The sequence below is a fragment of the Archocentrus centrarchus genome, chromosome 22 (genome assembly GCF_007364275.1).
Source record: "Archocentrus centrarchus isolate MPI-CPG fArcCen1 chromosome 22, fArcCen1, whole genome shotgun sequence".
Lineage (NCBI taxonomy): Eukaryota > Metazoa > Chordata > Actinopteri > Cichliformes > Cichlidae > Archocentrus > Archocentrus centrarchus.
Genome location: NC_044367.1, coordinates 12,508,822 through 12,580,910, shown reverse-complemented (window position 1 = coordinate 12,580,910; position 72,089 = coordinate 12,508,822). Strand labels below are relative to the sequence as shown.

At 40.5% G+C, this 72,089-nt stretch overlaps 2 protein-coding genes across 4 annotated transcripts; both read left to right on the top strand.

Annotated features, from left to right (window-relative positions):
- The first annotated feature begins 27,474 nt into the window (after positions 1-27,474).
- Positions 27,475-35,950, top strand: LOC115801398 (14-3-3 protein beta/alpha-1). 2 transcript variants are annotated; one of them, XM_030759193.1, is made up of 6 exons: positions 27,475-27,625; positions 28,085-28,488; positions 32,294-32,417; positions 32,603-32,766; positions 32,855-32,950; positions 34,671-35,950. In XM_030759193.1, the coding sequence occupies exons 2-6, from the start codon at positions 28,195-28,197 to the stop codon at positions 34,734-34,736; spliced, it is 744 nt and encodes a 247-aa protein (XP_030615053.1). In that variant the 5' UTR covers positions 27,475-27,625; positions 28,085-28,194; the 3' UTR covers positions 34,737-35,950. The 2 variants fall into 2 exon arrangements, with proteins under 2 accessions (XP_030615053.1, XP_030615052.1); XM_030759192.1 differs by having other exon boundaries at positions 27,483-27,635.
- A 934-nt stretch (positions 35,951-36,884) lies between these two features.
- Positions 36,885-53,260, top strand: adam17a (ADAM metallopeptidase domain 17a). 2 transcript variants are annotated; one of them, XM_030718991.1, is made up of 19 exons: positions 36,885-37,112; positions 37,394-37,526; positions 38,908-39,041; positions 39,195-39,283; positions 41,171-41,360; positions 43,297-43,427; positions 43,614-43,700; positions 44,309-44,428; positions 44,972-45,116; positions 45,371-45,462; positions 45,782-45,934; positions 47,906-48,105; positions 48,187-48,290; positions 48,425-48,559; positions 48,900-49,027; positions 49,197-49,275; positions 49,437-49,525; positions 49,666-49,725; positions 51,426-53,260. In XM_030718991.1, exons 1-19 carry the CDS (start codon positions 36,983-36,985, stop codon positions 51,834-51,836), a joined length of 2,610 nt encoding a protein of 869 aa, XP_030574851.1. In that variant the 5' UTR covers positions 36,885-36,982; the 3' UTR covers positions 51,837-53,260. The 2 variants fall into 2 exon arrangements, with proteins under 2 accessions (XP_030574851.1, XP_030574852.1); XM_030718992.1 differs by lacking the exons at positions 38,908-39,041; positions 39,195-39,283; positions 41,171-41,360 and having other exon boundaries at positions 37,394-37,475; positions 43,301-43,427.
- Positions 53,261-72,089: the final 18,829 nt, after the last annotated feature.

Here is a 72,089-nt window from a genome sequence, read left to right as displayed (position 1 = left end):
TACCTTGTGGAGTTGCTGCACCTACACTCCTCTTCCGGCTCGCTCAGATCTGCTGACCAACTGCTTGTGGTCGTACCGAGGACTAAGCAGAGGCTCAGGGGGGACAGAGTGTTCACTGTGGCAGCTCCCAGGTTGTGGAACTCGCTGCCTATGCACATCAAACAGGCCTCTTCACTAGCCATTTTTAAATCTTCTCTCAAGACCCATCTTTTTCACCTGGCATTCAACCAAGCTTGAAATGTTTGTATTGCTGTGTATTTATTTATTTATTTATTTTTTGTCTAATTTTATCCTGACTCTTGATTGTGTATTTTATTTTTTTATTTTTATATTTTATTGTTGCTCTTTTATTTTCATATTTTATTGATGCTCTTATTTATTTTTATATTTTATTGATACTCTTATTTTTGGGTGTTGACTTTTATCTTTGTGTATTGTTGTTTTATTTTTCCATGTTCAGCGCTTTGGTCAGTGCTTGCTGTTTTAAAGTGCTCTATAAAGAAATTGGCTTGGCTAAAGGAGTGCAGTCTCTTGCATTATTGCTTCACAGCATTTTGGAAATAAACAATAGTAGTTTCCCTCTCTGTGATACAAACAACTCGTAAAGATAAACCAAACTTTAAACTTTCCTTTTATTTACACTCATATGTAGTAACCTGAGCATCATCATCACATCAGAAATAGCAGTTTATTTTTTTAAAGGCCATAATCAGTGAGTTGGCTACAATTTTTAGGCTTCGGAAAGCCATCCAGTGGGCTGGATTGGACCCTCTGATGGACCAGTTCTGTCATGCAGGCCAATGTGTGACAACTCTGACATAGATGGACTCCTGACCTGTTATTATTCTTTTCTCTTTTTTTTCACTTTCACAACTGTCAGCATGACACAGTGAAGCCCTTCCTGCATAAATAGCTAAAATCATATATTATTAGTATTGTTTGAAGTTCACTGCCAGATGTAGTTCTGTTGGTTAAGATGTTGCAACTTTGGTCAAAGTGTCATCAGACCTGCTTTCTGTTTCGCTGAGAGAAGACACAAACTGTAATTCTGATTTCACTGTGATTCTTATTTATGCTGCAATTTAAATAATCCTTTGATCAAATGTATAATAGATTATAAAAGTTTGCTTTTCTTTAGTTTTTCCTACTAGAAATGTAAAGGGATGTTTTCCCTGTTTTTTACATAAAACATTAAGCCTGAGAGAATATTTGACAACACCTGGGGATTGATGTTAAACACGAGAAGTGAAAATAAAAGCTCTTGTGGTGCATCTGTTCATGCTGTGATGGATGAACAAGAAGATGGGAGCAGAGCTGTAGAGAGCAAGTGATATTAGGAGATATTTCAGTCAGGGATAATCCATTTATAACAACACATTCACACATGCATGCACATACAGTCTCATATTTGACTCTTCTGTGCTGACACGGTGAGCGGGATCTTGGTGGGGCATGTATGTACCTGCATGAGTTTCTGTTGTCTTCAAGCCAACCGTTGCTGCTTGGCGTTTACTGCTACCTTCATATTGCAAAGCAGCTCATGCACTGAAACCCATCTGTTCTTTCCTTGATCCCCCTTTTAAACTGTATCTATTCACAGGGGAGGTGAGAAGGTTTCTTTTTCTGCCTTTAAGTTCATGAGCAAGTCACTGAGGATCCCCGTGTTACCAAAAAGTAAGCCATAAACTCCCCCCAAAAAGGTGGTGGTGGGGTGGGTTTGGGGGGGTTGAGACTGGCGGCAAGTGACACGTCAACCAAAAAAAAAAAAAAAAAAAAAGGTTATGTCATGCCTGGATAGAGAGCAGGAGAAGGAGGTTTCACTTGAACAAGGGCCAAGACATTTAGCCCAAGGAGAGGTAACAAACAGTGATGGCAGTCCCAGACAAATTCATGTTCATATGATATTATGTTCTTGTTTTCATTATTAATTACTGCAGTCTGACACTTGCACAGAAATGTTGCCATCATCTGGTTCCACCAGTGGTTTTATAACTGGACTTCATCAGTCCATATTGAGGATTTTTAAAACTTTTGCTACAACAACCAGATCCTGGTCAAAATCTGGCCACGGGCTAATAGCTGTGTATGTGATTTATTGATACAAATGTTGTGATCTGCTTCATTTTATTTGTTTGCTTTAGATACTTGCCTCTTCTAAGTTTGAAACCGTTACATGTTTTATGACAATATACCTAAAGTCATGTCAAAAAGTTTCACAGGAGTCCATGCAGTGCTGCGATTCAGTGGGTTGTTTTTCTGTGTGACTTTATCAGCCTCTCACACTGTCGAGGAATTTCAGCCCACTCTTCTCTGCAACATTGTAAGTTCAGTGACACTTGCAGGCATTCCTTTATGCACAGCTCTCCACCACAGTGTTTCAATCAGGTTGAGTTCTGGACTTTGACTGGGTCACTGCAACACCTTCATTCTTTTCTTTTTCAGCCATTCTATTGTAGATTTGCTGCTGTGCTTGGGATCATTGTCCCATTGCATGAACCAGTTTCTGTCAGGCTTTAGCTGTTGAACAGATGACGTCACATTTGACTGCAGAATACTTTGGTATATAGAGAAATTCATGGTTGACTCAAGGTCTGCAAGATGCCAAGGTCCTATGACTGCAAAACAAGCTGAAATCATCACCCCTCCACCACCGTGCTTGAAAGTTGCTACAAGGTGTTTGTGCTAATATGCTGCATTTAGTGTTAGCCAAACATGGTGCTGTGCGTTATGGCCAAACATCTCCACTTTGGCCTCATCTGTCCAAAGGATATTGTTCTGGGGAATTTGCTGTGAAGTTCACTGTTCACTGTGGTGAATGCTCCAGACCAGCAAACTGTAAAAATGTCTGCTTTTGTAGAGGCGCTCACGCTCCCTGATGATCAGTTAATCAAGTGCATTTGATTAGCAACATCTTTTGCATGTAATAATTAGTTATCTCTGGCTCTCTTCCACATTGTGTCTTTTGTCCCGGCTCCCTCCCCTGACCCCCAACTGGTCACGGCAGACAGCTGCCCCTCCCTGAATCCCTCCCTCCCCTCCCAGAGGTTTGTTCCTGTTAAGAGTTTTTTCTTCCCACTGTTGACAAGTGCTTGCTCATATGAGGCTGTCTGATTGTTGAGGTTTTCTCTGTATTATTGTATTGTATTGTCTTTACCTTACAATATAAAGCCACTTGAGGTGACTGCTGTTGTAATTTGGTGCAATATAAATAAAATTAAATTGAAAAAAATGAATTGAACCTTAATTCCTGTGGAAGCAATAATTTTGCATAGAGTCCTCTGCACAACTTTGTTTTTCACATGACTGCATGTACAAAAGTTAAAAATGTGTTAACATGCTTTTTATTTCATGAATGAATTTCTAATAACAATAACTCAAATGTAACAAATGTTCAAAATCAGTAAAAATCAACACCTCTACTTGATGTTGATTGTTGCCATATCTTGATATATCAATATTAATCTTTAAAGTAATTTTGACTGATAAAATCCTGTCAAGTTATTTGTGTCTTTACAGTCTATCAGCTGCATCTGTCAATCTTTAATCTAAACCTTCTCTAATAGTTTATAACACCACACGCTGCGACACTTTAATGCGTGCAGAGTGCGGGGTCAGAGAGTGATTGAAACCGCTGCAAAAACAACACCTTTACATGCGTGCCTTTTGTTAACTGATCCTCAGACCAGTCAAACCAGCAACACCTCCATCCTTAGTCCATCCCAGGGTGGAGCAGAGAAATCACTGCAGTTGACAAGCTGGATTAGGCCAACCGTCACCTTTGGTTTTTGTTTCTGTATTGCTGCGAGGTTACAGTCAGTTTGTGTGATTGGATCTGTGACACAAGAGACACAATGGCATGTTTCCACTGAAAAATCCACAGAGTATGTAATAATTAACTTTAAAAAAAAAATTGTTTTATGATCTACTTGCTCATGCCAATTTTATGATTTGTTCTAAAGTAGGAATAGTCATTTAAACAGCTAAATCTAACTGAAGTGATTTTTTTTGGGACTTTTGTTCTGTGTTGGTTTTGGTACAAACAGTAGAAGAGCAGCTAATGCAGAGTAGCTTATAGGCAATTAGAAATGTTTGACTTGATTTATAGAGATTTTTCAAGCCGTTGCACGAGCTTAAAATTTGTTGTCATGCCCTCATCTTTTGGTATGGTGTAATTTTAAGCTAAGATGAACTTTCATCCAACAGTAAATCAGGTCTTCCTGTGCGTACGGCATCACAAACACTGTAATCGCATCACTTTTAGTGGCTTCAGGAATTGTGGTTTAGAAAAAAATTGTTACAAACTCTGACTGCCAGAACTTGGAAGGACATAAAATAAGGATAATATCACTAACAATGACAATGACTTAGACCTCACACTTTCAACTACACAAAAAGAGAAATATATTTTTCTCTTTACTAAATTTTTTTTTCATGCAAAGCAACAAAACAAAACAAAAAAGCAAAAAAGCTAAATATTTTATACGTTCTGTTTTACTTGCTGTGTATTTTTTTTTATATTGTTTTATTTTCTATATATTTTTACAAGTTCTGTTTTATATTTTAAAAAGTGTGACTTTCTACTGCATGGCACTGAACAGGAGTGGCCCTCCAATCTCATTGTACATTCTGTATAATGACAATAAAGGCATTCTATTCTATTCTATTCTATTCTATTCTATTCTATATGTAGTTAGGTTTTGTCGCCCCCTGTTGGAATAATGCAGACAGTTTTGAAAGCATGGATGTGATCAGTATCAGTGATAAGTAAGGGCACCACTGGTATCCACATGTGAAAACAAATACTGTCTCGGGCTCAACATGCATTAAAAGAAAATGATCAAAAATTGACATGTTTGCTTGTTTTTGAGAATTTGGAAATAATGACATTCAGGATGTAACACCTGCTGTTCTGCTCTTCAAAGACAACAAATACATTACAGTCACATCTATCCTGTCTATCCATCTTAATATCTACAGCATCACATGACACCTGGATGTAAATGGGTTGTGTCAGTGCAGCGCTGTAAGAAGCCAGAAGAGGGCACCACATAATAGCACTTATGTGTAATTTCCAGTAACATCTACTATTTTGTGGTAAATAAAATAGGTTGCACAACATTTTTCCCTGACAAAGATTTTTCCCAGCTTACTCTGATCCCTTCTGTCTTCAGGCAGCACACACACACACACACACACACGCACACACACACACACACACACACACACACACACACACACACACACACACACACACACACACACACACACACACACACACACACACACACACTTTAACCACCTAGAGAAGGTTATTTATACTCTCAGCCTTTTTAGACCCCACCATTTGCATGCAAATGTCTTGCTGTAGGGCGCTCTTATCTATGGAAATTAACTGCAGGCTTTAACTGACGCTGCAGATAAAAGACCAGGTTTGATAGAGGCCTCCTAGCTGAGAGACCCTATTATTAGGGCTAATACTCGCTTTTTCACACACGCATGCTCAAGCAGAGCTGCACTGTGTCTGACTCTTTGTCTCTTTCCTCTCTGCTCTCCTGTCTCTCGCTCATGAATATTTCACCAGTTTCATTCCCCTGTTGAGTTTTGCTCTTGCTGGCTCCCTCTCTCTTCAGCATCCTTTCATCTCTCATCTTCTTCTCCTCTCAGTTCCTCACTCTTTTATCATGATGATGAGTGAGGGGTGGGGGTGGACTGGTATCGATCTCTTTCAGTCTGTGTCAAAGCATTAAAAAAAAATAAATAAAAAGCAGAAAAGAAATTGGATTTATTATCACACACTACATGGGTAAACAGGAAGGTGTGGGGTAATGAGCTGCCAGAGGTGCTTACAGGATTCATCATCTTTGTTTCTCTCTCCCACTCTTTTTTTTTTTGTCTATAACCTGGAGTCTCATTCCACTTTGTGCTTCATTCCACCCTGTGGTCCAGATGTGCAAGCAAAAATATTTGAAGATTTTTGAAAATAAGAGTCAGATGAGAAGAGCAGAGAGAAATGCTGCGACTCCACACATGGCAGGAAACAGGAAACAGGACAACATGGAGGGAAGGGCAGCAACAACACGATGCCCTCCCCTGCTGTTCCTCCTCCTCATCACCACACACACATTCACTCACAGATGTTCCCATGAAATTCTCCGCCCTGCCTCCCTCCCACCCAATCCTCTGCAAAACGTTGGCGTGATACTGGTAACCATGGAAACTACTGCATGTCTTGCTACTTGAACACATTCACATCAATCCCACTGAAAACTGGACTATTCCACCCACTAGAGGGAAGGAGACTGAAGAGAGCGGTGGACATTAGTGTACACACACACACACACACACACACACACACACACACACACACACACACACACACACACACACACACACACACACACACACGGGGTTCAGCACTTCTGTAGTTCTGTAGCTGTGGGCAGCTGTTTTCAGTTGTTAGTTGGTTAAACTGGGGATTCAGACTCAACTTGGTCCTGCTCTATTTCCCTCCTTCTGCATTCATTTCACTTCTTCACTTTCAGAGAAATCAAGTTCAATTTAGCTACTTTCTGTGGACACAAATGGAACCCCATAGTACACTACTTTACTGCAGATGAATTGGCAAGATTCCAGTGAGTAATAATCACAACAGCAGCTAGAGACATACACATATGCAACATACACATATGCAGCAAACACATCCATGAAGCATGAAGACCATAGACATCAACCAAAGACACATAGCAACAACATAGACCAACATCTACACATATTACTTCTACTTATTTTTGACACAAATGGAACCCCATAACTTTCTTGACAATTTAAGCTGCTTTGCATTTCAAATTCTTTTTTGTCTTTTTCAGCTGGTAAAGCTCTTTCAGCTAATTAAGTTTCAGCTGTTTGAAGCGTTTTTGGCATGTCAGCTCCAATCTGTCAGCTTTCAGCATTCACAGAGCATTTTATTCTGGAAATGCTTTATCTAGTTGTATTTATTTTTAAGCATATTCTCCATGGAGCTCCTTTTTTCTTTTACAATATTGCTTAAGTGTTAAAAATATCTCACATTTGTGAAATATTTTGACCTTTTCTTCCACGTTATTCCGTATTTCACTGTATTTAACCGTTTACACAAGGAAGGAGGCTAGTACGATTCTGAAATGCTCCACTCTAGACCCCGTTTCAAAAATGCATCGTTTTCACTCCATTCTCGTGTAAACAGGAGGCCAAAATTCATCAGAACAACACTGTTTTCATTTTGAAATGGTGTCGTGTAAACGAGGCTTTAGGTTCAGGATTTAACATTTCTCCAGTCAGTTTCCCTCAGTGTCATTTGACATTGTCACTAAAATGTGATTGGTCAGTTTCAGTGAGGCTCCTGGAACAACATTAATTAGTATTTAGTAATTAAAGATTAGTGATCGGTAAAAATATGGAATCTATAAGGAAGGGGAGACACCAGTATTTATGGACCTTTTCTGCCACCACATTAGCCGCGTTTCCATACGGAATGACTCAGCGCGGGTCGACTGGACTCGCCGCATGTTTGGTGCTGATTGTACTTCATGGTTTGTGCTGCTGTCTATGGCTGGTATTTAGAGATGTTCACTGCCACTTTATGAAATCCTGTTTGTTGTTAATGTGTTTTTTCTTTGTGTTTTCCAAATTTGTAAAGTAAATAAAGTTTTTTTTTGGAGTAACCACACTGTAATATTATGTTAGGCCAACTTACTGTGAGAGAACAACAATGAGTGAGACAAATAACTGCAACAAACTGAGCTAACTTCATATTTTAAATAGTATAACAGCCGGGCCAACTGGACTCCAATGAGAAACATTAAGTTGACCCAACAATCCACAGTATTCCTGACTTCGCGCCATTACCCCTAATTCATAGCGGAAGCCGGTATTTTGCTTCCGTTTGCGCTGTTGTTTACGGTTGCAGGCTTACACACTTGCTGTTCATTTTGACACTGCAGTTTCTTTTACCTGGCTTAAAAAGCTGCACTAACTCAGTATTTTACCTTGGAGAAAAGTTGGGCCAACTTTGATCCAAGAGAAATAAATAACTTGAGCCAACTCAAAAGTCTGAGCAATGAGGTTCTGTCAGCTTAAGATTTTGAACTGTGTACTTGTTGTGTCAACTAAATGACAACTAAATGGTTCTATGTTTTTTGAGTAAACTCAAAAAAGCTGTGCAACTTGTTACTGAACTTTTTTACATTGAACCACCCAATTTTTTTTTTTTTACAGTGTAATATGATGATGCTGATGTATGTGAAATCTGAAGTGTAGCAGGACCACATTGTGGTCAGAGGGAGTATTACATCCATACTGAAAATAACTACCACTGATAATCATTGGGAATGGTTAAGAGAGTTTAAGCACATCTACAGAAATGTAGACTCTAGTTAAAGAGAGTAGTTATGTACTCTAAAATGAGCCCCATAAAGCATTAAACCCTGCTTGTTTGTCTGTGTCTATAGTCAGGCTTTTTTTGAAGAAGACACAGACTAACAACTGAAGCACCAACCGCAATACAGATAAAATACAATGAGAACAAACAAATAAAAAAGGTGTTAAACAAAAATACATGCTTCAAATGAAAAAAAAAATCATACTACAGAGAAACAAGAAGCAAACCTGCAATGAAAAAAAAAAAAAAGAATGAATCACGACGTCTCAGTTTCTCATTTAGTGTGTTCTGTGCTGTCTCTCAAAACAGTTAAAACCTGCTAATGGGACTAAACACACCTTCATCATTTGGGCTAAAATCAAAACTACTGAGTTGGAGCATCAGGATATTTTCACTCTGAGCCAAAACTTGTCATTTACAGCATTTAGTGCTCCTTTGAATCAAATATTTAGTAATGCATTTATTATTACATCAAACCTACAACAACAAAACCAGTGACAGGTGTGTTTCAGTTTCTTTGGGTCACAGTGTTTGCCTCCATATTGTGGTTGATTAGATTTACTACAAGTCAACAAGTCAAACATTATGGAGAAAGACACAAACATGCATTTATTTAATTTTCAGATTAATTTTATTTTCAAATAAGAGACAAATTATGTGAACGATTGAGTGTCCAATTAAGGTGCATGTTTGTACTGTGGGAGGGCCCACAGAACCACCATGATGCTGTTACAACCCTCCTTTCATTCAAAATCAATCTATGGTGGACAGAGTCAGATTTTAAAAACTGTCTGTAGCCTGACTGATAAAAACTGCAAGATAAAGACCTCACAGCATTAGGGAGAAACCCCCCGATGATCAGACAATCCCCTACGAGCAAGCACTATGCGACAGTGGGGAGGAAAAACTCCCTTTTTAACAAGAAGAAACCTCCAGCAGAACCAGGCTCAGAGAGGGGCAGCATTCTGCCTGTGCATTAGTTTACGCTACTTTAAAATACTTGAAATTGTTCCATTTGAGAATAGGATTGTAACATCACATTATATAGATCTTATATAGATTTTTTTTTAATTAAGAGCTTGACAAGTAGAGCTGGGACTCAACCCTACTTTCTCAAGCTGGCATATATTTTAGACATTTTGAATATTATTTGGCTCGTAAAATGAACTTTTACATAATTTCATTTTCTCTCTTTCTTCTTTCCGAGATATTTCATATTTTAAAAAGACTTTTAAATAGTTTTTCATCAAATCAAAATTATAGACTCTTGTCTTGGGACACATGATTTTGTGGGCACTCGCATTTCATAAAATCATATAAAACACTAAATAAAAGTATTTGTGCCAAAATCTGTCAGGGATTAACCCCAGTTATGTTTTATGAATTTTATGAAACTTTGGCATGCTGACTGGAACAGCCTGGGATTGAACATCAACCTTTCAATTAATAGATTACTGTTCGACTTCCTGAGCGACGGCAACATTACTCACGTATAAGACCATATGACACGCAAAATCGATTTTTTTTCTTTTGTACGTTTTTCGGTAGTTAATAACTTCAGCGCTATTTGGGCTACAGAAACCATTCTGGTGTCAAAACGTTCAGCTTCTTCTGGAGATGTGTGCTATTACTTTTCTTGTTTGTAACTTTTATCATTTTAAAAATATTAAGCTTTTTATGATTTTTTTGTCCCATTCAAATGAATAGAGAAAGCTTCAAATACTCTTCAAACCCACACTACTTTGAAATGTAACTACTTCACCATACTTTCAGCTAGAGACACCATTCAAGCTTTATAACGAAGCCAAGACTTTGAACTATTTGGGTATTACTTGGTTTGCTGATATCTTTTAAGGTTTTTGAACAAGGACAGTTTAACTTTAAGGACTTTTTTTTTACCCTTTTCAGAGTTTATAATGGGTGTGTACTGCATAGGCTAGAGTGAGAGCTCCAACTGTCACAGTGGGAGACTTCAAATTCTTCAGCTGAAATTTTTCTCTTTAAACTGCCACTGTGTCCACAGTGTTCACTCTACCTTCATCATTTTACCATCAGAGCCTCTTCTCTGTTTTCAAGCAATGTGTCTCTCAACCCTGAGAAATATAAAAATTTTTAAACTGTGAGGGTTCAAGCACAGGGAGTACCTTCCAACTCCTTCATTAATGAGCTCCATAGTAATTTTAGGGAGGAGATTTTTCTCAAAACCCAAATAGAGACCACCACCACATTTTTCAACCCAGGAAAATAAAAAATATATACCACTGTTTAGAGCAGGTCCTTGTGATGTTCAAAGTTCAAAAATCATTTTGATAGTACGGTTTTTGATTTTGAAGCAGTTGGTTGAAGGGTGTGCTGAGGCAAATTTAACAGATATTTGACCCAGAGCGCCTGCATTTCAATAGCAGTGCACCTGGCAGCTGTTTTCAATTGGCAGATTTAAATGTGTAGGAGCATTCTGATTGGCTGATTATACTTTAAACTGATTGGTGGATTTGTCTTCAGCATGCAATTGGTACAATGCTGTGCTGTTGGTCTTAGTGGTGTGCAATGCTGCAAGATTTGGTATCAATAGATACCAAGTAAATACTTTATAATAAAAGTTTTTGTTCTGAAACAATATAACAGTAACAAAACAATTTTCCCCATACATATAGATTTTTTTTCTTAAATAAAGTGTACAAAATGATGACTCAACAACAAATTAAAAATTTTTTCAGTTAGGGTTCATAAATTATAATACAAAAATTTCATAAAAAATATCCCTTCATTGACTAATTTTTCTGGATTTTTTTTTCTTAAATAAAGAAGCTGTACAAAATTATCACTCCACAATATTATAAAACATTTAAAAGAAATTCCTTTTTTCCTCAAGTAAAATATGTTACGTGTCACATAACGATATAATGTCAAAAGACTGTGGGGAAGGGAGGAGCAAGCTGTGTCTGCTCTGTGCTGTGACAGGAGCAGCACTTAGACAGTCGCATCTTTGATAAAACTGCAGCACTGCATACAGGAGAGAAACTGAAGTTGTAGTATCAACCTCATTAAACTGGTATTGATCAATATCAATACCATCATTGGTATCGATATTATCGATTTTGGATCAATCCTCCCAACACTAGTTGGCCTTAGTTGATGGTCATTTAGCTCACACAGGGAGATGCAGACATATCAGTCAGTAACACATTCTCTCTCTCCCTCTCTCTCTCTCTCTCACACACACACACACACACACACACAATCAAGTATACCATCTCCTCTGGTTTATAGTGATTTGACAGCATACTGGGGTGCAAAAGAGATGCAAAGTGTAAACCTCCTTAGTTGATTGCTTACATTATTATTATTATTTTTTATGTCTAAATATGTGGCAACTTGGAAAATTATCCAAAAAAAAAAAAAAAAAAAATCTGGATATTTATTACTGCCCAAGTGGAATATCACAAATCAGTTGTTAACATACTTTGAGACAACTAATGTGTATTTACAAATTAAGAAGTGGAGGTTAAGTTGCTCAGTAATACAATCTGTCCCTCAAAAAGTACTGTGAATAGAAAAAGTGTAGTATAAACCTAAATGTGTATTTTGGACATTTTTGTTCCATTAACAGGAACAAACACATAAATCTGATCAGAATTGTGGCCACCACTGGTGTCCACATGTGCAAATGAATACCCCTTTTGCATCCCTCAACACACAAATGTACACAAAAAGAAAAACTGAAATAAGTTAATGTTTTCTTTTTCTTTCTTTAACATTTGTTTTTGAGAATTTTAGAGGAAATACGCGATAACATTCATTATCTCCCACCTGCTGTCGCAATTATCCAGGCAGGAGCCATTCCTGAATGCATGCAACACAAGATCAGACCCAGTTATTATTTTCTGATTTAAACCTTATGCTGTTTTCACAAACAACACAGCCACTAAAAGCTTCAAAACTCCCCCAGCAACATTTCTCCCTCTACAGCCAAGAGTCTTACATTTTCTGTTCACCTCTGATTTATTCATATTTAATCTGTAAATATAAGCTATTAGTGTAACAGAAACAATAGCTGTAAAAACATACTTAGTATCTGCAGCCTACCATCGAGTCTATGCCCTATGATTCCTTATAAAACTGTATTCTATAAGGATTTTACGTATACACATTTAATGGGTTATATTTTACATACTTGTGCTAATCATAAATAAAAATCTATGTCTATAATCCACACCATCTGTCTGCACAAACTCACATACACCCTGCTGTTTCAGCTCCAGTCAGGTTTTTCTTATTGTGTCTACTGGTGCACACTGCAGTCCAGTTATCAGCCCAGTTCATGCCCTGGGACAGCTGTCATGCTGGAATGTAAACAGCTGACCGACTCCCATCAAGCTTCACAATCAGAGAAAAACTGTAACTGTTTATACAAGAAGGCACAATAAAGATACAGACTTGCTCTTTATTCGGTCACACTTCCTTTGTGTGTGTGTGTGTGTGTGTAGTACCAGGTGGCAGCCAGATTATGACCAGTCGGTGGTGACACACTCCCCTGGAATCCTCCCTCTGTCTGTCTCCACCCAAATCCTGTCTGACTCTGTCCGTGCTTGACTGCCTGTCTCTCATATGCACCACATGACCTCACAGTCCAAAGATCAAGGATGCCTGTGAATGTGTCAGTCTGCCGTTGGTCTCCATGGCAACAGTCAAAGTCAGGCAGGAGGAGAAAGAACAGTGACACAAAGAGAGGCTGGTTTGAAGAGCTCAGTCACAACAGGATGCAGACCATTTATGCCTCTGTGACTAGACTTCACTGGGAAATGATGACATCACCGTCATGAACTCACCTTCAGATAAGACATGATAGCAAATACTTTGACATGCCTCCCACTAATCAAGAAGACTCATATATCTAACTTTCATGCAGGTAGGATTTACTGCAGCGCCACTGTTCAGGTAGGGCTATCTAATAAATAAGTAACTGCATGTTGTTTTAAGTGGACTTTTGTTTTTCTGTCACATACACATCCTCTTGGTGGATGCTCATATAAAACACGTCAAATCTTTAAGACTTTTGGATCTGTATGGTATTAAAGAGAGGGGCACACATCTCTGGATGTGAGCTAAGAAGCACCGCCTTCTCAAACCTTCTGTTTGTAAGTGGAAGCCAATTAGAAGAAAGCTGCCTCAAGGAGGATAGGGTGAGGGTTCTAATGCTGCGGTTCTTTTACCTCAGAAGTTGGATATGGGGGCCGGGAGTGACATCTCTCCCAACTTTACAACATTCCAGTAGTAGCTATCAGAAAAGCAAGGAAAAGCCACTTTTGTTTTGCTCCCCAGCAAGGTAGAGCAAATCGTGCATCACTGGCAATACAATAAAATGTCCATTTTTCTGTGCTCTATGTCTGTGTTAGTTAACAAAATACAATACACAACAGATGTAGCATAGACTACACGTTGTACATTTTTACTGCTGTTTGCGTGCACTGGCACTATATTGGATTTGTGAAGTTCGGAATGGTGGGGCTTTTCCAACTTTCACAGTGGGAAATCTGGATTGAGGGGGTTTTCCAACTGAAAATTCAGACTCAGGAGTTGGGATTTCTGACTTCAGCATTCAAGGGAGTGTAGCCAGTGTTTTTTTTAATAAAAATATTCAATAAATAAACATTATTTTTTTTAACTGAGTGAAGCAAAGCTACTCTGAGAACAAAAATAAGAAGCTGGAAATTATCATACAGCTTCCCTTTAAGTTTCTTCCTTATAAGGAAAGGAGAGCAGCTTTACACTAACACATTCAAATAAACATTCAACACAAAGTGCAGCTCAGACTGATGCTTGCTTGCTTGTGTGGAGTTCTGTTGCAGATATTTTTAGATATTTCAAGCATCTGGAAAGGATGCCTCCAGGAAATCTCCTAGGTGTTTTGGCCGTATCTAACTGGGAAGAGACAATCACACCAAATCCAGTACTAGAGCAATTTTGGTACTTTGCCCTTTGCCGACTTGGGAATTTGTGTGTGTGTGTGTGTGTGTGTGTGTGTGTGTGTGTGTGTGTGTGTGTGTGTGTGTGTGTGTGTGTGTGTGTGTGTGTGTGTGAGAGAGAGAGAGAGAGAGAGAGAGAGAGAGAGAATGTGTTACTGACTGATATGTCTGCATCTCCCTGTGTGAGTTAAATGACCATCAACTAAGACCAACTAGTGTTGGGGGGGATTGATCCAAATATCGATAATATCAATACCAATGTTGGTATTGATATTGATCAATACCAGTTTAATGAGATTGATACTACAGCTTCAGTTTCTCTCCTGTATGCAGTGCTGCGGTTTCATCAAAGATGCGAGATGACTGTCTAAGTGCTGCTCCTGTCACAGCACAGAGCAGGCACAGTTTGCGCCTCCCTTCCCCACAGTCTTTTGACATTATATTGTCGTGTGACACGTAACATATTTTACCTGGGAAAAAAGGGAATTTGCTTTACATGTTTTATAATATTGTGGAGTGATAATTTGGTACAGCTTCTTATATATATATATATATATATATATATATATATATATATATATATATATATATATATATATATATATATATATATATATATATATATATATATATATATATATATAATCCATTCGAGGTTAGTACTGTTGAAGTTGCATAAACAGTTTCTGACCCAGTGGGGCCAGTGGTGCATTGGTTAGCACTGTTGTCTCAAGCAGGCCCTGGAGTTGTTCTCACTTTGTGGGTTTTCTCAAGGTACTCTGGCTTCCACCCACGCTTCAAAGTAGTGTTAGTTTAATTAGGGATTCTTCAGGCTGCAGGCGTGACTAGTTGTCTCTCCGGTTTGTGATTGACTGAGAACTTGTCCAAGGTGTTGCCTGCCCCTCGCTTCATATGTTGGCTTGGAGAAGCAGCATGTGCAATGTTGTCGGATGAGATAATAAGACTTTGAAACTTTTAGCTTACTTTTTTCCTAATGAGCAGGACAGACACAATGACATGAAGATTGTTAATGTCCACATTTTTATAATAGCCTGTTATGTAAAACTGTTGTAATGATAAAAAAAAAAAGAAGCAAAAGCTTCAAAATGATATGAATAACACCCCCCCGCCCCTTTTTTTTTTTTTTTTTAAAGTATGGTCATCACATCACGCAGGGTCACCTTGGGAGAAGAGGAGAGGAGAAAATAGAAACGAGAGCAGAGAGCTCGTCATCAGAGCAGAACATGTCCTTAGGCCTGGGCACAGATTGAAGCCTCTCTCTGTCTCTCTACTTGTCTGCCGTCTGTGCTTCTCAGACATGTAGCCAGATTACTTTGGTGAAACAAAGGCATTGTGTATTGTGCAAGCTGGAAAAAAAAGCTTTTTTATCACAAGTGCAAAAAAAAAAAAGATCATGCTGATCTCTGTCTGGGTGAGTATTGCATAATCAAGTCAAGGGACACAAAACAAAGTAAAAATTCTCCACCAAAGCACTCTTGTTGTTACAAAGCTGAAAAAACTGAAGGAAAGATTTTAAAACTTTATAAAAACACACGTGTCACAAAGTACCACACACCTCATTAGATTTTCCATGTTTAGACAAAAAATCATTTCCTGAAGCATTGTTTCCAGGAAGACACCGTAGCAGCACTTCCTGCAGGGATATCCTTGTATATTTCTGTCCACAGGATATTTGTACCATTTCTGGCTCTATTCCTGTTCCTAATGTAGTATTTAGCAAAGTAAATGAATGACAGGGAAGATTCAGCCCACGTCTCATTAATCAGCTTCTAATTCAACATGAAATAACATCTAATGAGAGAAAACATTTTTCTAATTGACAGTTTACTTTAGATTCTCATTACACCTTCTCTGTTTTAATTGAACGCATTGTTTTCAAATGATAGTAGAGCGCGTGAGCATGCAGCTCACACTGCTATGGTGACTTCACCACAGAAGGAATTAGAGCAGGAATTTGTACCTCACTGGACAAAGAGAGAGCTGACCCTAAGATGGAATGATTGAAATAAGTACAGACTTAAAATTAGCTTTGTATCTTCTCTAGAGGACACGCAATACTATAGAGATGAGTTAGATGAGAAGATTGATACATATTTCATGTCTGTATACAAACTATGAGTGTTAGTTCAATGCAAATTCTAAAAACAGAGGGAAACGACAAATCTGGATCACAGACTGTATATAAAAGATGGGCATAGTCCCTGTGATGTCACCCACTGGTTTCTGCACTTCCCAATTTGAAGCCTCAGCATTAGCATTTTGGTGGCTACTGTGTTGGTTTTTTAGAGCCTGAGGTGACAATATTTGCCAGATAGTATAAAGTGCTAAAGTATTAGCTAAACAGAGCAAGCTTGGTAAGCAACCTGGAGCCATGAACTGTATGTGTTTTAACATGGGAGTCTGCAGGTATTGACTATTTTGCAGCCAGCTTCAAGTGGCCACGCCAAGGAAAACAGTGGTTGGAAGCCAGAGCATGAGCAAAATTATTGGAACTTTGAAGAATGAACTTCTGATCTTCTTGCCTTTGAAATGATTGCTTCAAAGGTGGGGACCAGGTTCATGACCACTTTAGAGTTTAGAGTAATTTTGGACACCAATCTGACTGAGTGATTGCAGCCAGTCCAAGATGGACGGCAGTTGTTAGGAGACAGGTTGCCTCCTGTCTTGTGATCCATAGTCATTGCTGCAGCTACTTGCAATCAGCCACCTGAAGCAAAAAAATTGCAATGCAATCATCAAGCAACCACTGATTTTTCCTAGTCGCAAGGAGGTTGCCATCATATTTTTACTCTGGTGTGACCAAGCCATTAGAGGAACTGTTGTTTTTGACACTTCCTTGATGGATTCATTTGTCAGCCTCTTGGTCTGTGTCAGTCTAAAGACGATATGAACCCACTGGCACTGGTAAACTCACAAATGACCATATCCTGTTTGCTTAAATAGTACATAAACTGTTGAGTAAAAACATCATGCTAAATCAGTGGTTATGTAACAAGTTATTTTCAGCTCATTTACAATGAGCCCCCTGGAATTTACAAGAAAGGTTACTGCACCTACCCAAGAAATAGTCTCAGACAAAATCCTTAAACCAAGACAGTAATTCAAAAGTAATTTCCTTGAATGACTATCCCCAGATTGTATGAAGTATGAACGGTCCTTGTTTATATATCATTTTTCTTTATTCGCTTTGTCTCTGCTTCTAGTAAGATGCTAAATAAGCCAACATAACTACAGTATAAGCACATAGTTTCAGCTTCAACACTCAAACTATGGCTGTAGTGTTAAAACTGACCTGTTTTACCAGTTCTGTCTCATATATTCAGACACAAGCAGTCAAGCTGTATCCCCCACTTGCTCTTCTTCATTCTCTCTTTCTCTCTATTAGGGTCTGCAGGCTGACCCGGCTAGCTGTTGCTAAGTTTATCTCAATAATCTGTGCCTCAGAGGCATGCAGAGGCAACCCAGAAAAGACAGAGTGCACTGTCAGAATAATCAGTGAAGGGAGGAGGTGGGAATGGGAAGACAGGAGGAGGAGGAGGAGGAGGATAGAATGAAAACTCATGATGGCCTGTTCTGTTTTACAGGCAATGCAAGCTGTAATCTACTGCAAGTGGTTTTGTCAGCACGTGGGTGTGTGCGATGGTTAAGCTTGACAGATCATTTGCATCACATAACAGCAGAAAATATCAGCTTCAAATGATTGTAGGGTGTTTTTTTTTTAATTTATTAGAAATGAGCTCCATGACCTGCTCCCTGAAACCTTTCTGCTGCCGTTTTCCTGCAAGACTCTGGACCTGACTCAACCACTTAATAATTAACAGCAAGCCCCCACTCAAACCACTTCATGTGGTTCATATTGGTGATGAAGTGCTGAGCTATGTGTATGTCTGTTTTATAAGCTCACTAGCTTTCAAGTCAGCCACACTGAATTTTTGTCATGTATACTACAAAAGAGGGTTTTTTAATTGAATAGCTGCTCCACTCAAAGCTCTCACACTTGTGGTTAATATATACACATTTATACCTTCAGAGAACACCAGGAAACTAGAATTATGATCAAGTACCACATCACACAACAAAGAATACTGTGCAAAGGGGGCTGGAATTGTATAAAGGAACATCTGTGCTGCATGTAGACTGGAAGTCCCCAACTCCCAATGGGAGACACTGTCAAAGGTGGTTGACAATGACAGAGCTAAGGTCCTCTGGGAGTTCAAGTTCCAGACAAGCGGCTGCTGGCCAACCAACCAGACATAGTGGTGGTTGATAAGAAACCAAAAACTGCAGCTGTGATAGATGCGGCAATCCGAGCAGACGACATCAGAAAGAAGGACCATGAGAAAACAGAAGTACAAGGGCCTGAGGGAACAGCTGGAGCAGATGTAGGAGGTAAAGTCCAAAGTGGCCCTAGTTGCAATCGGAGCATTAGGAGCTGTAACCCTGAAACTGGAAGAGTATGTCCAGCAAATTCCAGACACAACATCGGAAGTCTCTGTCCTGCAGTACTAGGAACAGTTAAGACTCAAGCTCTCTGGTAAAGAACCCAAGCTTGATTGGCACACCCCAGGTTTTGGTTCCTGCTTCCCTTCCTCAAGAATGGCTTCTTGATAGCCACTCTTTGAGTGAGACAATTTCTGATGAGGTTTCAGTGAACAGTAGTGAACAACTGAAGGGCCAGATGCAGCTCTCAGGTCCTGTGTCAGGCTGAATTTTTTCCTATTGCTAAAGGACATGACTTTCAGATACAGGACATCTGTTGTAGATAGTGTTTTAGGCCTGCCACTTTTTGTTTTGTCCTCCATATGTCCAGTTTCCTCAGATTGCTTAAGGACACACTGCACACCATACCAAGATATGCCAAGTTTTTTGCTAATAGTTCTTCTGGAATCCCCTTGTTGGTGTCATGTAACGCTGTGGCAGGCAGGTTTTAGGACCTCAATGTGGGATTCAAGACACAGAAGGCTTAACTTGAACATCATCTTGATTAGCTGGGAAAACTCAGGGCAGAGTTGGACAAAGCCAGCCAGGCAAAATACAAAACTCACTTTAAACAAACAGACAAGAGAGCACACAGCGGGTAAGAGCTGATGATGATCATGCAACAGAGAACTGAGGGAAATGCAGACAAATACACATCAGGGTAATCAGGGAAATAGAACACACCAGGGAGCACAGCTGAACAGAATCACACTAACAAGACAGAGGAAGCAAAACTGAATATCAAACCCACGACACAAAAGAATATCAAAGAAAAACAGGAAGTGACTAAACATGATGGAAATAAACCAGGACTAAGACAGGTGGACCGGATAAAGAAACCAGACAGACACATCAGGGAGTCAGGCAATAACACTCAGAGAACATAACCAGAACCTGCAAACAGAACTAACAAACCAAAACACTGGGAACACCAATACCAGGAGCCAAATCAAGAATTATAGTACAAAAGGTACCCAAACTGCAAAATCAAACAGAGACAAAACAGAACTTGAAAGTCCAAACCAGACACACTGGTTGCTAGACCCAGACCCATGACAGCTGGTGCAAAAATAGAATTTTATGCCTGTCAAACTGTTTTATCTTTGGTATTTTTTGTAGATTAAACTAAAGAAATCTGAGGTAGCAATGAGAGGTTGCAGTATAAGTCTTACAGGTTATGTTAGTGTTACTACAGTAGTGACACTAATGAACGCATGAACATATTCATGCGCTCTCTCTAGTAATGTATGTGTCTCATTTAAAATCTGGTTTTGCATTTGCAGCTAAACCCTTTTCTTTTTCACCTGCAGAATTAAAAAAGGAATCAGTTTACTCAAAAAGTGGTCAACTTTGGCAAGTTACCAAAACAAATAACAAACAAGTAGCTTTGAATGTCTTCTCAAGCCCAGTATATAAAAACATCTGTAGAAATTCATCCCCATTATTTGCCTTTGGTTCAGCAGCTTTCTTTGCAGGCATGTTGTAGCACAGTTTGGGCAGTGTCTGTTTGCCTACTGGCCCAGTGGTTGTGCGGTGCCCTCTGATGACTCATAAAATACTCAAGACAGAAAAAAAATAAAGGGACTTGTGTGCAGGCTTCTACATTTTGCAGTTGTGCATGTCTCTTGGTCAAAGTGTTGCTATAGTGTTTCCCACAAACAAACAACATTCATGCCCTTGTTGTGGCCACATAAGACACAGGCCCCATCACACACTACAACTCATGCTCGAGGCACACGGCCACTGATCTCACCTTTGGGTGAACCACAGGGAGTGGCCAAAATAAAACCAGCTTTAGAAACTTTCCATTTCAGTTCATCACAGAGAAAAAAGAAAAAGGCCTCTTTGACAGTCAGACTCAATGTTTTTTTTTTCATGATGTTTGAGTGTGTTTAAAAAATGTACTTTACATTAATTATGCATACCTAACATTTCAGCCGAACATTTTGATGAATTAATGCAGAACAGGTTATTTTTACTTTTTCTTTTATGCATGACTCTTGTAATTGCAGTCATCTATTGTTTTCACAAATAAATATAAAATAATTAGTCTTACGCTGTACAGACTATTTTGTATCAATCCACTCTTTAACTGACAGCAGTGTAACAATGACAAGAATGAATACGGGCTTGATCTTTATTGTGTTCAATTATAAAACTCGAACAAGATTCTAGCAAGATGCGATTGGCATGCTAGAAGAACGAATTCAAAATAAAAGATTCCCAGAATGACACATCCGATGCATCCAAATGAAAAATACAGTTATACTGGAATATATTGCTCCAGAGATTAAACAGAAGGTGGATGTGTACAGAAAATGCTTTCATGCAGAGGCTTTGGTTTGTGGTACTACCAAAAAATACACTCCTACTAGGACACCAACGCCTCTCCCCTCAGGACACAGGGGTCCTCATAATCACACTTCCTGAGAGAAAGCATTCACTTTTCTTTCTTTTTTTTAATTTTTTTTTGGTTACAATCTCCTCTACTTTCATTCTTGGCTGGATTCCTGTGCAGAGCTGGTCACGTTTCAACTCGGCAAGTCGACACAGGAGCCCATCAGCCCTTCTGTCTCCTCACCTAAGAACATGCATGCAGGGTGTTGGTATTTGGGTGTGTACCTTGCAAACACAGAACAATAATGGTTACTACAGAGATAAGAAGATGTTTGTTCTAATTGTTAATACTGCGTGTGTGTTTCCAACTTTCCATGCAGCAAAAGGCAAAAAATAGTCTGATGAAAAAAGAGCCCATGAAGATGAAACAATGAAAAAGAGACAGATGGTAACTGGGAGAGAAAGAGGAGCACTTCAGCCTACTCTTATTGCTGTTTCATTTGGCTGAGTCTTTGGTACTGTAGCACCCTGGGTGGGAGTATTGGAAGCCCGCTTGTTGTGTAACACCGTTTGCTTCCTCCACACAATCTATGCTAGAGCAAGGTTGAATTACAGTGGCTTTAATCTTTATAGGGAAGCATATTTCAAGTTTTATGCTAGCTTCATTCTAACCTTTCTTCGTCTTTAATATACTGTAATAAGAAATTTACAAAATTCGATGGATCTGTTAGTTAGATGACCCACTGTGTGAAATATTTGCCTTTCAATCTATCCACTCCACTGAATAGACTGATTGACTGATGTGGAATTCTTCATGGGAGGACTATCAATTAGCTAATCAGCACCACAGAGAGTACCAATGGTCAAGCTGAGTGCCAGACTGAGTTAACAATTCTGTTTGATATCAAACAAGGTCAACCTGAATTCATAATCAGCAATTACCTCTTGAACTTCAATATGTCTGTGGAAGGTCTTTGTGCATGGGAAGGCCTGTACAAGGACAGCCAAGCATTACAGACTCTGGATGCTATGATCTTACTCATTGTGAAGATTGGTCTTGTACTCCCTTGGGCTATGGGTCAAGGTCAAGACACCAGTTGTCCTGTTTTTCGCTACAGTCAGGACGACATTGTATCTATTTCAGCTGGAGGCATGATTTCTGAATGTGTCACACATGGTTTTAAGATGAGTCTGAAAGTGGTCCCAACAAAACTGTAAGTCCTGCGTGGGATTCGAACTGCGGTCTCTCGCACGAGTGACACGAGAGTGTGAAGAAACTCAAATGACAGATGAACTTTGACAACTGTTTCATGAAATAAGAATAATGGGAGATGTCACGCTGTTCCTTGACTGACACAGCTTGGTGTGAACACAGATGGTCAGGTGCTATATCCTGCCTTTGCACGGCAGCAGTCAGCCCTGAATCTATGCTAAATCATATTATCAGTGATTTGCAACATTAAAAGCCTGTCTGGATTGAGTAGATTCGATTTGATTAAAAACAATGCAGGAATGATATGTTAGCCACTTCTGCCTTGTGGTGAATTCACCCTCATTGTGCCTTAAGTATATATTATTTGTCTGAAGATATTTGAAGCTGAAGTCTGGTATAAGAGTTGGGTTTAAGTCTCAGTTTTTGACCAGGCTTCTACGGTGACAAAACATTTCTCTTCCGCTACAGTATTTGAGCAATTTTTTTTTCAAACCTCACATTGTGGCTGCTCATTATATCGGCTGTAACAACAGGAAATGAGAACCTGAGCAGAAGAAACTACCACACTGCAGGCTAGAGCAGCTCAAAACTAGAGCTGTAGCTATGGGAATTCCCAACCTTTTAACCATTGCTTTTTATAGCATCTGGTCTATTGTGAACAGGAGACACTTCATCTAACAGTGGCATGTCTAAAGGCAAAAATAGGCACCTTCTTTTGTCACCTACAGAGGTACTGCTAAAGTAGTAACTCAAATATGGACATTATAATTCACGGCTTTGTTGGCAAGTCCATATTTATCTTCATTAAAGGGGACCTGTTGTGCTTTTTTTTCAGTAATATATACTTTTGCAGTTCTGAGTGCTCATATTAAACATAGTGAGCATATGTACAAGTAATCCTGGTTATCTAAATGATCAGTTTCATGTAGATTTTTTTCTCTTGCCTCTGTATGATGTCATTGAGGGCAGATATCCTTCATGTGGTCATCTCAGAGGCACAGCTTTAGAAGCCCATCTCCAGAGTTCAAGCCAGAGGCAGCCAATCAGAAGACAGCTGGCTCAAAAAGAAGGGGGAGGGAGCTAAAACAGCCAGTTTTAGACAGAGGATGACCTAAGGAGGCTGCACCAATGCCTAGTATAATATAAACAAGGATTATTTTGAACTTGGAAGCATGAAAAGCTAATCAATAGTGTCCAGGAATAAAAACATGGTGGCAATGAGTTTAGGGAAATTATCCCTTTTGACAAAACCCACTAGGGATTTTTTTGTGGCACACTGCAGCAAGATATTACGATGCTTTGAGGTCAGATATTCACAACTGCAAGTGCTGTAGCATACAGGAACACAGTCCATAAACATTTTAACTGATTCTCACTTGATGAGCAAAGAGCGATGAACAAGCAGTATGTTTTTTTTTTTTTTTTTTTAGTCAGAGCATATGTATGTGTCTGAGCATGTTTGACTGCTGGGCATCCCTGGAAAGGCTGAGTCAGTCAAGAAGCACAGGGTGAGTGAAAATAGGGTTGGGAGGGTGAACAGGTACTGAGCGTTATGAAAGCAGAGTACATGGGAAAGAGGGGAAAACTCAAGGACACTGTGTGAAGGGTATACTGCAGCCTTAAACATTTTTTTTTTATGAACACTGCTTTTTTCTTCTTCGATTGAACAAATAATTTTAAGTCATAACCCAAAAATACAAAAAGACAAGACTCACTGATACATGTCCCATAACTCAGCTTTAGCTTTAGCTCTCAGTACAAACCGAGGAGGTGTTTCACTTTTTCTTTTTTTTGGCATTGGACGTTCATCTTGAAGCACATTTGCTCTTCTTTCTCTTCTCCATCTGCTCTGAGAACATGAATGTTTTATGGCTACTGCAAAGACTGACTAAGAACAGAGAACCAGTAAATATAATAATAGAGATTAGCTGACTTTAATGAAGGTCATGGTGACAGCTGTGTATATGGTTCGAGATGTGTATGGGTTACATTTTCCACCGACAGGCTACCTTAACACACACAGAGTGAGCCCCACCAAGACCAGATGCAGAAGCATAATTCCAGCCTAAGAGTGTACTTGCAGAGCATAATGTGACATAATTTTAATAATAGTCGTTTTTTTGTCAGTTACACTGTTTTTGGGATCGTTTGGCGCCAAAATCAAAATTTGATTAATTGCACAGCCCTAAATTCAAGGTTATTATAGTTCAATTAAACAAAAACAATCGACACTAGATATAGTAATCTACGATTTTGGAGAGCTAGAGTTACAGCCATGTTCATTTTAAAGCACCGACTGGAGAGAGTGAGTGAGTGAGTGACTAAATTTGAAACTAAAATCCTAGTGCCATCTGTTTACTTAGGCCATGTTCTCGCCCAGCAGGCAAATTTGTGTAAATTATTTTGTTATTAAGCTCTCAATATTAATAAGAACCAGAAACATTTGAACTTAGAAATGTACGATGTGAGGCATGCTGAAAATCCAAAGAAGTGTTAATATTTATTGTATTTTAAAAATAATAAAAAATACATGGATACATTTGAGTATAAATAACATACTTGCTATGAAATTTGCTGGTTCATCATTTGGATATATGTCAATATTAGGTCCCTTGACTGTAGCTGTAATATCATCTAGCACTGAAATATTTAGAGAGCCATCCATAATTTGAATGGATGTTTTTTTTTAATGTAAGTATAAACATATTTAGGTGACACATCACAGATTTTACATTTTGTTTCTCAGAATGATGAACTGTCATCTTGATTTTTTTTTCTTAAATCACTTCTGATTCTACAAGCAAGGTCTTGGAAAGCTGGCCTGATGTCAGCTGAGAAGAAGACAGAAGTCAAAAAGTGAATAACTAATTAATTAAATGAATTTTTTTTTTGTTTGTTTGTTTTTAAACTTTTTCTGTCATAAACAGCCTGGAAGAAAGTGTCTGTTCAGTTGTTCTTCTGACCTTTTCCAGCCACAGCTTGGATTACCCCCCACCCCCCATAGCTTGCTTGTGTAAAAAATGCATCTGCATTAACCCACTCATATATATGACTAAGCACCACAGACTGTATGTAAAACAGAGACCTAGCTGCCATGATTTCATTTTAAAGCAGGATGTGACCATATTTGGATGAAGTAGACCTGTGGTATGTTACATAACTAGCTTGATGAGTGAGGTGCATCAGCAGCTCGTGATGGGATGGCAAGCGTGATGAGGAAAATCCAAAATATTTGGCCAGTACAGGGTGCTTACTTAGCGTCCTTTATTAGAACAGAACAGTGAACAGGATGAAATGGCAACAAACTGTCACTCAGAGCACCCAGTTCCCTAATAATGCAAAACTTTAAACCCAGAGGGTTCTCAAAGTTTAAATGACCCAGTGCAAGTTCAGGGAGTCGGATTGAGTTTTGCACAAAAAAAAAAAAAAGCACACATCAATGCTTTTAGTGTTTGCACTGTGTCATTTTGGGTTGGGGTTTGTTTGTAATTGTCAAAATTGTATGGGTCTATAGTTCTTTTTAACCATTATTGAGGTAGTATTTCATGACACCAGCTGCATTTGTCAGTGTGAGGTTTGGTCTGAAATTAAAGTTACTATATTATAGTATGACATGAAAGTGATGAAGGAAATGTACGGTAGAACAATGTTTTCTTGAAGCCCCTGTGGGCCACACAAAATATTACCAAGGGTTGGTGCTGACATAAAGGTGACTCTGGCTTAAAGCTTGAATGCAAGATAAACAGGCGAGTTATAAATATAGTTATTTAGGAGGTAGAAATTAGTTAAAGAGGTCCAAGCCATTTTTGTTGGATCCTTCAAACATCTGTATTTCTGCTGTTTAGTTGGAAATTTTAACATGAGAGTCCATGAGGGACTGACTCAAATTTGCAGCCATTCTCAAGCGGCCAGATGAGGAACTGAAGTTTTAGCACTTTATTGCCTGCTGAACATATAATAATTGAAGGCAACTTATACAAATGGCACAGAAAGTTATTTAAGATGATAAGTTAAAGTTTGTACTGCAAGCCCAGTACCCTATATTAACATATCGGGACCAGGTTTTACATTTTATTTTATTAATGTCGTTTTTATTTGTCATAAAATTGTTTTTGAAACAGTTTGTATCATGGATCAAATCAGAATTATAACCCACCAGTAGAACAAGTTAGGAGCATTAGGTGAAAAGTTATGCACATGCCATATAAGCCTGCTGATCATGATAATCTTTTAAGTGTCTGTTATCTGCTGCTATCAGCTGTTAGACAGGTTTCAGGTGAGAGCAGCTTCACATGGGTTTTGACACATTGTGTAATTCTGTATTTTCCCCTCCATCAAAAGCAAAAACACCATTGCACTGTTGACATACTATTTTGTGACAATTAATATAGTCAGTAAAATCATTATTTAAAAAAATGTAAACAAAGCTGCTATTTGATTTCCTGCCATGACCATGCATGGAGCATACCCTACTGGATTTTAAGCCTAAATAAATCCTCCAGTGAAGAAAGGTATTTTCTGTTGTTTTCTCTTGTAAAGTAAAAACGTGTAAAGCAATAATCAATAGTCATCCTGTCAATAATTTTGCATATGGATGGTCTCCAAGATGCTGCCACTGCAGCAGGATGTACTTCAGCAGTATTAACTACAGGACTTAATATGTACGTAGGGCTTGATTCAAGTTTTCAAGTGATTTATTTAAATTAAGTAGGAAAAACATAAAATATGTTATCCAATGTTACCAAAACACTTTTTTAAAAAAAGGCAAATTTCCAGCTATGAAAAGGAGCCAGAGCCACACCCGCTTACAGTGCCGACAGCGTGTGGAAGCCAAGGGTGTGATTGGATAAGCGTCACCATGGCAATGCGATGACGTCTTCATCCCTTGCTCTCATTGGAGGAAACCCCGTGGGCCCCAGTCTCTGCAGCGTTTCGGTCAGTCAAACTACCACCGTAGGCCCGCCTTTCCCCCCCCCCGCGCTGAACAGCTACAGGCTTACGGCGCTTAACTGTCCTGTCAATCAAATGTGATAACGACTTACGATTGGAGAGTCGACATCCAGATACCTGCCCCCCCACCTCCCCCTTTATTTTAGCAGGCGAGGTGGGTTTTTGCTGCTGCTGCCGTTCTTCTCCGTAGTGACCAGGCTCGTTTATCGGATCAGTTTGGGGTGCAAATTCGGACTTCATTAGGTCAGAAACAGTGAGTATTTTATTTTTGCCTGGCAAATATATGGTTCCTTGTCACAGTGACTTAATGGTACGCCGTGGGTTCGCTTGGTCGTTTGTGTAACTGACGGGTCATTTTTTTTTTTCATAATGAAAGGAGTGGCCGTAGTAGCCAGCTAGTTCTTTCGCTAACTCGCTAGCTAGGTGCAGCAGACAGCTTTGTGGCGGGTTCAATTGTGAAACGGGCTTGCCAGCAGATCTCCTACTTCCGATGCTCGCAGCCCAACCAATCGGCTTAAAGAACCATATATAGAGAGAAATTTGTTCTTTATTGTTCACCCTACACGTTAATTGTAGGGTTTGGTAGCACATTCTCTGCACCCTAAAGCGGTTTAATGAGTCCAGTCTGCAAAAATAGTCCCATATCAAACCCATACCAGACATGATTACCGCCTCGTACTAATTATTAACTTCCTTTCACAGCTTGTGGGGATTGCCACCGTCCATTCCATCCTACGGCCATTCTAACAGTCCTCGACTGTCACTTACCACCCCCGGGATTTCTCATTTCTCGTTCCCAATAAATATAAACTATGGCTAGAACGGATCTAATCCAGAAAGCCAAGCTGGCAGAGCAGGCTGAGCGCTACGACGACATGGCAGAATGTATGAAGGCTGTTACAGAGATGGGAGAGGAGCTGTCAAACGAGGAGAGGAACCTGCTGTCCGTCGCCTACAAAAACGTGGTTGGGGCGAGGCGGTCTTCATGGAGGGTGATCTCCAGCATCGGACTGAAGACCGAGGGGTGCGAAAAGAAGCAGCAGCTGGTCAAAGAATATCGTGAGAAGGTGGAGTCGGAACTGGATGAAATCTGCAAATGTGTTTTGGTAAAGTATAATTTTATTGTCTTGATATAATTTTTTTTTTTTTTTAAATCGAGTTTAAGCCCGCAGCATGACTCAGGTTATTTATGTGAGATGAGACCACCTTCTTGGAAAAAGTCCTCTGGGAGCTGAGCTACAGTGTTTTACTGCTGACTAAATTATAATTATTGTAACCACCTTCAGTCAGAGGAGCCTAAAACTACAGTGTTTCTTTTTTTAGGCTCTAGGCTTGCGCTTGAGGGGAGTGGCAAAAGCTTCATATGTCTTTTATATGTACTGAGAAATTTCTACTATATCTTAGGATTTAATTGAGTGCAAGAAGCTATTTGCTTAATTTAAAGATTAAACCACACATTCATTATTTTACAGGTGTGGCTTTATTTATTCTTTATTTTGGTGACATATTAGTACAAAACGTGTAGCAATGCAAGAACAGTCGCTATTTCCTGTAAGTTGTTCTGTAAATATGGCCTTTTAAAGCCAGTGAGGACAAGGAAGTATTATGCAGTCCTCCCACTTTTCCTGCCTTTTGGGAATCTGGATTTAAAACAATGGGCTTGAAAACTTGAGGGTGTGCTGTAACTGAAGAAAGGTCAGATTAGCTGCACCAGCAAGGTGTGTCTAAATGGGTAAAGGCTGAACCCAGGAAATGCACAGGAAATGTATGCTGTTGATGATCGTCACTCTTGTCTGTAATAATTCTGACCTGAATTTACATGCAGAAATGACTCATACTCTTCCTGATGTCCAGCTTATGCAGATTGGCATAAAATGTCACCCTCTGTCCTGCAGATCAATTCATTAAAACCAATTCAACTAAATACATTCGCAGACATTGCTTGCCACATTTCAAGGCTTATCTTGACTGAATTACTGGGGTATTCTTTACCTTGTAATCTAATGCAACATCACAGATTAGTTCTTTACATTGTTTCCAGCTGGCCTTGATAATGGATTAGAGGGGATCTGGGTGGAAGCTTAGCTCTAAGATTGAAATAATTTTCCTAAGCTGATGGTTTTTTTTTTTTTTTTTTTTTTTTTTATTATAAATGTGTTGCAAAGCTGCAGTAGGCACTCATTTTTCCACCATCTTCCCATGTGTGTTCCTGAGGATGTGCACTTGCATGGCAGTGACTCAGCTTTCAGCTTTCCCTTTTACAAAGTGTTGACTGAGGGTTTGTCAGCAGGGAAGGGTGTGTCAGCCCCCATGTCTTAACTTGCCTGCAGAAGCCTTACAAGTTAGTAATGCACCCACAAAGAAGAGCGGAGACGGCAGTAAGCACAAGTAAGCTGCTTATGTGCCTGCCTTCTTGACTTCCTGCAAAGTGAAAAGTGCCAGACTTTTCACTTTGCAGACAGCAGAGGTGTGGTGACGCCTTGGTTCCAGTTCTCTTACAGCATGTGAATGTATGGCTTTAAAAATTTGCTGTAGGCCTGTCAGCTGAGCAGATATTAAACTGTAAAATGCAAAATTGTACACTATCTAAAAATTGAAGTCTTCAGTATAAATGGGGATTGAGTTTTCAGAATTCTGGATTTCCAGCATAGGCATCTTTGATATTCTGGTGGTAGGACTCAGACTTATTGCATTATTTTGCCTGATTGTAACCTTATGCTGAGTAAAGCAAATGACCTGCAGTTAATAATGAATTGATAAGGGGTCCGCCCATACTTTGAAAGCACATCAGTTACCATTAAACATGTGGAGGCACTAACAGTCCAGGATTAAATGCAACAACACTGCTTTTGTGTGTGTGTGTGTGTGTGTGTGTGTGTGTGTGTGTGAGCATTAGTGGCTGAAATCAGAGCTTTGTGTGAAAGCTCCGAGGGGAAGACTACTCCTCTTGTCTATTGTGCAGAACATACAATGAAAGAAGACTGCTTAGCACTTGAGATGAGTGTATGCTTCCTGAAGCAGTCTTGTGTGGGTAAATAACTGGAGAGTGGCAGCTGGACTGTTTGTTTGAAAACTGTTTAATTTTGTAAAATTAAAGTTGAAGGTAAAACTGATGCTTATGTCTGCAGCGTATCAAGCTTTTTCATTCAGGGAGACAGTTGATCTGCTCTTTCAATCGGTTAAGCCATGTGAGTTTCACTGGCAGATAAGCCAAAGTAATCTTCCATGCATATCCACTGAGAGATGAATGACTTGGCCTTTTGGCTAATTCTGGTGCATTTACAGTAATGTTAATTAATGTACACTGTCCCTGTCAAATAAACTAATAAATAAATAAAATAAATAGTGTAATCATGGGATGTAATTTGCAATGTGACTTTTGTATTTTGCTCCATTTCTTTCTCTATTGCTGCTTTTACTACTTTGTTATAGGATCCTTTATTTTCTCCAAACTTGGTGGTCAAAACACAACAGTATATGGTAAACTTGAAGTAGAATAGCTAAATGCAAAATGGCTCTATATGATAAAATACTACACAATGGAAAACTTGTGAATACAAATCTAAAAAGCTAAAAAATAATACAGTAAGGAGATTCAAGTACGTTAAATTTAAGCAAAAGGACTACATGCAATAGGACAGACTTTCTGTATCAGTCCTTGTTGCAGAATACAGAATATTAATCTTTAAACTGTTTTATGCAGCTAGTCATTTTTAAGAAACTACTCTCAAAACTGAAGTTTGAAAGTACAGACTAGTTTAACAACTTGAGCTTTGCCTGTAGAAATATGTTGCTTTATTCTATTAAGCTTAAAATATTTGGCTTTTTTTAAAAACTGGAAAGGAGCAGGTAGCTGTAAACTAGCCATGGAGCATCTGAGCGCACATTCCCTTCTCTCTCTCAAACTTTATTGAATTTTAGGCAGATCCTGAACTTGCCAGCCAGAGATGGAGCTGCATTTGGTTTTTCAAATAAGTATGCACGTGGTGCAAGTATGGCTCTTTTCTGAACTCTGTGGTTTCAAGTAGTCATTATGGGAATGATGCAATGCACCCAGAACTTGTATGTTTCCCTAGACTTTGCTCATGGAATTTTCGTGGGGTTGGGGGCATATGAAAAAGTAAAAATTATATACTGGATTACCATTACCTCCCAGGAGTTGTTGAAATGGGGCAGTTTGTTGAAGCAACTATCAATTGCAGCACATACAGGTGGAGAAATTATCAGTTAGGCTGTCCAGCTCAAAGTCTCTTTACCCCTTAATTTAAAAAAACAAAAACATGTTAGGCAGCTGATTAAACATTTTACATGTGGTTTGTCTGTGGGTGCATTTATAGAGCATCATCTAAACTGTTCAAAAATCCACAATGAAGCATTAAAGATATGGGTTAAGTGTCTGTAGCAGTGCCATCCCTAAACTATTTAAGGAAATCTCTTGCAGCAAGAAAAAATAAAATACCAAGGCTGCCTAAAATCAGCAGTAATGGCAGTGTCAGCAGTAAGACACAAACCATGTTGCACAGCACTTGCACAAAATGTAAGTATCTGGGGCACAAGACAGCTGGGGACACACCAGAGGCCTGGCCTGGTTCTGTACTATTTGGTGCAACTTTGGCTGAAATTACCAAGTAAAATGATCCTTCAGAATGACAGTGTGAGCATATGCACTTGACTCCTGATTGAAGCAGAACTGTACTTGTAAAGAGCAAAGGGAGGAGTGCTTTCTGATGGCTTAAAGCTAAAGTGACACTTGGATGAACCATTGCCTGTTCAGTGTTAGATGTGGTGGTTCTTACTTTTTTTTTTTTTTTTTTTTTTAATAAATGGGGCTCAAATACTCACACTTCAGTTTTGCTGTTGAGCATTTGGTTTCCGAATCCAGTGAAATTGATCTCATGTTTATCTTCACAGAAACTGCTGGATGACCATCTAATTAAAAATGCTTCAAATTCAGAGAGCAAAGTCTTCTATCTAAAGATGAAGGGTGACTACTATAGATACCTTGCTGAAGTTGCCAGTGGAGAGAACAAAACAAGTGAGTTAACATCAGTACTACATTTATTGTTTTGAACAGCATTTATAAGTTTCATTTAAGTTCTACAGTTCTGCTTTCTGCTCTATGTAGAGAGTATTTAAGTTGATCAGTCTCTTAAAGTGGACTTGAATGCCAACCTTGACAATCAAATAAATGGATTTATCCTTGTTTGATTCACTCTTCAGATACCATTGAAAGCTCACAGCAAGCATACCAAGAAGCATTTGATATCAGCAAGGCTGAAATGGAGCCCACACATCCCATTCGCTTGGGCTTGGCACTTAACTTCTCTGTCTTCTTCTATGAGATCCTCAACTCTCCAGAAAAAGCCTGCGAATTGGCCAAACAGGTACACCGTAACGGTAATCAGGCAACTGGTTCTAAACCGACAAAGGTGGAGCTGTTCCAAGTGTTTATATTTATCGTTTTGCTTGCAGGCATTTGACGATGCTATTGCAGAACTCGACAATCTACAAGAGGAGTCCTACAAAGACAGCACTCTTATCATGCAGCTCCTCAGAGACAACCTGACAGTGAGTGACAGATTTTCACCAAAATAAATGCATCATGGTTGCTTCAGTGTCGTGAACCTGATGTTCAGACATGCCTAAAGTAGAGCTGGGCAGTGTGTTGGCTTTGTATTTATATCTTCATCAAGAAAACAATAATTTTTACCTTGTGTATCACTGTGGTTATTGGAATGTGTTAAACATCCAAGTCACAAGTAAAAGGCAGGCAAACCATCCCTGAGGGAGAACGGTTTACTGAGTAAAAGGGCTATTTTAAACCAACTTATTTTAAGTGTGTCCCATTTAAAATATCCTTAAATTTTTGACTACAGTCTGTTCAATACAGGAGACATCTTAAATATTGCCTGTAGATATATATCTATTGTCACTGTATGCACAGGATTAAACTTAGTCTATATAGTCACAAAAATTTGGAAATATTGTTTTAGGGAAAGTTAGAAATATTTGAGGAAAGGGCAAATATTTAAATTTTAAACTATTGTAAAGGACAAATTAATGTTTAAGTATGATCTTGGTTATTAGATGTCTTGAAGTGCTCCCACTGCTGTCCCTCAAATGCCAGTGCCAACAGTTTGTAGTTAAACCGGTGACCTAAGCTGTGAATTTCTGTGGAGATGCCTATATATCTGAGCTTTGCTCAGGCGGTGGCAGCTGTAGCCATTGAATATGCCAAAAAAGGCAACGTTTCCATGTTATCTCAGTGACATGAAAATGTTTTTGCATGGCCTGACTTGGAACAGACCACCATGCTGTGTAACGATTGAAAGTCGTGGTGCCAGCATCAGAAACAAAACCATGCAGTGAGATGGATGCAATGTGTCTCCTTGACATTCTTATACTAACTCCTGAGCCAGTCTTGAAACCACAGCTTTAAAAAAAACAAAAAACAAAGACGGACTGCAGCCTTATTTCTGTCTCTTTGAATTATGCATATTGTGTGATCTTTGTCAGATGGCATTGCAGTTATAAAGTCAGATTACCTTTTTTAAATTAAACTAAAAGAAACATGTCATTGTTTCGAATCTCATCCCTGCCTGGTAAAATGGCTGAGACTGTCAGATTGCTTGTGTTGGACACCACCCTACCCTTTCACTGCTCAGAAATGTTTTTAAACATTTGTCCAGCTCTTTGTTTTGACTGACAGTCCAGGGACTAAACTTTTGTGATTAATTTAAAAAATAATCCTTTTGTTATATTGAATCAGGGTTCTCGGTTTGTCTGTCTGAAACATCCCATTTGAGCTCCTTTCCCTGTTAAATTTTTCTTGGCCACAGCGGCTTTATTGGCAGTGTAGAGGGACAGGAAACAGGGGAAAGATATATAGGGGAAGTCACACGGGCAAATCAGCGACAGGCCAGGAGTCAAACCTGCGTTGCCCGCACCACAACGCGGCATTATGCATGTGGTCACCTGCTCCACCACTGAGCTACCCAGGCGCCCTTCCCTGTTCCTTTTTAAGAACTTCTTCTGATTGGTTGCCCCTCACAAACATTTAACAGCAGTGGGGCTGCTGTGCGCACAGTGGTGTGCCTGAGATGTCTGTTGGTCATATCCATTCTTAATGGTCAATATGAGAAAAATCTACCTAAAACGGCATTTACTGAAGCCTGAACTGTGGCTTGTTGGGACTACCTACCTGTATACATGTTGAAATCATGATTTGAAACATAGTAAAGAAGTCTAGACATTTGGTTGTATTTTAAATTGTCTTTCTCTCCCACAGTTATGGACATCAGACAACGCTGCTGAAGAGGGCGAGGGGGAAGAGGGCTCCAAGCCGTCGAACTAAGAAACACAAGCCCATGCTGCTGGGGTTGACTCCAAAAAATAACAAAAGGAAGAAAAGAAAAAAAAAAACTTTTTATACATCCTTCATTCCTTAATGCTCCACTTAAGCATTCTGCCATGAAAACACATTGCTGAAAACGGTTGGGTAATAATGGGGAAACAAGACAAACACAAAAAAAACACACACTTGATTTGGACACGAGAAAACCCTCCATTCCTTTACTTTGCGGTGGTCTTGGTCATCCCCTTTGTGTGCAGTTTACTGTGATTGATAGCTTGATATGATATCAGACTCCTTCCCTCAATTAAGAGGCAAATCAACTGGAAGTTAAGCTTCATAAAATTTAAAGTTTGGATTTTCTTCCAATAACAAATATTAGACAAATACTAATTTCCTCCTGTATCTTATTGTAGTACACCTGTCAATGCAGCAGCAGAGGTTTAACTTAAAGTACAAGTTTATACTGCAGGGAAAGCCAGTGCAATTTACATACTGGATGGTTAAACCCTCAGTCTGTCCTAGTTCTAATGAAGCATGTATACTTGGGAGGGTAATGGTGGGTCTTGACTGACTGAATTCAGGGACAGTTGTCATGCATGTCTCTTGAGCCTCGTGTTGATGCACTTCCTGAACATCATAAGCAAGTTGTTAATGTTAATCACCTCCTTCAACCTCTCTGGTGTGTCCGGTCCAAGAGGCAGCTAGCTCGTGGATGCTGAGGACCCTGTCCACTCACTAGATCTTGATGGACAGCTGGTTCAAGTCTCATGGTGAAACTCTGGTTCTTCTCACTCACTCCTACAGAGTGACAAAGCTTTGAGTTTCCTTGTGATGTCCTTAGATGCAGCACTGATTCCGTACTGTAGGAACTTTTTTTTTTTTTTTTTTTTGTAACTCTCACATCACAGAAGGAAACCCAGCTTGAGAAGTGGATGTTGAAGTAGACATTCACCCTCATCCTGATTTATAGGTCAGTCCTCCTCATCCTCCAGCAGAGGCCACCACGACTATCTTCTGGGTCTTTTACATCTTCAGACTGAAATGGAAATAACTGCTGTAACACAGACCTGTCAAAATGTCAAGTTTAGCCATTTTTAATGCAAGTTTGTACACATCCTACAAAGGGGTGATTTGTTAGTCTGTCCAGTGATTGTCACTAGAGATTTGGACCACTATTTTGCTATTCATTCAGTTGTAGACACCCCCCCCCCCCCCAAAAAAAAAACAAACCTTGTTGAACCGTCTGTTGAATCTGTATGTATCAGCTATGTTAACATAAATAAAACATTTTATAAACCAAGTCTGTTGTTGGGTTTTTTTTTTTTTTACTTGCTGCTCAGTAGTTTTGTCTTTAACACTGGAATTCTAACAGGATTTTTTATTATATCTATCTATCATTCATACACACACACACACACACACACACTAGGACAACTTGAGGTAAGATGCTGTGAAATATTTTGTCCAAATGAGTTTAAACACAATTCATAACATAAAATGGAGACCAAGTCAGAGAGCCTAGGCTGAAATGGTGTGAACATGTGCAGAGGAGGGATAGTGGATATATTGGACAGAGGCTGCTGAAGGCAGGATGAAAAGAGGAAGACCTCAGCGATCGCTCATGAATGTAGTGATGAAGGACACGCAGAGGGTTGGCGTGCAGGAGGGTGAGCTGGAGACAGATGATTGGTGGCCCCCAAAGGGAGCAGCTGAAAGGAGGGATTAGGAAGTGTGTACAATTGTTCGCACTCTGATTTGAAGGTAAATGGTGACCCAGGGTTTTCATTTGGTGGTTTCAGTTTTCATTGTTACAGTTTCAGTATTGGGTTTAGTTTTTAGTCACAGTGGGAGGTTTTGTCAAATGCAAGATCTAATCGGTTCAGTGGCGGTACTGACTCAACAGTAGACGGCCTCAATCATGTATCAACTCATGCTTGAGCGGACACAGCTGACACTTTCTGTATGTTTTAGTTATTAAATGCACAACATCACAAAATTTTTTTCGACTACAGTTTTTATTTGTATTTCAGTTAATTAAAAGGTTTTATTTAATGAAATGTATTTACATTAATAAATGTACGTCACGGTGTTGCGTTGCTTGTGTGTGACGTCAGTCCTCCGTCACTTCTACCCGACGGCCAACTAGCTTTAATGCTAAAAGCGGATGTTTTCCATTCGGTGCACTTCCGGAAAGCTCAGTTAGCTGTCGAAGCAGACTGGTTAATTTCCACTGACAATGACCGCACATGTATAGTGAGCTCTGCTATAAAATGGGGAGCATACTATTAATTACCCTTCTGGCTCCTTGCTGGGTGAACGCTGCAATTAAGTCGAGGACTGCTACCGAAGCCAATCACGGAGACCACCCCGAGTTCGGTAAGGAGCTAATTTAGCAATTCAGCCCAGACAGAAGTTAGCCTTAATGTAACGATGAATTGTTTTCGGAATAATTAGGCAAAATAATAGTTACTTTAAATTATCGTCACTTATATTTTGTCGATCTTAAACGTTATAACTTGTTAACTCGTGAAATCCGGCATAGTTAAGTAAAAGCACATGTCCAGCGTTTTGAAATGTCCAGATTATTGTCTTTGACCGCGGCGCTTTCGTGTTTCTCCTCGGTCTTACATGATAGCTGTGCCCTTTATTTATTCCAGATGATCTGAATTCCATTCTGTTGGATTATGAGGTGCTGCCTTTGTCAGGCCTCCAGCTGCACTCTGTGAGAAAGAGGGATGTCCACACCCAGTCCCACCTTGAGCGCCTGGTGAGCTTCAGAGCCCTGCACAGGTACAGCAGTGATGTTGTAGAATAAGTTCACTTTCCCTTTAGATTTGTGCAAAAACAAAACTCACATTGCTGTGCACATGGTGAAAGAGTTGCAGGTTGCTGTGAAGTCTTGCCTCTGGACGGGGATCTTTCACTTCTTAGGCAAATGTGTAAACCAGTTTCTTACTCTGCTGATTTAAATTATTCCTGAGATTCTCAAGAGGTTTTTATTGTCAAAACCTGGGATGGAATGAAAGGTAACCAGCGGTCCTGGTGAAACAGCACCAACATGTTTGACATGTTTCTTATCAGTGTCTTTAGCAACTCTAAACTCTGTGGCTCAGGGATCATATAATGGACTGCTCTTGTCTCTCTCTAGACCAGGGGTAGGGAACTCCAGGCCTCAAGAGCCGGTGTCCTGCAGGTTTTAGATGTGTCCCTGATCCAGCACACCTGACTCAAATGACTGGATTACCTCCTCAGTCTGCAGTCAAGTTCTCCAGAGTCCTGCTAATGACTTCTATATGTGATTCAGGTGTGCTGGATCAGGGACACATCTAAAACCTGCAGGACACCGGCTCTCGAGGCCTGGAGTTCCCTACCCCTGGTCTAGACACTATAGAATAATAATAATAATAATGTCATATTGAACTTTATTTGGGTAGCACTTTTAAAAACTGTGAACAAAGTATTCTGAATGATGTAAGATGTAAACAGCTACCCTTTGCGTATTGTGCTTTGAGTACAAGTCCCATGTAAAACAATGTATATGTTCAAGACACTATGATTAAAATATAAATCAATGAAATACTAAAATTAGGCACCTTTTATATGCTAAATAAAGCAACTGAAGTCTTGATAACCAGGTAATAAAATAACAGCTGAAATGTCATTGCATAATAAGTATTTATCATATATAAAAAAAATTTATTTTAAGAAGTGATTTAAAGGAGTTTGTAAACTGCAGTAATGTAAAATGACACATACTGTTTATGCTGGTATCATACTTGTACTCTTAGGAGCTCTAGCCTTACCATTGCCGTTCTCAGGACTGGGTTAGGATTGCTTGGAAACTACAAAACTGTTTAATAAAGAAGGTATTTTACAGCTTATCGATTACTGCTGAAGTGTCATACTGGCTTTAGCTGATCTTTGAGATGCACTGCTGCACAAAGCAAGAACAGTGCACCTTGATCTCCATTTCCTTACACTAGTCATACCAAGATTAGGTCACTTCATAAATAACAGATTTTACAGTTACAGCAGATCATACCTCTCTTAGTATATACGACCATGTGAATATTGTTTGCTAAACCCAGTTTGATGTCTTACACTGGACCAAACAGCCATATATTGATGTTTGACTTAAAATCAGTCTTTTTTTTTTTTTTTCCAAATCCAGACAGTTCAAGCTATACTTGACCACAAACACAGACCTTTTCACTGACAACTTCAAAGCTTTGTTTGTTGACAAACATGGGAGGAAGGAGAATTATGATGTTCAGCTCCAGAACTATTTCACTGGACATGTTGTTGGTGAGTGGCTGGAAAATGAATTTTTTTTAAATTTAATTTCCCAATTCCTTGATTTTTACAAGAGTTATAATTTGTGTGTGCAAAGCAGGGTTTTTTTTATAACCAGATTAAATCCATATTTATTAAATGTAACCAACTATTTTGTGTTTGCAGGGGAGGAGAATTCCCGGGTGCAGGCACACATAGATGGAGATGAGTTTTCTGCTCACATTCTAACTGATGAAGCAGAATACAATGTAGAGGTATGGGTCTATATAACTGCTGTCTCTGTGTCAAAATAGATGGAGAATTTAAACTTAAGCATTTTATCCAGGGACTTCTGAACTAGGGTTTAATCCCGGGATCCGGGATTCCCGGGAAATGCGATCAGAACCATTTCCCGTTTCCCGGGAAACGTTAGACGGGAAACCGGGAAAAAAGTCGCGCGCGTCGATTTGACTTTCAGAAAGAAAAGAAAGCTTCAGAATGTTAAATTTAAGGAAATATTGAGAGAAGGGTTCGTTTAATGCGAAAAGCATTACTCTTCATTTCAGGCACGTTCAGCCTCCGTTTAAGGCTTCAGCCTTCATCTCAAGCGTTTTAATAGAGGTATTACACAGTTGTGCTTTTTTCCTCTTTAATTTGTTGAAATCGTAGGCAATGTGTTTAGCCTAAGGTATTTTGTATTATATAATTTTATATTATTATATATTGTTATATTGCATTATATAGCCTATAAAATACGCCTGCCCTGAACAATAAAGAAATATCTGTTTAACTTCGAGTGTTTCTTTTCCTCGTTTGCAGCCGCTTACTAACAATCATGAATTAGGATACGGGCCTAATGTGTGAAGAAATTATCATGAAATAGATTGCTTTAACATATTTCGCTTTTAAAATGGAGTTGAGTAAAATGTATATTTTTTAGGCTATAAGGATTGGCCAGTTTTTCAAAAGACGATTCACAGCGAACCTACTTTAACCCTCAGACACGGTGTTATAAATTTGCTGTTGCCAGAATGGCAATGACCAAGTCGTAGTGCATTACTCAAGGCCCTGTGTTATGCCATATTATAGTGTAGTACGGTAGTTAACTTTTCAATGACTATTACAGCGTTCCACTGGTGGAGATACAGTGTAACAGATGTCGCCACGACAGCGTGGCTGAGCCATTATCAATGCTGTGGAGATGAACCGTATTGTTTTGCACCAGCAGTTGTAAAATATCTTGGTATAATTCCATGTACAATGGAGGAATATTCGAATTATATTTGTTAAGGGAGTGTTGAGGAACGATACAACACCGCATAGCTCGAGCACTCGAATGTCGAGATGTAGGTTTTATTGCGTTAATCAAGCCAACGTTGCCCCCTACTGGGCATAACAGGACATAGCTGGAAAGCTACCTCTACAATATCACAATAGGTTAAGGCCGACACAGGCTACAGAAGGCCTAATTAAAATAAAAAAATAAATAAACTTTTTCCCGGGATTCCCGGGAAATGGCTCGTCATTTCCCGGGATTTGATTCATGTCATTTTCGGGAAAAATATTAAACCCTATTCTGAACCATGTAAAGGCCTTATGAGTAATACCAAAGCCAGCGTAAAACTCAAAAAAAGCACCTTCTGTATGTTGTGTCTGGAAACTGAATACAGTGTTCTTTTTTGCAAAATCAATTAGGCTTGCTTACTGAGATACCATAAATTATTAGCAGTATGTAGCTTACCAACAGTATCAGTTTAAAAAGTATTGGAAGAGTAGAAAGTGAGACAGTAAATAATCAGTTCCTTGTAGTCCAGTTTATCTTGAAATGAGCATATGTTGCATGAGAAAAAATGTCCAGTATTCTTATCATCCACAACTAAAATGTGAAGGTATGCAGAAGCAAACAATACAATACATTTATCATGTCGCATAAATCCGACACACCTGCCAGTCCATTTCCATTGCTAATGATTTTTAAATTCAGCACACCGCTACCCTTCCGATCAGTCTTTTTTTTTTTTTTTCCTGCTATCAGTACTCACATATATCTTTATATCCATCTTTGTTTGTTGTTCTGTTTATTTGTCAAGCTCAGTGGTTTTCCTCTCTAATAGCAGCTCTCTTTGTCTCTTTTTGTTTGGTTTTTGTTTTTGGCTATCCAGCCGTTGTGGAGGTTTACTGATTTCCCAGCTGATGGCAAGTTGCTGGTTTATCGTTCAGACGATATCAGGAATCTGAGCCGCATTGCTTCTCCAAAAGTGTGTGGCTATGTCAATGCAGAGGCCAAGGATCTTTTGCCAGAGACTGCCAGGACGGACTGGGAAGGGCAGGAAAAGGTGGACCAGGAAGAGGGTGAGCTGTGCTTTTTACCTCACTTGAGGTGGAGAATTTCACAAATCTTTGCAGATATTTGTGCTGTTGCAGCATGGGCTCTGTGCTGGCGTGGATTATAGGAGTAGGTGAAAAGGAGTAGGAGGATAGCAAATGTTTAAGGTGGAGAGAAGGAAAGAGGAGCCTGTAGTGAGACAATGGAGGTGGGTGTTGGATTCAGTCACTTTAATACAAGCCTTTCTATCTCCATCGTGAGTTATGCATATACACACTGCAGACAAGTAGGTATTATGTAAAAACCAAATGCCTTTTCTTTTGTGCTCCTTTGTAAATGTAAAGAATATAACAGTGCTGATGTGCTGGGGGAGATGTATGAAACACCTCTCACTGGTTCCTGGTTGAAAACGCTCATTGGGGAAATGAGTTGAGGTGAAGGTTCGTATGGAGGAGGAGGCATTAAAATTCATGGAGGCTCTGCTGCCCAATGAGATGAGTCGTCACTGATCTCCCACTGCTTGTTGTGGAGCACAGTGAAGCGCACACCCACACTTTTGAATAGTGTAGAGTGTACTGTATGATGTAATGCCCCAAAGGACATCTTCCTGTTTTCCTTTTCTGTTCTGTTAGGGTGTGTGGGTCTCACTCTGAAATTTCTAGGTATTCAAATTTTTATGACAAATCTATTGTGTCCATTACATGATAAAATGATATTGCACATAAATATGAATAATTTTGCTTAAATAAAAAAAGAAACAATCTGATCAATTGTCATTGTTTCCTAGAGCTTCCAGTATGTGAGAATTTGCTGTTATTTCTACACAGATTACATTTTAGGTTGTGAGTTTTTAGTCTATTGAAAGCACACAATTATAATGAAGGGCCTCATAAAATGTAATGTGTGTAATTGCTACTTTCTTAGATTTCATGGAAAAGCACTGGGGCTGGAGCCTATCCCAGCTACCATAGGGCGAGAAGTGGGGTACACCCTGCACAGGTTACCAGTCTATCGCAGAGCTAACACAGAGAGACAAGCAACCATTCACGCTCATATTCACGCCTATGGGCAATTTAGAATCAACAATTAACCTAGCCCCATTAAGTACATATCTTTGGACTGGGGGGAAGCTGGAGTACCCGGAGAAAACCCACATCCCAGCCCCAAAACCCCAAATCCCACCCCCAGGGAGAACATTCAAACTCCACACAGAAAAGCCCAGGCCTGTGAGGCAACAGTGCTAAGCACTGTGCCGCTGTGTTGACCCTATTTATATACCACTTTTCAAAACAAAGTCAAAAAAGTGCTACACAAGTAAAAGCAAGTTATACAACAATTTTGGTGGAATAAAAATATTTGATCAGTGGAAACGAGCGAAAACAAATACACATCCAATCCCACGTTTGAAAAATTAGATGAAAGTTCAGCAGTTTAAAAAATCTAAACAATAAAAACTTTTAAGAAGAGATTTAAAAGGTTACAGATGGGCATCAATATGTACACTGTAAGAGGATAATGTAACCCAACAATGTATGATCTGTGTATTTAATTACCTTATGTTTATAGTGGCTTTCTTCCTCCCTATAAAGGAGTAAAGTACACCTCATCCACATTTATTGTTCCCTTAAGCCTCTATTATAAGGATAAATCCGCTATTTAAATCTGGCCTGAACTGAGGCAGAGCTTAAATCAGATCACAGCCAAGCACAAAAAAAGAAGTCATGTTACTAAATCTGAAAATGAGGACAATTAACAGTGGGATATTGGAGCGTGGCCTCATTGCCCAGCATCTTGATATATGTATGCGCTCTATGTACTTAATCTGTCTTACCTGTTTAAATAGTAAATGAACTGGTTCTTATAAAGTCCTTTTCTACTCACTCAGAGCGCTTTATGAATTTTCCTCCTCTGCAAATATAAAATAGTTGGTTACATTTAATAAATATGGATTCTTCCTTACAGAATACCACCACAGAGAGAAGAGACAAGTTCACGACCACAGGAAGAATACCTGCCCACTGTTGCTGGTTGCAGACTACCGCTTCTTCAAACACATGGGCCGCGGACAAGAGAGCATTACTCTGAACTACCTGGTCTGACTTTGTGAAACTATTTTACATATGCATTTCAGCAGAGCAGCTTTTGTCACATTTTATTTCTCATTGAGGAATCTATAGTTGTAGTTAAAATCAGGAGGAATTTGTTGTATTGTTGTTTGCATATTTAGGAGTGTCAAATGGTTATTCTGTATGTCTGATTCTTTTCTGTTCCCATCCCAGATTGAGCTGATTGATCGAGTTGATGACATTTATAGAAACACAACATGGAATGATGAGTTCAGAGGCTATGGGGTCCAGATCCATCAGGTGTGTGTGTGACTGTGTGTTGTGCTTTACATTTCAGTATTGTCAAATTTTGACATTTTGACCATTTGTGGCACTTTAGCATCAGTCATTGTTGCTCCCAGCTTCACGGTGGCTGATGTTTTTTATATTGTGTCACCCCGGAAATGAGGCTGAGAATAACGCTGTCCCTCAGCGGGTTTGAGAACTGCATTTTTAGGAGAAACTGAAAGCTTTTGTGTGTTCCTCATTGAGTAATTTAATTTGTTCCACTGGCTTTGGGAATGAATAGACACACTGTTTGTCACACTGTGAACTCAGTGCGTTCTCACTGAAAAGATATGCATTCATTTAGCTGCTTCGAGTTACTGTCCAATTTTCTTCACAATAAATGTCAAGAAGAACTTGAACGGTGTCACATTTACCACTCAGTAAGCGTCTGAAATGGAGCCCCAAAACATATTGCCCTCATTACTTATTGTCTTCTGTATTTAATAACTTTTCAAAAAAAAAATATTCCATGTAACATTAGTTAATAGTAGTACACTATAATTAGTGGCATGACTTTAATTTTAATTTTGTATTATTCTGTAATTACACTCACCGAAATTGTCTTTGATTACTGTTCACAGATCATTATTAACAAGGAGCCTACAGAGCCTCCCTCTGGCCAGTCCAGCTGGGTCCATTATAACATGAAGAACAGCCCTGTGAAAGGAAAGGAGGTCTGGGACGTGAAGAGACTTCTGGAGGTACAACAGCAAGACTCTTTTTAAAAAAAAAAAAAAAAAAAAAAAGAGCGAGAAAAAAAATGTGTGTAGGTACAAAAGTTCAGCAGGACTTTTTTGGGGGGGGGGACCAAATGGATTAATCTTTCCAAGAAAATGTGCAAAAATGCTCTGACCACTGGGTAACTTGAAGTATCTGAGTACAGGACAAAATAAGAGGAGTATCTGAGGTAATATGGTAAAGACGTTTGAGTCCTGGTACAAGATAAATATTGTTCATAAATTGTTTTATAATCAGTTGTAAGGTGTCACTATGCAAAGTTTGTGTTTTAAAATTCTCTGCCAGAGTAGTACATTTTGTTGAGTTACTAGTGTGCAGTCCTGTTGTCAGTTAAATTGCTGTCTTTCAAAGTTACCTGTAGTCTACTATAAATGGCATTTCCACTGATGGTTTTACAAATAGCTGCATTTCTGAATGTTAACATAATGAATCTGTTGTTCTTTTCTTGTCTGTAAAAATAAGTGGGATGTACAAAAATGGTGACAAATTATCATCTTGTTCTGCAGCAATTCAGCTCAGACATCGCTGACAATGCCTCCAGAGTATGTCTGGCCCACCTGTTCACCTACCAGGATTTTGATGAGGGGACATTGGGCCTGGCCTATGTGGCCCCCTCCAAACCTATGGCTCTGGGTGGCCTGTGCCCAAAACGTAAGACCATATAGTTACTATTTATTTTTGTTTCATGTCACGAAGGATTTTCCTAATGCATTTTAGAAAGCCTAACTTTGAGCCTTTCCCTGTTAGGATAATCTATGCAGCTCCACTAAAATCTGCTGCACTCAAAAGTGAAACAGATGTGTATTACTACCAGTGACTGTGTTGACCAGATGGACATTGTTTGCTTTGTAAAACAAGCAAACAAAATGACACTGACACTTTCCTTTGATTGTGTAATTTTCTAGCTTACTATCCATCTCATTCTTCAAAGAAGCCAAGTTACCTCAACACAGGCCTGACCAGCACCAAGAACTACGGCAAAACCATCCTCACAAAGGTCTGTTTCATCTCGTTTGGTTAGTCATAATGTCACAAAAAACTAATTGCTGGGTGCAGTTCAATCAGCGTGTCATCCTGCCAAGTTGAGGTTCTAGGTAGAGCAGGCACACCTTTTTTGTGTGGGTGTCATGAGTTTCGATGTCAAGTTGTGTTGTCGTTTGGCAAAACACCTATTTGAGCTTTGTGTATAACCTCTGTGATATTTCTTTTAACTGAAAACTTGCTGTATTTTTAACAGGATGGATTTTGGATTTCTTCTTAGGTAGTTTAAAGACAAAGTGTTAAAAATGACTGTGGTGTGTTTTTTGTCCCATCAGGAGGCAGATTTGGTAACCACTCATGAGCTGGGCCATAACTTTGGGGCAGAGCATGATCCTGATAATATCCCGTACTGTGCCCCCAGTGATGACCAGGGGGGAAAGTTTGTCATGTACCCTATTGCTGTGAGTGGAGATCATGTGAACAACAAGGTAAATATAAATATAGTAAATATAAAAATATCTCCTCCAGTTTCCAAAATCAAACAAACACTGAGGCACCACTGAGAGGTAAATGGTCCAAATTGTTTGAGCTCCAATAAAAGGATCGGTGTGGCTGTTCTCACAGGCGTTTGAGTTTAAAAATAAAAAGATTTATAAGGTTTAGCACAGTTAGAAGGTAGCTAGCTAGTTTCCACCTAAAGGTGCAATACGGTGTTCTGACTGAAGTATTTCTGTACATCTTTATACTTTGGATGTAAATAAAGATGAAAACTAAATATCAGCGATGTTTGGAGGGTTAGTAAATTTGGGCTAGTTGACATATAATGACCTTTGCACCAGGCTGATGTAGGATGAGGGTTAAACTGTTCTCAATATAAGTTCATGATAAGGGTCTCCCGTGGACAGAGACAAATGTAGTCACATGACAGGACGAAGAGAACGTCTGAGATCATCCTGTCCACATCACGAGGTTAGTCATTAGTATGTAGCTGTGTGGTTTGGATTACTCACTATGAAAAAGTCCTGATCCTAAGCTGAATGCCGACACAGAAATCCCAGTTTGCGATTCTTTTCTGAAGAGTTCAAATCTATCTGGTGTTGAGGACACTGGGATCCCACAGGCTGTAGTGTACATTGTGAGTTTTTTTTTTTTTTTAAAGATGTGCTGCACATGAATAATGTTGATTTTTTTTTAAAAAGCCGTAGCGGTCTGAGAATGCCCACTGATTATATTTATTAAATAAAACAAGAGACAAAGCATTACAGCAGGTTGGACCCAGAAACAGTTAATGTATCATCACTTAATAAGCAGATTAAGACTCAACATTACTTCAGCTGTGCTAGTACTCCAACTAGTACTTGGTGCACTGCACTCCAGTTATGAGGTGTGATCAAAATGTTATGGGAATGGGGCTACAGTCATCAGTGTGTGATCAGTGTGAGTGGTCACAGCAGAGCGATCTTCAAAGGAGGAAAAAAACAAGCTGCCACACTGGAAATCTTCTGTTCCCAAGAAGCAAAGTCATTATAGTTTTGCATTTTCTATTAAGTTTTTATTTGTGTTTCATTTTAACTTTTTGCTTTGAATTCAGCTTCGTTTCAGTTAGTTTCAGAGTGGGTCTGCTCATTTCATTTTAGTTTTTATTGTTAAAAATGTATTATTTGTTTCAGTATTAATTTTTTTTTTCAGTTTTAGTCTTTTATGTTATTGTATGGAGAGCATATGTTCTTACAGGAAAATAAGTTTAGGTATTACAATAAAAACAAAGCAGTTGACTCACAGTCCTGCTGTGACAACAAATTTTACCAAACAAACAAATACTAAAACTATGGATATTTCCTCTGTATATTTTAGTTTTCCAAGTTTACAAAATCAGTTAATTTGAATTATTTTCAAAAATCTAATTTTTAATTTAAGTTAACTAAAATGTTTTTCCCCTACATCTAGTTATAGTTTAAGTTTAGTTTTTGTTAACTATGATAACCTCGGCAAAAAGATGCCCTTGAAGGGCAGATCAAGCAAATTTAAATCAGATAGGATTTTTTTTTTTTTTTAAATAAAATGTGTCACTTTGCCTTCTTCATGTGACTGTATCCTGGTATACAGCAATATATGATTGCAAAACATGCAGAGATGATACAAAATGTGACGGGGAGTGTGGATGGCAGCTTCTGCTTGTGCAGAAGGTTGGATAACTGAATCATAGTTGTTCCTGTGAAATTTAACAACACACAGAAACGCTGATGCGCCTCCTCCATCACTGGCCTTATGATTGCTGCATCTTCAGATGAACGGTGTTTTTTTTAGAAGCAGAATTAAAACTAGATCTGAACCACATGTGTGCACCAATAAATGCATTCAAAGGCCCTGAATTTAAATATTTACTTATTATTTCAGCATTTAGCCATCATGACAACATGACAATACTAATCCTCATCTGCTTCTTCTTTTTCCTAAAGCATTTTTCCAACTGCAGCAAGATTTCTGTAGGAAAGACATTAAGTTATAAGGCACCTCAGTGTTTCAAAGAGAGGAACAGTAAAGTCTGTGGAAACTCCAGAGTAGAGGATGGGGAAGATTGTGACCCTGGGCTTCTCCACATCAATGATGACCCCTGCTGCACGTCTGGCTGCAAGTTCCGCAGTCATGCACAGTGCAGGTATGAAATCCCAGCGATAGATCTACGAAGCGTTTGTGGCAAAAAGAAAAAGCTTTAATCAAATGTCGGGTCTCTTCACAGTGACAGAAACAGCCCTTGCTGCAAGAACTGCACTTATGCACTGAGAGGAACAACATGCCAGGAGTCCATCAATGCCACCTGTAAAGGCAAAGCCGTCTGCACAGGTGATCGCCTCCTGCTGGTGTAACATGAGAACTGCAGCAGTCACCGAAACCTGCCTGTTGTGTTTTATTTTAAAAAAAAAAAAAAAAAAAGACTGGACAAAACTAGATAAATTAACCCTTTCTTTACATCACAGGTAACAGTAGTGAATGCCCACCTCCTGAAAATGCGGCAGAAGACACAGTGTGTGTTGACAAAGGCCGGTGTCACAATGGAGAGTGTGTCCCCTTCTGTACGGCTATGCAGAACCTTCAGCCCTGTGCTTGCAATGGTAATCTTTTTTCACTTTCGAGGGCATGGGGAAATAAGATGTGAGTGGATTTGCTGAATAAGATGGCTGACTCACTGACTAGAGGGGTCCTGGGGAGGAGTGGTTAGACAAGCAAAGTCAATGAGGTTTGAAACAAATGACAAGATCACCACAGCCGGAACTTTTCTTTTTTGTTTTTGTAGTTTTAAAAACTTCAGTGTTTGTTGCTTAATAACTTTGCAGTAACTGAATTAATAACTATTTGAATCTTCAAAGTAGAAAAGTATTTACTGCCACTGTTTACCATTTGCCTTTTTGTGTTCATTAAATACCTTTTGTGTGTTGTCTCTTTTGCTTGCAGATACTGAGGACTCCTGCAAAGTGTGCTGCAGGAGTAAAAATGGCACCTGCTCGCCCTGCATCCATGATGGTAACTTTCTTTTCCTCCGCAAAGGAAAACCCTGCACTGTGGGCTTCTGTGATGAAGGCGTGAGTCACCAAACCTTTATACTTGTCTGGTCTACAGTCAGGACTCCTGCTGTCATATTTCTCTTTAATATTTTTAAGTTCTTAACTACACTAGTCCTGACAAAATTGTGTAAATGTTACATTTTGTAGAAATTTTATTTCAGTGCCAATTTTGTCTTTGGTAATAAAGGGAAAATGCATGAAGCAGGTACAGGATGTGATAGAGAGGCTGTGGGACTTCATTGACAAGCTGGACATAAACACATTTGGTAAGTCAGTTTTAAAATGGTGCTTTAAAGAAAAAGACTTTTAATAATCATGATATAATATCAATAATGATATTGTTTTATTGTTGATGACTTTAACAGCTGAGTCAAATACAAACTTTGTCACTGTCCTTGTTCACTATCCTCCTTCACCTCTTCATCAGGGAAGTTCTTGGCTGATAACATAGTGGGCTCAGTCGTGGTGTTTTCCCTCATCTTCTGGATTCCTCTCAGTATCCTGGTTCATTGTGTGGTAAGAACCTGCTGAACATCAAGTTTCACTAGTCCCCACTTTCTTCAGCGTACAGTGAGAAGCTGATTTTTGTATTACTATTATGTTTAAAGTCGGATGTTGTCAAGTGCTGTCCTTTTCACTGCTGTCTCTCTCTTTAGGACAAGCGACTCGACCAGCAGTATGAGGAGACCACAAAGTCATTTTACTATCCTCCAAATGTAAGTTCTTCATCAAGCCAAGGAGAGGGAACACAAAGGATTATAACTAAGAATCAGGTGTTTGCTGTTTTTTCTGAATAAACTTCTGGCTCTCCACATAGCACCTCTCCATTTAAAAATGAGGTGTTACATAAATCCAGAAAATGATTGAAGCAAAAAACATGCAGTATAACATTTACGGTTGAAAACGTTACTCATTTATCTCATACTGCAGCCCCTCAGTTCATCCGCTGTCTGAAATGTTCCATTTTAGCTCTTCTCCCTTTTAGCTCCTTCTGATTGGCTGACCCTCTTAAACAGGAGGTTTGACCAAAAGGTTTGTATCACTGCTGCTGTGTTATTTCTTCTTATTGATATCATGCAGCATTAAAAGTAGAAATAAAAGATCTTAAAGTAAACATTTAGAGCACGCTGAGCTTTTACTTCATAGGGAAACTTGTCACGTTTTATTTGCGATTCTGTGACAAGAGCATAATAAAAGCAATTTTAAAATCTGATAATAGTCATGGGATTTGTTGCTGTCCTGATTAGATAAGTTGGGGAAAATATGCTTTTGCTTTTTAGTTATGTTGTAAAGGTCTAGTGGTAAACCAGTCCACAGCCTGGAAAAATAAATACCAGTGGTCAGACAATCCACAAGCAATGGCCTCACTGTCACTGCTGGGTTTTCTGAATGACATGTCCATCACTCTTTGCCTTGGAACTGCAGCAGATGGTGGAAATTTGTAGTAGAGCTCCCGCCATAGGTGAGTGTGTGTGCCACAGCTTGGTGTTGCGATGCGTTGCCATTGAGTCCATGATGATGCATGGTCAGTGGCCCACATTTGGGATACTCTTGCAGTCACTTACTCCTTGAAGTAATCACTGATCCAGCTGCACGTTTCCAGCCACCTCTTCTTCTGACAAAGTGAGGGAGGCTCACACAGCTTCATGTGACTGAACAGCTGCTGAGCAGCAGATCAGAAATTACCTCAAGTAGGCAAGATTGCACTTTAGGAGTATTCAAACATCGAGACGACCAAACAGGTTGCACCTTGTTGTCGTTTGTGAAATTGGATGCAGTGTGTGTCGACATCTTTAAGTTTGCATCAGTTGCTGTTTAAAGCCACAACAAGAAGAGGGTATTTAGGTTGTTTTTGTTTTATTTTATTTTTTTTAGTGGCTGTCTGCACTGTGTATAGTCCTTCTTTAGGCTTAATTGGGGGGAAAGACTGGGGGGTACATTCCTCTTAAAACCTTTCTTGCAGACATTTTGACTTGTTGGAGCAGGAAAAGCACTTGTGCAAGTGATCAACGTAATAATGGCTTAGTTCCATTTAGGTTTGCTTTTAAGTCTTGCAGCTGAGTCGGTGTGTTCAATATCAGGCTGCTGGTGCCCCTAAATGGACTGCAGTCATAATTAATAGATCACCTTTGTCTAACACCTCAAAATGTCCACAGGCAGAAAGGTTCTTTTTACTCATTCCCACCTTAAGTAAGATATTGGGTGTGCTTAAGAGTAGATAGTAGTATTTTCTGAAGTAGCTACCATCAGTAACATTAGGTTTATTATAAAACATGTTGGGAAGTTGCACTATAAAGTTCTGGGAAATATGTGATGCTCCGAATTAAACAGAATGTAGTAAAAAGGGAATGGATCCTACCTCAGTCACACACAGCTTTGATGTGCCGCTGCCTCACATGCTGTTCTCCCTCTTCAGAATCAAGACATGCTCGAGTCAGCAGCCGTGCGCATCGTCAAGCCTCCTCAGCCTCCCTCCTCCTCCGGCGGCCGGACCGCGCCCTTCACCCAGCCCCCACAGCCTCAGCAGCAGAGCCAGGTCCGGGCCACACTCGCAGCCAGCATCGCCAGTACCCCGGCCCCCGGTCTGAACTCCGTCCCCACCCCGGACAGCGCAGGGGGACTGCGGATGGCCACCATCCAGGAGGACACCAGCAGCGACTCTCACCTGGGAGAGGAGGGCCTGCCGGACGATTTCACAACCGCAGGAGCCTTCTCGTCGGCTACGAAATCCTCCTTCGAGGATCTGACCGATCAGAACCTACCAGCCAGGGACCGGCGGCGCCTTAAGAGGCAGGACTGCATCGATAGTAAAGAGACGGAGTGCTGAGTGAAAACAAGTGGTCCTTTTTTGTTCAAAGGAGCCGACATGCACAGGCATCCTGATATCTGTTTTCAGGGAACATGAGCAAATGTGCAGCCTCCTGTGCTTTTCTTTCTTATCAAATCAAAGGCTGCAGCTGTTAGTAAAGAATAATATATCTTTTGTAGATCAGATTTTAGTGCTCTAAAGGTGTTTAGTTAGTCACATGAAATTTAAATTGAGCCACTGAACAGATACACAAGAAGTCTCAAATCCCTCTAAAACCAGATACAGACGAATTCATGTTTTTGTGCCTTTAGGTAAAGGTTTCCTCTGCCAGTTGAAGCTTTGACAGCTGAGGAGGTCTATAGAAATAATAACCACAGCCAGTTCTTTAAAAATAATGTTCATTTTATAGTAACCCAATAGCTAAATTTGTTTCTGACAATGCAAATATTGGACAGGAACAAAAAGATAAATATTCAAGTAAAATCCCCACAGATTAAAAATGATAATACTAATCCTTATTCTAAGGCTTATTCTGTATTATACTGTAAGTAACCTAGAGTTGTGTATCATCAGTTTAAAAAAAAAAAAAGTGAAGGGCATCAAGTGAACAAGCTCACACATAATTGCTTGCTCCAAACAGGGTCCAGAAGCCGCACAAGCCTCGCCAGTATGATCCAGAAACAGTCAGTTATGTATATTGATGTTGTAACTGTGACTGTTGTTTTTCACTGAAGGAAACATTTACTGTGAGTGAAAACAGAACATAAAGACGAGTCGATCTCATTGCTGAACCTCAAGTGTTTTTAACATCACTGGAGAATTGTTTAGTTTTACAACATGTTTATACATGTTCTGTTCTGTTTCTCATCCCTTGTTTCTTTGACTTACAGTCCAACATTTTAATAGTCAACATCGTGTTTTTTAGTAGGTGGAGCTTAAAGTGAGGAGAAGTAATATCAGCTTGTTAAAGCTTCAGTATTGTGATGGTTAGAAAAAAAGGGTCTCCTGTGTGACCCTGTAGGAAACAGTATGGTGCCTTTTTGGATTTTGTGACCAACTGTCCCATGGTGGTTTATATCCATAGACAATTCCCAGCAGCTGAATGCTGGAACATTCTGGATTTAGGTTTTGAGAAATAGTTTTGGTTTAGTCTATGTGCCAAGGTGAGCTCTGCACTCCTTTATTATTATTTTTTTTTAATACTGTCTCACCACTGTTACCTGCTCTGTCTTATGTTAAGAAAATATGTAAGGTCAAGAAAAAAAAAGACTGTAGCTTTTAGTGTACAGGATGGATGTGAAAGTGGACAAAACAAGCCTGCTGTATATCAGATGTGTATATTCCTAATGTTTTTATGCTTACAAACATCTGCTCAAGTTTCTTTTACAACTTTTGCTTGTTTCCTACACAAATCTCAAAATAAAAAAAAGTTTGTGCACCGATACATGGGCTCACATTTATATAAATCCAGGATCAATGTTTTGAGACATTTAAATTGTATTTTTTCCCAAATATGTCACCTTTTCATAATCTGAGACAAACCCTGCTGCACATACAGAATCAGGAGATGTTCAGAAAGGAAAAAGTTGTCGACATGGTGTGCCACTGAAGAGTTTCTTGCCCAGCCACATGTGAACATCCAGAATGCATAAGTTTGCTTGGATAGCAGGATTGATGGCTGGACTTTTGCCTAATGGTCAATTTCAGTGGTGGTTATTTCATTCATATTATCTTGACTGTTTTAAATATTGTGTCAGCATATTTTTAAATGTAACTTCAATGCCTCACATGCTCATGAGAGTTGGTGTTTGGAAGTAACACCTCCTCCATGTTGCAGCATCTTCATGCTAAACATGAGGATGCAGCAACTCTGCAGCCGAGCACCTGAGCTGAAACCCATCCTACTAACCCTTCTGGTACTGTAGTCATTCAATACAATCTATTCTTCTGTTGAATCTTAATAGGATTTAATAGTCACACACCTAACACACTAACCCCTAACCCTAAGTGCAGGGTGGTTGTCAAGAAGGGAAATGAAGAAAAGGCTAAGGTATGGCAAATTGCCGAATATCCGTAGCAACGGGATATTCACAAGCTGCCAGCAAATAAATGTAGCACGGGAACATTTCTTATGCCAACTTTGGTCAGGCGATTCCATCCCTCTCACCACATGCAAAGAAAGTGTAATGCATCAGTGCTTTTTGTATCATAATTCATTATTTTCTATTTAATAGTGCAAAATTATGTAGGATCTGATGCTGATGATATAGTGCTGATGCTCACCTGAGCATCTTTTTGCAGAAGTCCAGGACATCTACCCCACAATGGCCAGCTGCTGCTTGGGCACGCTGCCCTGCTACAGAGTTGTGGCATCATCTTTGTAGGCCTGAAGGTGTAAAAAAAAGTTCAGCAGAGGAACAGATGAGAAGCTCATGCTACCTTTGAGAATGCTCCCTCCCAGGGTGGCTCATCAATGAATGACACCAGCTGAAGTCAGAAACCTGCTGATCTCCTTCAGGTTCTTCTTCAGGTACTCCTACAGATGAAAGGAGGCACATTTTTAATGAAAGTATGATTAATTACTAGAGGCAGCATTATTAAAGTAAACCTCATTTTAAAATTTTGGATAACCTCAAAGTTGTGGGAATTGCAAGTGAGAGATTACAGTCAACATCCAGAAACGTCTTGTGATCAGCCCATCGTGTTTGAAACTTCCAGAATTGAGTGCAACATGGGGTGAAAAACAGCTTTCTATTGTTTCCATTAGGGCAGTGGGTTGCAGAAGTGGGATGCTGATGAAAACTGAAATAAATATGGGCACATAAAGTAACACTGCTTTTACAAAAAGCCCGCCATTGATTGCCCTCAAGTACACTATTATCCAAAAGTCTTAAGCCACCCCTCAGTTCTTCATATTTTGCTCCCAAGCAGGGCTGGACTGGGACAAAAAATCGGCCCTGGCATTTTTGGCTTAGACCGGCCCACAACTATGTCTTAGAAGCATTTGACACTGTTTTACTCTTATTCAGTGTGGGCATACCTTTTGCTAATAATACTTTTATCCTTTTTTTTTTTAAAACTTACTTTAGTAATGCTTAAATTGCAAAGCTTTGACGTATTATTTAGTTTTTTAAAATCTGTTATTTCACCTGCTTGAGGGCTTTTTAAAACATGTTTAACCAGCACAGAGGCTACAAATTCAAACTACTGTGCAGCCTTTCAGCACACCTTTAACCTAAATATCTAAAATGCTATGATGCAGCCTAAAATGGACACTTGCTGCTCATCCAACACTTCTCGGCCTTGACTGTTTGCTATTTTATCAGATTAAGGTGCCGTGGCTGCCAGTTTGGGGAAGTATGCAAATGTAAATAAATATTGATATTAATCAATCGCCATTGCTCATCACACTGCTGCTGTCTTCACCTACAGAAGAGTCTGCTCAAGCCTTGAAGGGGACCTAAGCAATATTTGATTTGGGGCCCCCTTCATACCACTTCATTGTCCCCTGAACTTAATTGTTATTAATGCTGGAGGGTTAAAGTTGATTTTTTTTTTTTTTTTTTTTTAGGATATATTACAGTTTCAGCCTTTTCAATTCAATTTTTCAATTCAGTTACATTTTATTTATACAGTGCCAACTCACAACAAACAGACATCTCAAGGCACTTTATAGTGTAAGGTAAAGACCCCACAATAATTACAGAGAAAACCCATCATTCATCCTAATCTTAAAAATAGAGAGGGTGTCTGTCTCCTGAATCCAAACTAGGAGCTGGTTCCACAGAAGAGGCGCCTGAAAGCTGAAGGCTCTGCCTCCCATTCTACTCTTAAGTATCCTAGGAACCACAAGTAAGCCAGCAGTCTGAGAGCAAAGTGCTCTATTGGGGTGATATGGTACTATGAGACAATGAAAAGAAGCCAATATGGGAGAAATCTGCTCTCTCTTTGTAGTCCCTGTCAGTAGCTGCAGCATTTTGGATCAGCTGAAGGCTTTTCAGGGAGCTTTTAAGACAGCCTGATAATAGTGAATTACAATAGTCCATCCTAGAAGTAACAGATGCATGAATTAGCTTTTTAGCATCAGTCTGAGACAGAAATATTAGAGTGTAGCCTACTAATTAAATTAGTGTTGTTACAAGTGTACAAATCTGGACAGTTAGAATAGTCTCTTCTTTCTTTTAGGAAATTGGCATTTGTAAAAACTTAAACAAACCAAAAAAGTTTCATGACAAATGTGGGCGAGCTTGGGGGGCCCCTGGTGGTCAGGGGGCCCTATGCAGCCGCATATGTCGCCTATGCCTCTGGCCGGCTCTGCCTACAGCCTGCTGTTGCTGCAGCATTACTGTTACAGAGGACGTGGAGGCTACAGCAGCGAACATGTCTGTGATCTTTACACATTTTGTAGCATCTACAGCGACACTCTTCAATTTCTTCGCATATAACTTCTCCGCACCCCCTTTCTGCCGCTTCGGTTTCTCCGTATTGCCTCTCCTTAAACACACGCGCTCAACACTGAAACTACTAGCGGGAGTAGTTTCAGTGTTCTGCACCACGCAGAGAAAGGGTGGGGCCGCTTTCATCCTATATCCTGATTGGTTCTGTCCACTGTCTATATTGAAGATGGGCCAATGGGCCGCCCCCTCTAAATTGTGGGCCCTGGTCTCTTAGAAAAAAAAAAGGGAAGAAAAAAAAAATTCCAACGGCATCGGCCCTTGAGGACTGTCGGCCCACCGGGCAAACAGTCCTCGGTACGCAATGCCCGGTACGCCCGATTGCCAGTCCAGCCCTGCTCCCAAGCAGCCAGACTTTCTTATAATTTTTTATATTTGCCCTGAGCAATAGTTCTCCAGGCTTTCTAAAGTCCTTTTGAAGTTTTTCTTTGGAGTCTAGTTGCTTTTTCACTCCAGCCCTTGAACCTGACCGTTTTCGGACGGATTCTAGTTTAAGTCACTTAACACTTTCCCATCAATCATTCAGCATAAACAAGCACTCAAGGGATGTACCAGTGTTGTGTCTACACATAACAGGCAACTTAGCAAAGAATCAATTTTAAATTATAATTTACCCCCCCCCCCCCCAAAAAAAACAAAACAAAACAAAAAAACAAACAAAAACAAAACAAAACAAAACAAAACAAAAAAACCCCCAATTTTTCCAACTGTTTGTGTCCTAAAAGTATGGGTATTTTCCATTGATTTTCCTGGCACCCGGTAGCATGTAATGTGCTACTATCACAGAAGGTGGCAGTGATACACCAAAGGCTATTGAAGCATGTATGAAACTGAATACATCTTAAAGTTTGCTGATGACACAGTCAAAACAGGGAGGCAATCTAACACAAACCTTCAGATGATCCTAGTTTTTTCTTTAGGAATCTGAAGTTTGAAGAAGGTTAACCCTCTGAGGAGTGAGGTCTTTTTTAGAGCTTTCAGAATTAAATCTTACAGCTATTTAAATCTGTGAGTTTACATTCAGAATTTTCCTAAATCTGAATTATTTTTAATTAGTCAGTTTTAAGTTATATAAAATAGATTTTTAAGATATTCAGTTGGTTTCAACTTCTAGTAAGAGATAAGATAATGATCCCACGACAGGGAAATTTACACATTACAGCACCTCAGTACAGAGAAGAATGAAAGGATGAATAAAACAAATGAAATAAAATAGAACAGAAAACACGATATACATAAAATATATATCAATACACATATACATATACACACATATACATCAAAACACTATATATAGATATCAAAACACTATATACATTTGTAGCCGGTAAAGTACACTGTCATGACTGCTGCGGCAAACCAAGCAGGAGGGACCTCAGAGCAGGACACAGGAGAGTGCAGGATTGAAACTTAGGATTTTATTTATTAAGTCATAAACTGAGAAGGCTGAACCAAAGGCAGCCATACAAAGAAAACCCGAAACTAGAAATACAAACTGGAAAACTCAAAACTTGAAACAGCAAACTAGGAAAACACGAAAGCAACAGCAGGAATGTCACACAGACATAAAAAATGACGAGGTCTCAAACAAGGAACAGAGGGAAAACTAAGGGCTTAAATACACACAAGGGGATTAGGGCAAGTGGAAACAACAGGGGACAACAGGTGAACCAAATGAACCTAATGACAAAGGGGAAGCAAAACTAAACACAAAGCACAGGGAACACAAGATCGTCAAAATAAAACAGGAACTGACTAAACATAACAGACGCAGACCTAACACTGAAAACCTGACAAACTGAGCATTACACAAAGAAACAACAAAGGAAAACCACACACCCAAACAACAAACTATAAGAAACAACTTGAAAATACAACAAAAGAAAGCTACACAACAGAAACTCAAAACGCTGGGCCACCGGCCCAGGACCATGACCATGACTTACACAGCATACACAGTATGCATTATATATGCATTATATGTAACAAATATATGTATATAAATAATATATGTAAATATATATAATGTATGTAATAAATAAAATGTATATGTACTGTATGGATAAAGTGATGGCAGTGGAGGTAAAGTGTCCAAGTGACTCATGACATCATGATGTGTTGTACAGTCTAACTGCTGTTGGGATGAATGACCTGTGAAATCGCTCCTTCCTGCAGCGAGGATGTTTCAGTCTCTGACTGACCGAGCAGCTCAGCTCACCACAGTCTCATGCAGAGGATGAAGGGGGTTGTCTACGATGAATGTCAGCTTTTCTAACATCCTCCTCTCACCCACCACCATCACAGACTCGAGAGGACATCCCAGCACAGAGCTAGACCTTCGCACCAGTTTATCAATCCTGCTCCTGTCCCTCTCGGTGCATCCACCTCCCCAGCAGACCACTGCATAGAAAAGGGCAGATGCTACCACTAAGTCGTAAAAAGTCTTTAACGGAGTCCTGCAGACACCGAAGGACCTCAGTCTCCACAGCAGGTGGAGTGGACTCTGGCCCTTCTTATATGGGAAGTCTGTGTTTGTAGTCCAGTCCAGCTTGTTATTGAGGTGAACACCCAGGTACCTGTAGAGACCACTGTCTCGATGTGCTTTCCCTGGATGTTCACCGGTGCTGTATGGCGTGACTTCCTCTTGAAGTCTATGACCATCTCCTTCGTCTTGCTGGCGTTGATTTGGAGTGTGTTGTTCTCACACCGGCCGAAAAAGTCACTGATGACCCTCTTGTAGTCCTCATTGTTCCCATCTGATACGCATCCGATGATGGCCGTATCATCTGAGAACTTCTGTAGGTGTCTCTAATTGCATTTTTCAGTACCTTTATGCTTGTTGATGAGCTTTAGGCTTTTAGGGCACCAACTACAATTGCACTATTGCATTTCAGCAACTTCAACAATTTTAGTTAATATTTCAGTGTTTCCGTCTCGCCTTTTTAAAGAGGCTTTTGATTCAGTGGGACCAACTATCCTCGCTCTGATTAACAGTGCGCTTGCATCTGGTTGTGTTCCAGCTGCCTTTAAACATGCAGTTGTACAGCCTCTAATCAAGAAGAAGAACCTTGACCCTGATGTTCTTTCAAATTACAGACCAATTTCTAAATTACCATTTTTATCCAAGGTTCTTGAAAAAGTTGTTTTTAAGCAACTTCAAGCATTTTTAAGTGAACATGGAATGTGGGAAAAGTTTCAGTCAGGTTTTAGAATGCGTCACAGCACAGAGACGGCTCTTTTAAGAGTTTTTAACGATCTGCTTTTAACTGTGGACTCTGGTAGTCCTGCAGTTTTAGTACTTCTAGATCTGTCAGCTGCCTTTGACACTGTGGACCACGAGATCCTTCTATCCCGCCTAGAACATGAAATTGGCATTAAAGGCACGGTTCTGACTTGGTTCAGATCTTATCTTACTGATAGAAGTTTCTCTGTCCATCTAGGAAACTGTTTTTCTACCACAGCAAAGCTTTCTTGTGGAGTGCCTCAGGGGTCCATTCTGGGCCCAATTCTTTTCTCATTGTATATGTTGCCTCTAGGGTCGATTTTTAGGAAACATAATATTTGTTTCCACTGTTTTGCTGACGACATCCAGGTGTATATGCCCATCAAACTGAACAGCAGAGATCCATGGGAACCCCTGCTGAACTGTCTAAGTGACATCAAGTCCTGGATGAGAAACAATTTCCTAAATCTTAATGAAAGCAAAACCGAGGTCATATGCTTTGGTAAATTTGACCCCTCAAGCTACTCCTCTGGCACTCCGAGTCATTTGGCTCCTCACTGTCATGATGCTGTGAAAAATCTGGGTGTCATTTTAGATAGTAGTTTTAAAATGGAGAAGCAAGTAAGTGCTGTTACCAAAATCAGTTTTTACCAACTCAGAGTTATTGCCAAGGTAAAACCTTATCTCCCACAGCAGGACCTGGAAAAAGTTATTCATGCTTTTATTACTTCCCGCCTGGACTACTGTAATTCTCTGTACTTTGGCATAGATCAATCATCTGTGCGCCGCCTGCAGGTAGTCCAGAATGCGGCAGCTCGTCTTTTAACCGGTTTAAAAAAGCATGAACACATTACCCCAGTCCTGTCATCCCTTCACTGGCTCCCTGTCCGTTTTAGAATCGATTTTAAGATTTTATTGCTTACTTTTAAAGCCTTAAACGGACTGGCACCTTTGTATCTGTCTGAGCTGCTTCACTGTCACACCCCTGTAAGAGCTCTGAGGTCATCGAACCAGCTGCTCTTACAGAGGCCTAAAACTAGACTAAAACAGAGAGGTGATCGAGCTTTTGCAGCAGCAGCACCAAAGCTATGGAACGATCTACCTCTCCATATCCGCACAGCTCAGACGATACACACATTTAAATCTCTATTAAAAACACATTTCTTTTCCTTGGCATTTGGCTGCAGTGCTACCTCCTTTTAGATGATTGTTTTATGGTATTTTTATGGTACTTGTTTTAAACGTTTTAATTTTTAATTTTCTTATGTTATTTATTGTTCTTAATGTTTTTATTTATTTATTTTTATTTTATTATTTTATTTATTTATTTATATATTTTTATTTTTATTTAGTATAGTCCTTGGGGTTACAGATCTTGTACAGCACTTTGGTCAACGTCGTTGTTTTAAATGTGCTTTATAAATAAACTTGACTTGACTTGACTTGACTTCAGTAATTACAGCAAAATAATTCAGTTTACAGCATTCACGCAGCATTTCAGCAGGAAATGTATTCTCCTTCAGTTTATCCAAACCAGTTTAATTAGTCTATATATTTAGTGCCAACATATAGAAAATAATAGCATTTCAAAATAATACCTAAAATCATAATCTGGATTGCATTTCAATTTGAAGAGTCAGCATGTTTTAAGTCAGAATGTCTCTAACAAGCCTTTTGGGCTTCAAAGCATTTAAATTTATATTTTCATGATTCTAAATCTGATTCAATCAACCACAGGGTTGCAACGATTACACTGTTAAAACATTGTAATTTGTAAAATGGAAACCAATGAGCGGTTTATTGTAAAAAACGTGTTTTTCTATTTTGAATAGTACCTTTTCTAATTAATAAGACAAGTGTTTCTTATCTGATTACTCTATTAATCAATGGAATTATCATCTGAGTTCTCAATTAGTAAAATAATCAATAACTGCAGTACTAATCTCTATATTAGTAGGTCACAGCTTGTCACAGGGCTAACACAGAGAGGCAGACTACAAGCTTTCAAGATGGCGGCGCGCATAGTCGCAGCGGCTCAGTGCTCTCCTTTTCGGTGCTCTGTGAAATTGTGTATGTTGTTATGTGTGCTTCAACTGTGGCTCAACACATCACCATTATGTCGGGCGGACATTATAACATACAGACGGCACGAACTCCTACATATAGGAACACAAAGTGAGCAGGCGGTTATGGCTGACTTCCTCCACTCTCACAACATCCCGGTGGACATCGCCAGACCACCTGGCTCTTTGTGGTTCATCATCCCTGTGAGCGGGGGTCGCAGACGGAGACGGCGCAGAGAAAGGAGGCAGAAAAGAGGCGGCAGAGCTGGCGTTTTGGAGAGGCTACGTAAACGGCCTCATAGACCTCCGTTACCCAGTGTTTTCCTCGCCAATGTAAGATCACTCCCGAATAAAATGGATGAGTTGAGACTGCTGGTGGCTACAAACAGGACCGTGAAGGACTGCTGCGTTTTGCTCTTCACTGAGACCTGGCTTCATTCATCCATTCCTGATGCAGCCATCGAGCTAGCCGGCAGGACAACGCACCGGCATGACAGAATGCGGACCTCCGGTAAGAGCAGAGGAGGGGGTGTGTGCTTGTATGTAAACAACAGCTGGTGTACAGACAGTATGACTGTGAACAGCCACTGCTCTCCGGACCTGGAGTACATGACTGTTAAATGCAGGCCCATCTATCTGCCCCGTGAGTTTACAGCTGTTTTGATCACTGTTGTTTATCTTCCCCCTGATGCTAATGCTAACTCGGCTGTTAGTCTCTTACATGACACGGTTTGCAGTCAACAGAGCAGATATCCTGAGGCTGTACACATCATTGCAGGAGACTTTAACCATGTCGATTTAAAGACTGTTCTACCCAAGTTCCATCAGCATGTTAAATGCCCTACAAGAGGGAACAACACACTGGATAAAGTCTACTCTAACATCAAGCTGGGTTTCAGGGCTGTGCCACTGCCACATCTGGGCCAGTCAGACCATCTGTCCCTGCTTATGATTCCAGCATACACCCCCCTCAGCAAAACTGCTCTTTCTACATCTAAGACTGTTCAGACCTGGCCTGAAGGTGCCTCTCAACAGCTGCAGGACTGCTTTGAAACAACTGACTGGGACGTATTCAAGCACCAGGACCTGGAGCAGTACACCTCGGCTGTTCTGGACTACATCAAGTTCTGCACCGACACTGTAACTGTGGACAAGAATATCCGGGTTTTTCCAAATAGAAAGCCATGGATGAATGGAAAGGTGCAGAGCTTACTCAGAGAAAGGAACATCGCCTTCAGAGCTGGTGATGGGGCGCTTTACAGCGCTGCCAGAGCCAACCTGAAGAGGGGCATCAGGGAGGCCAAGGCTGTGTATAAGAGGAGGATTGAGGACTGTTTCCAGAGCCACGACTTCAGGCAGGTGTGGCAAGGGGTTCGGCATATTTTGAACTACAAACCCAGCCTGTTAGTTGATCAGAATCAGAATCAGAATCAGAATCAGAAGGTTTTTATTGCCATATGGGTGAACAGGTTCACAGCCTTAGGAAATTGCTGCGGTACTTCGTGCTTACAGAAAAAAAAAAACAAATAAGTATAAAAACTATAAGACAATATACAAGTATACAAATTGCAAATATACAGAGATATTAGAGCTATAACTATAGCACAATATTACAAAATTACAAAATATACAGTGCAGAGACTAATTAAAAGATAAAAGAATGTAGACTATATTCCACTAATATGTACATCAGTGCAGTCAGACAGGTGCATAGACATAGGGTCATCAGCGTTTGTGGAGGGTGGTGGTAACAGTCTTAGGGTTATTGTTCATGAGTCCAACAGCAGAGGGGAAGAAACTGTTCTTATGGCGGGAGGTTCTGGTCCGTATGGACCGTAGCCTCCTGCCTGAGGGGAGAGGGTCAAAAAGTCTGTGCCCAGGGTGAGAGTGGTCGGCTGTGATCCGACCTGCACGCCCCAGTGTCCTCGAGGTGTACAGGTCCTGGAGAGATGGGAGGTTACAGCCAATCACCTTCTCAGCAGAGTGCACAACGCGCTGTAGTCTCTGTTTGTCCCTAGTGGTGGCTCCAGCGTACCACACAGTGATGGAGGAGGTGAGGATGGACTCAATGATGGCAGTATAGAACTGCACCATGGTCCTTGCTGGCAAGTTGAATTTCTTCAACCGCCGCAGGAAGTACATCCTCTGCGGGGCCTTTTTGATGACAGAGGTGATGGTGGGCTCCCACTTGAGGTCCTGGGTGATGGTAGTTCCCAGGAAGCGAAAAGAGTCCACTGTGGTGATGGGGGTGGCAGTCAGGATGATGGAGGGTAGAGGGGCTGTGTGCTTCCTAAAGTCCACTATAATCTCCACTGTCTTCTGGGCGTTCAGTACCAGGTTATTGTGGCTGCACCAGGACGCCAGACGTTTGACCTCCATCCTGTAGGCCGACTCGTCCCCGTCTGAGATGAGTCCGATGAGAGTCATGTCGTCTGCAAACTTAATAAGCTTGACAGACTGGTGGTCAGAGGTGCAGCAGTTGGTATACAGGGAGAAGAGCAGAGGAGAGAGGACACAGCCCTGAGGAGTGCCGGTGCTGATGGTCCGGGAGTCCGAGACATTCTTCCCCAGCCTCACGTGCTGCTTCCTGTTCATCAGGAAGTCAATGATCCACCTGCAGATGGGATCTGGCACGTTCATCTGGGACAGCTTGTCTTGGAGGAGATCCGGGATGATGGTGTTGAAGGCAGAGCTGAAGTCCACAAACAGGATCCTGGCGTAGGTTCCCTGGGAGTCCAGATGCTGTAGGATGAAGTGCAGAGTCAGGTTGATGGCGTCGTCCACAGACCTGTTGGCTCTGTAGGCAAACTGCAGGGGGTCCAGAAGGGGGGCTGTGAGGGACTTGAGGTGGGACAGCACCAGACGCTCAAATGACTTCATGACCACAGAAGTCAGTGCCACAGGTCTGTAGTCATTTAGTCCAGTGATCCTTGGCTTCTTGGGGACAGGAACAATGGTAGCGGTTTTAAAGCAGACAGGCACGTGGCAAGCCTCCAGTGAGGAGTTGAAGATGTTTGTGAACAATGGGGCAAGCTCGTTAGCACAGTGTCTCAGTGTGGCAGGTGAGACACCATCTGGACCTGGAGCTTTGCGAGCTTTGACACTCCTGAACTGCTTTAGCACCTGGTCCTCCTGAATACAAAAGACTGTGGGGGTGGGGGAGGAGGGGGACTCTGGGGTGGGAGTCCTTGATGATGTGGGCTTCTCTGAGGTGTGGGGAGTGGGGGAGGTTGGGGGGTGAATATTTGTGTTGGCTGTATTGTAGTTGGGACTGGTGGAGGTGTGAAGGCTGCTGAACTGACCATCAAAACGACAATAGAACTCGTTCAGTCTATTTGCAGTTTGTAGGTCGTCTGTGGAGTTGGGGGTTTTAGGCTTGTAGTTGGTAATCTGCCTAAAACCTTTCCATACAGAGGCCGCGTCGTTCTCTGAGATCTGCTGCTGTATATTCTCAGAGTGATGTGATCTAGCAGTGGCCACTTCCTTGCTAAACCTGTACTTGGCCTCTTTGTAGCAGTCTTTGTCCCCACTTTTAAAAGCCTCCCTCTTCTCTATCCACAGCTGCTTCAGTTTGGGAGTAAACCAGGGTTTGTCACTGTTATAACACACCCTGGTGCGTGATGGCACAATGCTGTCCTCGCAGAAGTGGATATACGAGGTTACAGTGTCCGTGTAGTCATCCAGACTGTCACAGGCAGCCCTCATTGAGTCCCAGTCTGTAGTTTCGAAGCATGTGCGGAGCTCCTCCACAGCCTCACGGGTCCACTGCTTTGTTGTCCTCACCACAGGTTTTGAGAGCTTCAGCCTCTGTCTGTACGCGGGGATCAGGTGGATCATGTCGTGGTCAGAGAGGCCGAGTGCAGCGCGGGGCACTGCGTGATAAGCCCCGCTTATCGTGCTGTAGCAGTGGTCTAGTGTCTTCTCCTCTCTGGTCGGACATGTGATATATTGTTTATATTTGGGAAGTTCCTGTCTCAGGCTGGCTTTATTAAAGTCCCCAAGTACGATGATAAGAGAGTCCGGGTATGTCCACTCCATGCACAGAATCTGCTCTGTGAGCGCGCACTGGGCCTCGTGCACGTCCGCGTCCGGCGGGATGTAAACAGCAGCCAGTATGAATGAAGCGAACTCCCGCGGAGAGTAGAACGGTTTACAGTGAATGAAAAGATATTCCAGTGAGGGAGAGCAGTGCTTAGCAATCTCTGTCACATCCGTACACCAGCCACTGTTTATGTAGAAGCAGACTCCTCCACCTGTAGCCTTGCCGGAAAGCGCAGCTTGCCGGTCTGCGCGGAGGAGATGAAATCCCTCCAACTGGAGCGCGCAGTCCGGTATCTCCTCACACAGCCATGACTCCGTGAAGCATAACACACAGGATATGGAAAAGTCTCTATTCATGCTCCTCATCAGTGTCAGTTCGTCCATTTTGTTCCTAAGTGAACGCACGTTGGAGAGGAAAATCCCAGGTAAGGCTGTGCGTAATCCACGTCTCCTTAGCCTCACAAGCACGCCAGCGCGCTTCCCTCTCTTTCGGCGTCTCACTTTCTGGGCCAGAGTGTGTAATAAATCCGCCGCAGATGCGACAAAAACAGGAAATAAATCCGAAGGTGTTGTGGACCTAATGTTGAAAAGCTCTTCTCTGGTGTAAGAATACCCAGAAGAGTGTCCAGACACAGAAATAACGCACAAAAACAAACAAAACAGAGCGCACCGAAGTACCAGGGCATCCATTCGCGGCGCCATCTTGGATTGTCAAAAAAATTGATCAGCGTAACATCAATCTGGCAGAGGAGCTGAACAGCTTCTTTGCACGCTTTGAGGTACAGCAATCAGAGACAGCCATCCAACATCCCTCAGCAGGCAGCAGCAGCATCCTCAGGCTGCAAGAGCAAGAGGTGAGGCGTATGCTGGAAACTGTGAACCCCAGGAAAGCTGTGGGGCCCGATGGTGTCTCTGGACGGATACTGAAGGTCTGTGCGGCTCAGCTGGCTGGTATTTTTACCAGCATTTTTAACCAGTCCCTGAGCCAGGCTGCTGTCCCTTCCTGCCTGAAGTCCTCCATTATCGTCCCCATCCCCAAGAAGAACACTATCAGAGGTTTGAATGACTACAGGCCAGTAGCACTCACACCAATTGTTATGAAGTGCTTTGAAAAGCTTGTCCGGGCTCACGTCATCTCCAGTCTCTCCCCCAGACTAGACCCCCACCAGTTTGCCTACAGAGCCAACCGGTCCACAGAGGACGCCATTGCCACGGCCCTCCACTCTGCCTTCTCTCACCTGGAGCAGGGGGGGAACTACGCTCGGCTGCTCTTTGTGGACTTCAGCTCGGCGTTTAACACCATCCTTCCTGGCAGACTGGTGACTAAACTGTCAGATCTGAGGATACCACGCTCCACCTGTCTTTGGATCAAGGACTTCCTGACAGACCGTTCCCAGAGGGTAAGAGTAGGTCCCCACCTCTCTTCAGCCATCAGCCTCAGCACCGGCTCTCCACAGGGCTGTGTGCTGAGTCCCCTACTCTTCACCCTCTACACACATGACTGCACCTCCATACATGCCAGTAACTGCATCATTAAGTTTGCGGATGACACCACTGTGGTGGGGCTCATATCAGGCGGGGATGAGTCAGCATACCGGGACGAGGTGCAGCGGCTGTCAAGGTGGTGCAGTGAGAATAACTTGATCCTGAACACCACTAAGACAAAGGAGATGGTAGTAGACTTTAGGAGGACAACACATGTCATTCAACCTCTGTTCATCGAGGGGGATGAAGTGGAGCTGGTTTCAGATTTTAGGTTCCTGGGAGTACATCTGCAGGATGATTTGACCTGGAGTATCAATACGACCAGCATTGTCAGGAAGGCCCAACAGAGACTGCATTTCCTGAGGGTTCTTAGGAGCAACCATCTGACCCAGAATCTGCTGGTGTCCTTCTACCGTTGCTCTGTAGAGAGCATCCTGACCTACTGTCTGTGCGTGTGGTTCAACAGCTGCACAGCAGCAGACAGGAAAACACTCCAGCGAATCATCAACACGGCTCAAAAGATCATAGGCTGTCCCCTGCCCTCCCTCCAGGAACTGTTCAATGCCCGCTGCCAGAGGAGGGCACAGAACATCCTCCAGGACCCCTCACACCCTGGACACTCCTTGTTTCAGCTACTGCCATCAGGCAGACGTTTCAGGACAATGAAGGCCAGAACAAACAGACTGAGGAACAGCTTTTATGCCAGGGCTATCATTGAACTGAACTCTGTGTGGTTTGGACAGTGATGTGGGGTGGTAGTGCTGACTGTGTGCATGCGTTGGTGTGTGTATTGGGGCTAGATTCGTCTTAATTTACTATTGTGCACTGTATTTTAGTAATCATTTTTATCACTCATATTTTTATTATTTTATTATTTATTGTCTGAGGCACCTAGAAAGGAATGCATTTTAAATTTCGTTGTGCAACTTCTGTGTACAATGACAATAAAGATTCTGATTTTTGCTTTTGTGTATTTTTTCCTACACCTTTCTACACTAAAACCTCCATAACATGTAGTATATCTTACATGAGCAATAATAAATAATAGGATCTAAAGTAAAATTATTGTATTTGAATGTATTAGTTTAGTTAACAGTACCTAACACTCTTGCAGCTTAATATTTACTTCATTGATTGAACAGATCATTCCACCCCATCCACTGGGGTGGCTGTAGCTCAGGATGTAGACCAGCTAATTGAAAGGTGGTTCATTCCCCAGCTACTCCACTCTGCGTGCCAAGGTATCCTTGGGCAAGATACTGAACTCCAAGTTTGCTCTCTGATGTGTTCACTGGGATAGACTGTCAGAAAGCACTAAAACATAGAAAAAAGTTCTTGTGAGAATGGGCATGTTGTATAAAGTGCTTTGAGTGCTCAAGTAGAGTAGAAAAGCTACATAATAACCAGTCCATGAAATTCAGTACCTCTGTGGAAATTAAAGTTCTAGTGGCACTTTTACATTGTAGACACATAAGCAAGTACAACAGTAGTCAGAAATATCCAAGCATATATATGAATAAATAGATAAATAATCAACAAAGACAACATCCATCCATCCATCCATCCATCCATCTATCCATTTTCTTCTGCTTTATTCAAAGCTGGGTTGCAGGGGCACTGTTAGAAATTTTTATTCCTTTGATTTTAGTATTTTACTGCTACTGTTTTATATCATTTATCACCTATAGTTATCACACACACTGGATTAATGAACACTGTATGCTTTAGATCAGGAGAATAAAACTAAGTCCTGTTGTATTCACTCCCTTGGATGCTCAGGGCCTCACTCTTAGCTCCTGCTAAAACCACTCATCTATATTTAGACGCTTCACTTTTAACATAACACTGTATCATCTTTTTAATAAAGTTCAAGTTGCTTAGGACTTTGGGTTTGAAGATCCACCTGTGTTTGTTTAATATGAATAAAGCATGGGAATAAATTTTGTATACTTAGATAAAACTGCCAAAATGAGTTTATTATAGTGAGAGTTTTAACAGCTGTCAGTGGGATTATTTTTGGGGAGGTAGGTTCAGCTGGGAGAAGTCTTTTATATTAACAGCTGTTAGAACCTGCGCAAAGGGGAGTGGAACTAGTGGAACCCAAAGGTGACTGGTGTTTTTCAGGTTTCAGGGGACGACACTTTATGTAAATTAGGAGGGGTCAAAGGCAAGGGGGCAGTTAACATCTTTAAAGATATAAAATGAGGTGTTTGTTCTTTGTCTTGAACTTACATTACTCTTGCACTTCCCTTTCCTGTCCTCTTCTTCTCTCCTTGTATCTGCATCTTTCTCTGTCTCCTCTCTTCTCTCTGTCTGTGTGTGTGTGTTTAGTCTTAGTTCTGTTACTGTGTCTTGGTTCTTGTCTGTGTTTTGTGTAACCAATGTCTACTACACAACCTGCACCAGAACCTGCTCATCCCAGTGACTTGTTGAAAACTTTGGCTTTAATTGAATTGTATACAGGACTAAATTCAATTTATTTTGGCCAAAAAGGAACATGGGGACCCCTAAAATTACAACCCAATAGCAGCAGAATAAGCAGAGAAGCCCAGACTTCCCTCTCCCGAGCCAGCTCATACAGGAGGAACCCAAGGCAAAAGAAAACATTTGCTTTATTTGAAAAAGTACAAGAATGTAGACGAAGGTCAAATGTCCCAGTGTCCAACTGAGACATGAACACAGCTTAAACTTGTTGATTTGTGCAAAGGTGGTGAAATTGGTCTCAAAACCTATGCGAGCATGCAACATGATCTGTGGATTCATATATATATTTTGAGACATTTATAAAAGCAGGAAGCTTATTGAAAGTGAGAATAATCTGATTCATGGCCATTGGAATGTGTGGCCAGAAGATTTTAATCCAGAGCTCTGAACATAATGCCAAGTTTTCTGCATAAGTTACCATGATGACTTTGCCAGGTTAAAAGAAAGAGAGACTTTCATAACACAGCAAATCCCGACTTTTAGTCTGGCTCACTGTAACTCACTAACCCATTAATCTCACCGTAGTGCATCCTTCAAGTGTGGTTCAGGTTTAGAAGACTGTTTGCTTGAAACTCTTTAAAAAAGAACTTTGCCTTTGCTAAATTTGGATTGAGATGATAATTATCAATAAGAAGACAGCAGTGAGTAGAATTAAGATGACCCTCTCGTCACAGTGGTTGACAAACTGTATTATTTTAAAATTGAATTTAACATAAAAGTGGTTGTGTTCTTTCTGTGTAGAGCTTGAGAGTCGAACCAGCTCCACAACTAGTGCGTACCAAGGGGGAGAATAACTGGAAATTGCATACCAGCTGTACAACTCACCTCACCTGACAGCGCTCCATAAATCACTCTGCCCCACCTCTCCTGTCTCCTCACAGCTGATCCAGAAACCCCACCCCACTGACACCTTCACATTACCTGTCTGTCCACAATTCTACAGCATACCCTACCAGAAATAGTGCAGTCTTTGACTGAGAGACACACAATGAAACACAAAGTTGAATAGTATTTATGCAAACACATGATGTTATTTTGATAACCAAATCCCGTGCCTCCTCCTCCAGCTGATCCAGATACCACACCCTCTTTATTTGTTCATAAAACATTCAGACTGGGTGTTCGTGCTTCTTGGTTATGGCAACAGTGACAGTACTTCTCTGCTAGATTAATAATGCATGAAAAACAGAGTATTAAAACAGTTTACAGCATTCACGCAGCATTTCAGCAGGAAATGTATTCTCCTTCAGTTTATCCAAACCAGTTTAATTAGTCTATATATTTAGTGCCAACATATAGAAAATAATAGCATTTCAAAATAATACCTAAAATCATAATCTGGATTGCATTTCAATTTGAAGAGTCAGCATGTTTTAAGTCAGAATGTCTCTAACAAGCCTTTTGGGCTTCAAAGCATTTAAATTTATATTTTCATGATTCTAAATCTGATTCAATCAACCACAGGGTTGCAACGATTACACTGTTAAAACATTGTAATTTGTAAAATGGAAACCAATGAGCGGTTTATTGTAAAAAACGTGTTTTTCTATTTTGAATAGTACCTTTTCTAATTAATAAGACAAGTGTTTCTTATCTGATTACTCTATTAATCAATGGAATTATCATCTGAGTTCTCAATTAGTAAAATAATCAATAACTGCAGTACTAATCTCTATATTAGTAGGTCACAGCTTGTCACAGGGCTAACACAGAGAGGCAGACTACAAGCTTTCAAGATGGCGGCGCGCATAGTCGCAGCGGCTCAGTGCTCTCCTTTTCGGTGCTCTGTGAAATTGTGTATGTTGTTATGTGTGCTTCAACTGTGGCTCAACACATCACCATTATGTCGGGCGGACATTATAACATACAGACGGCACGAACTCCTACATATAGGAACACAAAGTGAGCAGGCGGTTATGGCTGACTTCCTCCACTCTCACAACATCCCGGTGGACATCGCCAGACCACCTGGCTCTTTGTGGTTCATCATCCCTGTGAGCGGGGGTCGCAGACGGAGACGGCGCAGAGAAAGGAGGCAGAAAAGAGGCGGCAGAGCTGGCGTTTTGGAGAGGCTACGTAAACGGCCTCATAGACCTCCGTTACCCAGTGTTTTCCTCGCCAATGTAAGATCACTCCCGAATAAAATGGATGAGTTGAGACTGCTGGTGGCTACAAACAGGACCGTGAAGGACTGCTGCGTTTTGCTCTTCACTGAGACCTGGCTTCATTCATCCATTCCTGATGCAGCCATCGAGCTAGCCGGCAGGACAACGCACCGGCATGACAGAATGCGGACCTCCGGTAAGAGCAGAGGAGGGGGTGTGTGCTTGTATGTAAACAACAGCTGGTGTACAGACAGTATGACTGTGAACAGCCACTGCTCTCCGGACCTGGAGTACATGACTGTTAAATGCAGGCCCATCTATCTGCCCCGTGAGTTTACAGCTGTTTTGATCACTGTTGTTTATCTTCCCCCTGATGCTAATGCTAACTCGGCTGTTAGTCTCTTACATGACACGGT

What these genes read in the sequence shown, in the direction of transcription:
- LOC115801398 (XM_030759193.1), top strand. Translation starts at nt 28,195, where the DNA reads ATGGCTAGAACGGATCTAATCCAGAAAGCCAAGCTGGCAGAGCAGGCT. An exon ending in CCTGCGAATTGGCCAAACAG is followed by an intron (nt 32,767 to 32,854) that starts GTACACCGTAAC and finishes TTTTGCTTGCAG; the next exon opens with GCATTTGACGATGCTATTGC. An exon ending in TCCTCAGAGACAACCTGACA is followed by an intron (nt 32,951 to 34,670) that starts GTGAGTGACAGA and finishes TCTCTCCCACAG; the next exon opens with TTATGGACATCAGACAACGC.
- adam17a (XM_030718991.1), top strand. Translation starts at nt 36,983, where the DNA reads ATGTATAGTGAGCTCTGCTATAAAATGGGGAGCATACTATTAATTACC. An exon ending in GCAAAACCATCCTCACAAAG is followed by an intron (nt 45,463 to 45,781) that starts GTCTGTTTCATC and finishes TTGTCCCATCAG; the next exon opens with GAGGCAGATTTGGTAACCAC. An exon ending in TCAGCCCTGTGCTTGCAATG is followed by an intron (nt 48,560 to 48,899) that starts GTAATCTTTTTT and finishes TTTTGCTTGCAG; the next exon opens with ATACTGAGGACTCCTGCAAA.